The sequence below is a fragment of the Nerophis ophidion genome, linkage group LG05 (genome assembly GCF_033978795.1).
Source record: "Nerophis ophidion isolate RoL-2023_Sa linkage group LG05, RoL_Noph_v1.0, whole genome shotgun sequence".
Lineage (NCBI taxonomy): Eukaryota > Metazoa > Chordata > Actinopteri > Syngnathiformes > Syngnathidae > Nerophis > Nerophis ophidion.
This window is the reverse complement of record NC_084615.1, coordinates 23,755,049-23,815,996: the sequence shown is the minus strand read 5'-3', so window position 1 is coordinate 23,815,996 and position 60,948 is coordinate 23,755,049. Positions and strand designations below refer to the sequence as shown.

At 40.4% G+C, this 60,948-nt stretch overlaps 1 protein-coding gene and 5 non-coding genes across 7 annotated transcripts in view; 5 read left to right on the top strand and 1 right to left on the bottom strand.

Moving 5' to 3' along the window:
• The first annotated feature begins 1,124 nt into the window (after nucleotides 1–1,124).
• trnag-ucc (transfer RNA glycine (anticodon UCC)) lies at nucleotides 1,125–1,196 on the top strand. The gene has a single exon. It is a non-coding gene; the product is annotated as a tRNA-Gly (tRNA).
• A 2,158-nt stretch (nucleotides 1,197–3,354) lies between these two features.
• On the top strand, nucleotides 3,355–3,426 carry trnag-ucc (transfer RNA glycine (anticodon UCC)). Its single transcript has one exon. It is a non-coding gene; the product is annotated as a tRNA-Gly (tRNA).
• A 2,012-nt stretch (nucleotides 3,427–5,438) lies between these two features.
• On the top strand, nucleotides 5,439–5,510 carry trnag-ucc (transfer RNA glycine (anticodon UCC)). The gene has a single exon. It is a non-coding gene; the product is annotated as a tRNA-Gly (tRNA).
• A 791-nt stretch (nucleotides 5,511–6,301) lies between these two features.
• trnag-ucc (transfer RNA glycine (anticodon UCC)) lies at nucleotides 6,302–6,373 on the top strand. Its single transcript has one exon. It is a non-coding gene; the product is annotated as a tRNA-Gly (tRNA).
• Nucleotides 6,374–17,723: 11,350 nt separating this feature from the next.
• Nucleotides 17,724–17,795, top strand: trnag-ucc (transfer RNA glycine (anticodon UCC)). The gene has a single exon. It is a non-coding gene; the product is annotated as a tRNA-Gly (tRNA).
• A 35,114-nt stretch (nucleotides 17,796–52,909) lies between these two features.
• pmt (phosphoethanolamine methyltransferase) overlaps nucleotides 52,910–60,948 on the bottom strand; it is a 45,085-nt gene continuing 37,046 nt past the window's right edge. For both annotated transcript variants that reach the window (XM_061900340.1, XM_061900339.1), the window contains exons 11-12: nucleotides 53,769–53,885; nucleotides 52,910–53,703 (exon numbers count right to left, since the gene is read on the bottom strand). In XM_061900340.1, the coding sequence (XP_061756324.1) occupies nucleotides 53,593–53,703; nucleotides 53,769–53,885 (228 nt within the window). In that variant the 3' untranslated portion in view covers nucleotides 52,910–53,592. The remainder of the gene's footprint in view (nucleotides 53,704–53,768; nucleotides 53,886–60,948) is intronic.

Sequence of the window (60,948 nt, the reverse complement as noted above, 5' to 3'; positions counted from 1 at the left end):
GGTTTAGATTCCCAGCCAATGCATGGCTTGCGGTATTTTGGCAACGTACAGTCATTTGAAAGTTGTTTTTTTTAGAATAGAATAGAATAGGAAGTAGTTTATTGATCCCTGGGGGAAGTACAGCATTAATCGTCAAAAAACCCACAGATACCAGCCAATTTCCAATGTTTTTTTTAATATTTTAGAATTTCAAGGGAAAAGTTAAGCCAGGACTATGCTTTGGTGGTATAGTGGTTAGCATAGCTGCATTCCTAGGTTCATTTCACAGCCAATGCATGGCTTGTGATGTTTTGGTAATGTCCAGTCAGTTTAAAGTTGTTATTTAATTATTATTCAGCAAAAACTCCAGAGATAGCAGCCAATCTCCAAAGGTATTTTTAAGATTTTAGAAATTCAAAGCAAACATTATCCAAGGACTAAGCTTTGGTGGTATCGTGTTTAGCATATAAGCTTTCGAAGCAGTGGATTTACGGCCAATGCATGGCCTTAGCTATTTTGGCAACGTCCAGTCCGTTTAAAGTTGTTATTTAAATAGTGATCAGCAAAAAACCCAGAGATAGCAGCCAATTTCCAATGGTTTATTTAGGATTTTTGAATTTCAAGGCAAAAATTGTCCAAGGACTAAGCATTTGTGGTATCATGGCGTGCATAGCTCCCTTCAAAGAGGTAGACTAGGTTTTGATTCCCAGCCAATGCATGGCTTGCGGTATTTTGGCAAAGTCCAGTCAGTTTAAATTTGTTATTCAATTATTAATCAGCAAAAAACCCAGAGTTAGCAGCCAATTTCCAATGGTTTATGTAAGATTTTAGAATTTCAAGGAAAAAGTTAATGACGCACTAAGCATTGGTGATATAGTGGTTAGCATAGCTGCTTTCCAAGATGTTGACCTGGGTTTTATTCCCAGCCAATTCATGGCATCCATTCTTTGATATCAGAAGATTGTTGAATATAGTTCTCTCTCCGCCATCTGATACTCTGTAGGTTGTGGCGGTGCTGGATGCGGAGAAGGCGTTCGGTAGGATGGAGTTGTCAGGCTTGTCCCAAAAACCCAGAGATAGCAACCATCTTCCAATGGTTTATTTAAGATTTTAGAATTTCAAGGAGAAACTGAACCGAACACTAGGCATTGGTGGTATAGTGGTTAGCATAGCTGCCTTCCAAGCAGTTGACCTGGGTTCGATTCCCAGCTAATGCATAGCTTGAGATTTTTTTGGTAACGTCCAGTCAGTTGAAAGTTGTTTTTTAACTATTAATCGGCAAAAAATAACAGAGATAGCAGCCAATTTCAAATGGTTTATTTAAGAATTTAGAACTTCAAGGCAAAATTTAACAAAGGACTAAGTGTAGGTGGTATAGTGGTTGGCATAGCTTCCTTCCAAGCAGTTGACCTGGTTTCGATTCCCAGCCAATGCATGACTTGTAATGTTTTGTCAATGTCCAGTCAGTTTAAAGTTGTTATTTGAATATTGATCAGCAAAAAACCCAGATATAGCTGCCAAACGCTAATGGTTAATTTAATATTTCAGAACGTAAAGGCAAAGATTAACAGCGGCCTAAGCATTGGTGGTATAGTGGTTCACATGGCTCCCTTCCAAGCTGTTGACCTGGGTTCGATTCCCAGCCAATACATGGCTTGTGTCATTTTGGTAAAGTCCAGTCAGTTTAAAGTTGTTATTTAACTGTTATTCAGCAAAAAACCCAGAGATAGCAGCCAATTTTCAATGGTTTGTTTAAGATTTTAGAATTTCAAAGAAAACATTATCCAAGGACGAAGCATTTGTGGTAACATGGCTAGGATAGCTGCCTTCCAAGAGGTAGACTAGGTTTTGATTCCCAGCCAATGCATGGCTTGAGTTATTTTTGAAAAGTCTAGTCAGTTGAAAGTTGTTTTTTAACCAATAATTGGCAAAAAACCCACAGATAGCAGCCAATTTCCAATGGTTTATTTAAGATTTGAGAATTTCAAGGCATAAATTAACCATGGACTAAGCTTTGGTGGCACAGTGGTTGGCGTAGCTCCCTTCTAAGAAGTTGACTTGGGTTACATTCCCAGTCAATGCATTGCTTGAGTTGTTTTGACAATGTCCAGTCAGTTGAAAATTGTTATTTAACTATTAATCAGCAAAAAAATCCAGAAATAGCAGCCAATTTCCAATGGTTTATTTAAGATTTTAGAATTTCAAGGCAAAGGTTAAGCAAGGCCTAAGCATTGGTGGTATAGGGGATAGCATAGATGCCTTCCAGACAGTTGACCTGGGTTCGATTAACAGCGTGGCTTGAGTAATTTTGGCAACGTCCAGTCAGTTGAAAGTTGTTATTTAACTATTAATCAGCAAAAACCCAGAAATAGCGGCCAATTCCCAATAGGTTATTATAGATTTTAGAGTTTCAAGGCAAAAATTATCTAAGGACTAAACTTTGGTGGTATTGTGGTTAGCATATAAGCCTTCTATGCAGTTGACCTGTGTTTGATTTACGGCCAATGCATGGCTTGCGGTATTTTGGCAATATCCAGTGGTTTAAAGTTCTTATTTACCTTTTAATCCGCAAAAAAAATTCAGAAAAAGAAGAAATTTTAACCCCGAAATTTCAGAATTTCGAGGTTAAAATTATCCAGGAAGTATGCATTGGTGATAAAGTGGTTAGCATAGCGTCCTTCCAATTAGTTGACCTGGGTTTGATTCCCAGCCAATGCATGGCTTGTGGTAGTGTGGCAATGTCCAGTCAGTTTAAAGTTGTTATTTGAATATTGATCAGCAAAAAACCCAGATAAAGCAGTAAAATTCCAATGGTTTGTTGAAGATTTTAAAATTTCAAGGCAAAAATCAACAAAAGCCTAAGCATTGGGGGTATAGTGGTTAGCATAGCTTCCTTCAAGCAGTTGACCTGGGTTTGATTCCTAGCTTATACATGGCTTGTGATGTTTTTGAAATGTCCAGTCAGTTTAAAGTTGTTATTTACTTATTATTCAGCAAAAAAAAACAGAGGTAGCAGCCAATCTTCAATGGTTTGTTTATGATTTTAGATTTTCAAGGCAAACATTATCCAAGGACTAAGGATTTGTGGTATCATGGCTAGCATAGCTGCCTTCCAAGAGGTAGACTAGGTTTTATTCCCAGCCAATGAATGGCTTGAGTTATTTTGGCAATGTCCAGTCATTTGAAAGTTGTTTATTTTAGAATAGAATACAATAAAATAGAATCGAATAAAATAAAATAAAAAAGTACTTTATTGATCCATGGGGGAAATTCAGCATAACCATTAATCGTCAAATAAACCCAGAGATACCAGCCAATTTCCAGTGGTTTATTTGAGATTTTAGGATTTTAAGGCTAGCATAGCCTAGCAACTAAGCATTGGTGGTACAGTGGTTAGCATAGCTCTCTTCCAAAGAGTTGACTTGGGTTAGATTCCCAGCCAATGCATGGCTTGTGCTGTTATGGGAATGTCCAGTCAGTTTAAAGTTGTTTTTTAACAATTAATCAGCAAAAAACCCAGAAATAGCAGCCAATTTCCAATGGTTTATTCAAGATTTTAGAATTTCAAAACAAATATTATCCAAGGACTAAGCATTTGTGGTATCATTGCCAGCATAGCTTCCTTCCAGTCGGTTGACCTGGGTTTGATTCCAAGCAAAAAACCCAGAGGTAGCAGCCAATTTCCAGGAGATGGTATATCATTGGTGGTATAGCTGCCTTCCATGCAGTTGACCTGTATTTCGATTTCTACCCGTTGCATGGCTAGTGGTGTTCTGGCAATGTCCAATCAGTTTAAAAATGTTATTTAACTATTACTCAGCAAAAAAAAAAAACAGATAGCAGCCAATTTCCAATGGTTTATTGAAGGTGTTTTAATTTCAAGGCAAACATTATCCAAGGACCAAGCATTTTTGGTATAATGGCTTGCATAGCTGCCTTCCAAGAGGTAGACTAGGTTTTGATTCCCAACCAATGCATGGCTTGAATTAATTGGCAACGTCCATCAAGTCGGTTGAAAGTTGTTATTGAACTATTAATCAGCAAAAAAAAAAACAGAGATAGAAGTCAAATGCTAATGGTTTATTTAAGATTTTAGAATTTCAAGGCAAAAATTACTCAACTTTTAGCTCAACGGTCGATTCCCAAAATTAGACTACCCGATTGTAATTTTACTTCCGATCCATTGGACATTAAAAAGTGTTTTTCCGAATTTTACACTAAATTAAACACTTCTGGGCAGCACAGTTGAGAGGGGTTACTGCGTCTACCTCACAATACAAAGGTCTTGAATAGTCCTGGGTTCAATCCCAGTCTCGGGAGCTTTTTGTGTGGAGTTTGCATGTCCTCCCCGTGATTGCGTGGGTTCCCTTCGGGTACTCCGGCTTCCTCCCACCTCCAAAGACAAGCACCTGGAGATAGGTTGATTGGCAACACTAAATTGGCCCGAGTGTGTGAATGTTGTCTGTCTATCTGTGTTAGACCCTGTGATGAGGTGGAGACTTGTCCATTGTGTATGCCGCCTTCCGCCCGATTGTAGCTGATATAGGCACCAGCGCCCCTCCCGCGACCCCAAGGGAATAAGCGGTAGGAAATGGATGGATATACACTTCCAAATGCTCTCCTGTCTCCGCATTTTTCCCCAACCCCCTCGATTCATTTACATATGCTTGCATTGATGTAAACATTGCCAGGGAGCTGGGTCGACCAGTCTCTTCGTCAGAGATACAGGAGGCAATTCGATCTATGCAAAATGGAAAGTCGCCCAGCCCTGATGGCTTCACAGTTGAATTTTAAAAGGCTTATTCATTACTGTTATCCCCCATTTTAGCAAAAATCTTCAATCATTTCTTCAACGCCGGCTGTTTACCAAAGACTCCGTCATAAGCTTCCGTTTCATTACTTCTTAAGAAAGACAGGGATGCTACCTCTTATGGTAACTACAGACCGATTTCACTTTTGAACGTGGACTGCAAGATTCTGGCGAAAGTTCTCTCTATATGTCTCCAAGCCTGGATGCCCTCAATAATTTCGGCTGATCAGACAGGTTTCACGCTGGGGAGGCATCCATTCTTTGATACCAGAAGATTGTTGGATGTAATATTTCCCTGTTTGTCTTTATTTCCTGTCAGCGCTTTTATTTTGGTGTTTCCTGCGTGTCTCCCTGAGCGCAGTTTCCCCTCAGCTGCGGCTGATTGGCACCTGCCCACACCTAGTGTCAATCAGCCAGCTGCGAGATAAACCTGCCTTGCCATCTAGTCTGTGCTGGAGTATTGTCGATGTCGATGTCATCACTACCTGTCGGTACTATTTGTCCTTGTCGTGTGGTATTTTAGCAATGTCCAGTCAGTTGAAAGTTGTGATTCAACTATTAATCAGCCAAAAACCCAGAGATAGCAGCCATCTTCCAGTGATTTATTTAAGGTTTTAGAATTTCAAGGAGAAACTGAACCAAGCACTAGGCATTGGTGGTATAGTGGTTAGCATAGCTGCCTTCCAAGCAGTTGACCTGGGTTCGATTCCCAGCCAATGCATATCTTCCGTTTTTTTGGCAACGTCCGGTCGGTTGAAAGTTGTTTTTTAACTATTAATCAGCCAAAAAACCAGAGATAGCAGCTAATTTCTAATGATTTATTTAAGATTTTAGAACTTAAAGGCAAAATTTAACCAAGGACTAAGCATTGGTGGTATAGTGGTTAGCATAGCTTCCTTGCAAGCAGTTGACATGGTTTCGATTCCCAGCCAATGCATGACTTGCAATGTTTTGTCAATGTCCAGTCAGTTTAAAGTTGTTATTTGAATATTGATCAGCAAAAAAACAAGATAAAGCTGCCAAATTCTAATTAGATTAGACTAGATTAGATAGTACTTTATTTATTCCGTCAGAAGAGTTCCTTCAGGAAAATTACAATTTTCAGCACAATCCCATTCAAGATCAGACAAACATTACAGGGAGACAGAACAGGATCGCTGACGGGTCTGCCGGCTTCCAGCGCCCCTTACAAAAAAAGATGAAATACAGGTAAACAAGGTAAAAATACAGGTAAAAAAATCGGTCTTAGCCTGGGCCTTGGAGAGGGGGTGCAGACTGAGGCCAAGGGAAAAAAAAAAAAAACAACAACAACTCATAGCCATAGTACACATCCCTCTTCCATGTGTGTAAGAGGGAAACATCAAACATCAAAGAACACAGAGGATATTAAAGACAGATGGTTTATAATGGACCCCGAAAGGGAATAAGCGGTAGAAAATGGATGGATGGATGGGTTTATAATGGTTTATTACATATTTTAGAATGTAAAGGCAAAGATTAACAAAGGGCTAAGCATTGGTGGTATAGTGGTTAGCATGGCTGCCTTCCAAGCAGTTGACCTGGCTTCGATTCCCAGCCAATGCATGGCTCGTGTCGCTTTTGGTAAAGTCCAGTCAGTTTAAAGTTGTTATTTAACTGTTATTCAGCAAAAAACCCATAGATAGCAGCCAATTTTCAATGGTTTGTTTAAGATTTTAGAATTTCAAAGAAAACATTATCCGAGGACGAAGCATTTGTGGTATCATGGCTAGGATAGCTGCCTTCCAAGAGGTAGACTAGGTTTTGATTCCCAGCCAATGCATGGCTTGAGTTATTTTTGAAAAGTCTAGTCAGTTGAAAGTTGTTTTTTAACCAATAATTGGCAAAAAACCCACAGATAGCAGCCAATTTCCAATAGTTTTTTTAAGATTTTAGAATTTCGAGGCATAAATTAACCATGGACTAAGCGTTGGTGGCACAGTGGTTGGCGTAGCTGCCTTCCAAGAAGTTGACTTGGGTTACATTCCCAGTCAATGCATGGCTTGAGTTGTTTTGACTATGTCCAGTCAGTTGAAAATTGTTATTTAACTATTAATCAGCAAAAAAATCCAGAAATAGCAGCCAATTTCCAATGGTTTATTTAACATTTTAGGATTTCAAGGGCAAACGACAATCACGGACTAAGCATTGGTGGTTTAGTGGTTAGCATAGCTACCTTCCATGCAGTTGACCTGTATTCGATTGCCGGCCACTGCATGGCATGTGGTGTTTTGGCAATGTCCAGTCAGTTTAAAGTTGTTTTTTAACTATTAATCATCAAAAAACACAGAGATAGCAGCCAATTTCCAATGGTTTATTTAGGATTTTTGAATTTCAAGGCAAAAATTGTCCAAGGACTAAGCATTTGTGGTATCATGGCTTGCATAGCTCCCTTCAAAGAGGTAGACTAGGTTTTGATTCCCAGCCAATGCATGGCTTACGGTATTTTGGCAAAGTCCAGTCAGTTTAAATTTGTTATTCAATTATTAATCATCAAAAAACCCAGAGTTAGCAGCCAATTTCCAATGGTTTATGTAAGATTTTAGAATTTCAGGGAAAAAGGTAATGACGCACTAAGCATTGGTGATATAGTGGTTAGCATAGCTGCTTTCCAAGCTGTTGACCTGGGTTTTATTCCCAGCCAATTCATGGCATCCATTCTTTGATATCAGAAGATTGTTGAATATAGTTCTCTCTCCGCCATCTGATACTCTGTAGGTTGTGGCGGTGCTGGATGCGGAGAAGGCGTTCGATAGGGTGGAGTTGTCAGGCTTGTCCCAAAAACGAAGAGATAGCAGCCATCTTCCAGTGGTTTATTTAATATTTTAGAATTTCAAGGAGAATATAGTAGTATAGTGGTTTGCATAGCTGCCTTCCAAACAGTTTACCTGGGTTTGATTCCCAGCTAATACATAGCTTGAGTTATTTGGGCAACATCCAGTCAGTTGAAATTTGTTTTTTTAACTATTAATCGGCCAAAAAACCCCAGAGATAGCAGCGTATTTCAAATGGTTTATTTAAGAGTTTAGAACTTCAAGGCGAAAGACAACAAAGGACTAGGCATAGGTGGTATAGTGGTTAGCATAGCTTCCTTCCAAGCAGTTGACCTGGGTTCAATTCCCAGCCAATGTATAATTTGTGATGTTTTGGCAATGTCCAGTCAGTTTAAAGTTGTTATTTGAATATTGATCAGCAAAAAACTCAGATTAACCTGCAAAAATTCCAATGGTTTATTTAAGATTTAAAATTTGAAATGCAAAAACCTAACAAAGGACTAAACATTGGTGGTATAGTGGTTAACATAGCTGCCTTCCAAGCAATTGATCTGGGTTAAATTCCCAGCCAATGCATGGCTTGGGATGTTTTGGTAATGTCCAGTCAGTTTAAAGCTGTTATTTAACTATTTCTCAGCAAAAAATCCAGAGATAGCAGCCAATTTCCAATGGTTTGTTCAAAAATGTTAAATATCAAGGCCAAACTTATCGAAGGACTAAGCATTTAAGGTATCATAGCGAGCATAGCTGCCTTCCAAGAGGTAGACTAAGTTTTGATTCCCAGCCAATGCATGGCTTGAGTTATTTTGGCAATGTCCAGTCAGTTGAAAGTTATTTTTGTGAAGACTCTTCTTCGGCATGGTAATGCCGGTGTAGTTTTCCCGTGGATGCGTCGAAGCAGAACACAGCAAAGGTAAGATATAAGGTATTTATTTAATAACAAAAGGCTATGAACAAAAATACTGGTGTAAAGAGAAAAAGTAAACAAAAGACGCTAGCGTGAAAGCTAGGATAAAACACAAGGAAAACTAAAACTTGGTACGAGGACACAAAAGAGTAAACAAAACATTCAGCATGAAAGCTAGAAAATAAAGTGGCTTGGCGTGAGAGCTAGCGAGAAAATACATACATAGAATGATGAGAGTCGTCACTGTTGCGCGTGGGCAAATTAGGATCCGAGAATGAGTAAACAGAAAAGGTGAGCTTAAATAGGAGGGTGAAAATTAGTAGCAGGTGTGCGGGGCGAGACTAGCAGGTGGACTGATGTGTAACCATAGTGATGGACAAAAACAGGAAATAAACGGGTCAGACTGAGAATGAAAAAACAAACACGTGAAGATCTGAGCAGCAGATCGCAACAGTATTCCCCCCCAACAAAAGACAGATACCAGATGTCTTAAAAAACAAACAAAAACTTGAACCCCCTCCCCAAAACCAGAAAGTTCACAAACGAAGGGAGGGCGGAGGGAGGCCACGGTGGAGGTCGCCAGATCGCATGTCCCCGAATCCACATCATGTGGCGGCGGCGGGTGGAACGCTGCTGCCGAAAAAGTTTTGGCGGGCGACCTCGAAAAGGCCACATTAGTGGCCGCCTCGCAGGATGAGGTGCCCGGCGAGGCGGACGACCCGGGCACGGCCACATCCGTGGCCGACATGGAGGAGGGAGTGTCTGGCGAGGAGGATGACCTCGCAGAGGCCACGCCCGTGGTCGACGTGGTGGACGACGCCTCAGCACCGAAATCCCAGCAGGCTTGGAAGCAGCAGACGAGGGTGCGGGGACTGCAGCCAAAGTAGGCCCGAGTGCAGCTGGCGAGGATGATGCGGGTGCTGCAGCCGCAGGAGTCGTCGGAGGCGGCCTGGGAGCCGCAGGAGTCGTCGGAGGCGGCCTGGGAGCCGCAGGAGTCGTCGGAGGCGGCCTGGGAGCCGCAGGAGTCGTCGGAGGCGGCCTGGGAGCCGCAGGAGTCGTCATCGACTTGAATGCAGGCGTAGTCGTCGGTGGTGCTGGTGTGGGTTCCAGCCCCGTCGTCGACGCTGGTGTGGGCTCCAGCCCCGTCGTCGACGCTGGTGTGGGCTCCAGCCCCGTCGTCGACGCTGGTGTGGGCTCCAGCCCCGTTGTCGGCGGTGCTTGGCGGCGCGGAGCTGGCACCGGTGCTTGGCGGCGCGGAGCTGGCACCGGTACCTGTCGTGGTGCTGGTACCGGAGTGGGCTCCAGCTTACGAACTGGTGCTAGAGTGGGCTCCAGCCTTGGAGTTTGTGCTGGCGTGAGAACCAGTTTAGAGTCTGAAACTGGCGTGAGAACAAGGCTAGAAACATTTTCTGGTGTGAAAACCAGGCGAGAGTCTAATTCTGGCGTGAAAACCAGGTCAGAGTCATGTGCTGGTGTGAGAACCAGACTGGGAGCAGTGCAGAACACCGGTGGTGGAGGACGTGCTGGAGGTAATGACCTCGCGAGTCTGAACACCGGTGGAGGAGGTCTACTTGGCCCTTGAGACTTGGCCGGGGGAAACACAAGTGGAGGTCTACTGGGAGGAGCTAAGCGTTTAGCGGGCCGAAAAACAGGTAAAGGTGGCCTACATGGAGGTTTTTGTTTAGCAGTTTTAAGAACAGGCAGCGTCTGCGCTACCTCCGCAACACAGCTATAGGCCATAGCCCCCCCCTCCAGACGGGAATCCCAGACCCGTTCCCTGTGGTCAGGGACTGACCTTAAGGGAGGGTGGTGGGAGGTCTGGAGGCGGGCAGATTCCTCCCCTTTAAATTGTGCAGGTTTATAAGGTGGGATAGAAGAAACAGTTGAATGAGACTGACTAGAATAAAAAGAAAAAATATTCTGATCATTCTGTATCTTGTCATAAATGTTATTGATATTCGAAAAAGGTTGGGAATGAGAATTACTGTCCACAATATAAAAATCTTGTGAAAAAATGTCATCAACAGAGGGCGGTGTTGCGTCACCGGTGGGCGTTCCCCAAATGTCATCGCTTGTGTCAGAAAAAGTGTCACGGCAGCTGAAGGAATGATTTGAAAAAAAACAAGCAGGATTACCGGTAATGACGGGTGAATCCTGGACGGGGTGAAACTTGCTGTGTCCATGGGGAGGAATAAGTGGTGCTGGAACATTACTGCCGCGCGGGGGACCTCTCCACTGGACCCCCCGCTTCTTCGGGGCAGCGCGAACGGCTTCGGAGGAGACTTCAGGCCCACAGTCGAGTCTTTCCTGCTCCCATGCCATGAGCTCCAACCACAACCCTAAGTCGAAGGGTTCCTCCCGTGGTTTCGACGCAGAAAAACATCTTGATGCTCGGATCCTACTGTGAAGACTCTTCTTCGGCATGGTAATGCCGGTGTAGTTTTCCCGTGGATGCGTCGAAGCAGAACACAGCAAAGGTAAGATATAAGGTATTTATTTAATAACAAAAGGCTATGAACAAAAATACTGGTGTAAAGAGAAAAAGTAAACAAAAGACGCTAGCGTGAAAGCTAGGATAAAACACAAGGAAAACTAAAACTTGGTACGAGGACACAAAAGAGTAAACAAAACATTCAGCATGAAAGCTAGAAAATAAAGTGGCTTGGCGTGAGAGCTAGCGAGAAAATAAATACATAGAATGATGAGAGTCGTCACTGTTGCGCGTGGGCAAATTAGGATCCGAGAATGAGTAAACAGAAAAGGTGAGCTTAAATAGGAGGGTGAAAATTAGTAGCAGGTGTGCGGGGCGAGACAAACAGGTGGACTGATGTGTAACCATAGTGATGGACAAAAACAGGAAATAAACGGGTCAGACTGAGAATGAAAAAACAAACACGTGAAGATCTGAGCAGCAGATCGCAACAATTTTTTCACTATTAATCAGCAAAAAACCCAGAGAGAGCAGCCAATTCCCAATAGGTTATTCTAGATTTTATAAATTCAAGGTAAAAAATAATTCAAGAATTAAGCATTGTTGGTGTTGTGGTTAGCATATAAGCCTTCCAAGCAGTTCATCTGTGTTCGATTTATGGCCAAGGCATGGCTTTCAGTATTTTGGCAATGTCCAGCGGTTTAAAGTCGTTATTTAACTATTAATCAGCAAAAAAAATACAGAAATAGCAGCCAATTTCAAATGGTTTAATTAACATTTTAGAATTTTTTAAGGCAAAAAACAAACTCAAGGTATATTCATTGGCGGTACTGTGGCTAGAATAGCTTCCTTTTAGGCAGTTGATCTGGGTTTTATTCTCAGCCACTGCATCGCTTGAGTTTTTTTTGGCAACATCCAGTCTGTTGAAAGTTGTTATTTAACTATTAATCAGCAAAAAACCCAGATAGGGCACCACATTTCCAGTGGTTTATTTGAGATTTTAGAATTTCAAAGCAAAAAATTGAAGCCTTCCAAGAGGAAGACTAGGTTTTGAATCCCAGCCAATGCATGGCTTGAGTTATTTTGGCAACGTCCAGTCCGTTAAAAGTTGTTTTTTAACTATTAATCTGCAAAAAACCCAGGGATAGCAGCCAATTTCCAATGGTTTATTTCAGACTTTAGAATTTCAAAGCAAAAATTATCGAAAGGGTAAGCATTGGTTGTATAGTGGGTAGCATGGCTGCCTTCTAAGCAGTAGACCTGGTTTTGATTCCCAGCCAATGCACGGCTTGTGATATTTTGGTAAAGTCCAGTCAGTTTAAAGTAGTTTTTTAGTTATTAATCAGCAAAAAACCCAGAGATAGCAGCCAATGGTTTATTTGAAGATTTTAGAATTTCAAGGCAGACATTATCCAAGGACTAAGCATTTTTGGTATCATGGCTAGCATAGATGCCTTCCAAGAGGTACACAAGGTTTTGAATCCCAGCAAAGGCATGGCTTAAGTTATTTTAGACACGGCCAGTCAGTTGAAAGTAGTTCTTTAACTATTAATCGGCAAAAAAAACAGAGATAGCAGCCAATTTCCAATGGTTTATTTAAGATTTTAGAATTTCAACGCAAAAGTCAATTATGGACTAAGCTTTAGTGGTTGGCATAGCTACCTTCCAAGCAATAGACCTGGATTTGATTCCCAGCCAATGCATGACTTGTGATGTTTAGGCAACGTTCAGTCCGTTGAAAGTACTTATTTAAATATTAATCAGCAAAAAACTGCGAGATGGCGGCCATTTTCCAAAGGTTTATTTAAGATTGAAGAATTTAAAGGCAAAGATTAACAATGGCCTACTGAAATGAGATTTTCTTATTTAAACGGGGATAGCAGGTCCATTCTATGTGTCATACTTGATCATTTCGCGATATTGCCATATTTTTGCTGAAAGAATTTAGTAGAGAACATTGACGATAAAGTTCGCAACTTTTGGTCACAAATAAAAAAGCCTTGCCTTTACCGGAAATAGCAGACGATGACATCACCGGTGTGAGGGCTCCTCACTTCCTCACATTGTTTATAATGGGAGCCTCCAGCAGCAAGAGCTATTCGGACAGAGAAAGCGACAATTTCCCCATTAATTTGAGTGAGGATGAAAGATTCGTGGATGAGGATATTGATAGTGAAGGACTAGAAGAAAAAAAAAAGGAAGAAAAAAAAAGGCGATTGCATTGGGAGCGATTCAGATGTTTTTAGACACATTTACGCGGATAATTCTGGGAAATCCCTGATCTTTCTATTGTGTTGCTAGTGTTTTAGTGAGATTAAATAGAACCTGATAGTCGGAGGGGTGTGTCCACGGGTGTCTTGACGCCAGTCTCTGAGGGAAGTCACGGCAGCTGCATGGACGGCACAATCTCCGCTGATCTTCGGTAAGAGGCGACTTTTTACCACAGTTTTCTCACCGAAACCCGCTGGTTGACAAAGTGGTCGGAACCAAGTTCGCTTGACCACTCTGATCCATAGTAAAGCTTCACCTCCGGCAATTTTAAACAAGGAAACACCACTAGTCCTGCACTTTGTGGATGAAAAGTGGTTTTTGAGATCAATGTGGAATAATGATCCTATATTCTTGATCAATTGATTTACAAAATTAAGGTCCATTGTCACTGTGTAGATTTAGCAATACCATATTTTGGTAGTATATCTTTGTATAATGCTTTTGCTACTGTCAGCGCATCTTTAGGAAATATTTCTACCCATTTTGAAAATGCATCTACTATGACCAGACAATAGTGTTTTTTTCCCTCCTATTTTGTTAAAAAAAAATCCATGCATACAAGTTGGAACCGGTGTTGTGGTTTGGGGAATTGGCCTCGTTGTGGGCGCATATTCCCTTGTGGATTGTGCTTCGCATAGGTCATGCATGACCTCCAAAATGTGTTTTAGTTTTTTTGAATAAGAATAAAAGCCGTGGGTAGTATAGTACTTCTGTATAAAGTTCATCATCTCTCCTGTTGAGACATGAGTACAACCATGGCTCAATAATGCTGCCCATTTATACAGATTTTTTGGTAAGATTGGTTCATTGTCTGGACATACATAGATGTCTTCTTTGTTCAATGTGGCTCTGTTTTTTTTCTTTTTTCCATTTATTTTTTTATTTACAGTACTTTGTTGTTGTATGTCTTTTAGTACATCATTATTCATGTCGCTAGTTTGTAGTTTGAAAAACTTGTATTTCTTCCTCTGCTGTTTGTTTTGCTGTTTTGTCCGCAAACACATTTCCTAGTGATATTGCATCCGTTCCATTGGTGTGTGCCAAAAAATTTTCATATTGCTATTTTAGCTGGTAACTGATCGGTTTTTAATACTTATTTTAATAGTTCTCCATGTGGTTACAGGTTTCCCTGTTGACGTTATCATTCCTCTATTTTGCCAGTGCTGTGCAAATTTGTCCACTGTTGAGAATGCATATTGCTATCTGTGTGTATTGTAACCCTTTGATCTTTCATTAATTTACATGCTTTAGTGCTACTAGTTGTGCACCTTGCATTGAGTAGTTTGATGGTCATTTAATAGCTTACAAAACTTTAGTTGCTGTAACAACCGCACACCCCATTTTTTTTTTTCTTTCACAGAATACTGCTTCAGCTTCTGAATTCCACTCTACAGGTGTTGACAGTTTTAGATATTTGTCATACATTAACTTACTTAACGGAGGTACTGTATCAGCGTAATTTGGTATCCGACTTCTACAGCAATTAGTTAACCCTAGAAATTATATAATTTGCTTCTTTGTTTGTGGTTTTGCCGCTTGTAGAGCTGCTGTTTTTCTGCTTCCCACAATACTGTGTCCATCTTTGTTTAGAGAATGTCCTAGATATTTTACTCCTCTTTTGCATAATTGGACTTATTTTTAGTTTACTTTGTCTTTCACTATGTAGATGATTTAATAACGCTATTGTATCTTTTTTTACCGGTTACCTTATCCCATGACGCTAATAATGCGCCATCTACATATATCAGGACTTTTGTCTTCCTCCTGGAGGGTCGAATTTGTACATGCTTGAATGCATTGCTTGTGAATAGATTGTTGGACTTTCTGCTTATCCTTGAAATAGTCTTGTATAGGTGTATCTTTTCCCTTTATAAGTAAATATTGACGTTCTTTATGTATTTGTATCGAGAAGAATGCATTACTGATATCAATCATTGTGAAATGCGTTGCATCCATTCTTAGACTGTTCAACAATGTGTATGGATCTGGTACACATGGTGCATGTTGTATCACTACATTTTTTATCGCTTGTAGGTCTTGTACCATTCGCCATCCCCCTGAGGGTGGTTGCTTTTTACAGGAAATATTGGGGTATTACATGGTGAATCCTCACATTCTATTATAAGTTCTGCTTTGATACAGGGTTTTATTCCTTCTAATGCATCTGGTTTTAGTGGATATTGTTTTATGCATGGTCTATATTCTGTTCTTGATCTGATCCTGCATATGATGTTTAAAATCACAGCATTGATTGTCCTAATAAACACTAAATCAATATTTCTAATTTAAATGTTATACTAAACTTTCATTGTATGGCGGTGGCTTTTGTAATTTGTTTAACGCTGATCTACGTTTTGTTATTATTGGAGCGCTGGGTGTGGCGGCTTCTGTCTGTACTTCTTCCTCACTATCTTCCCTTACACTCTGCCTATTTCTTCTCTTAACTGGGCCTGTCTAATCATCTTCTACTCTATGAAACGTAAGCATTTCGTCTCTCTTAGCCCTTTCTTTTTCTTTCCCTTTCTTTCTGTTCCTTAGCACTTTGAGCCATCCTAATCCAATTCTCCAAGTGTTCCCACCCCATTCCGGCCAGTTTCTTTTTGTAATTATCCCCAGCTTTAATATAATTTGAGGCGTCCGGTAAATTCATGTTTTGAAATCCAGTCATCGAAACATTTCAGTAAGTCTGGATATGTTTTTTCTACTGCTTTCCAGTCTTTACATTTTAAACTCTTTCTTTGGACTCCTTTTTCCCATTTTGAGAACTTCGAGTAAGTGAAGTGAATGATGATTTATATAGCGCTTTTTCTCTAGTGACTCAAAGCGCTTTACATAGTGAAACCCAATATCTAAGTTACATTTAAACCCGTGTGGGTGGCACTGGGAGCAGGTGGGTAAAGTGTCTTGCCCAAGGACACAACGGCAGTGACTAGGATGGCGGAAGCGGGGATCGAACCTGCAACCCTGCAACTGAGCTATACCGCCCGTTGTCCCCTACAGAACCGAACTTATAAATATTACTTTTGTCTTTGTTGTAAGATAGTGTTTTTATTTATTATTGTGGTACACACTGTCAGTGTTTTTTCCCCAGTGGAAATGTATTGCCTATTAGAGCTTCCACAATAACCCACTATTACTTCTCACAACTTTAGTATGGAGTGATAGCCTCATGGCGATTACTCCCACATACTCTCACGTTCACAACTTTCAAACTCGTTTCACTGACTTTTCAGTTTTCTTGTGGACTCCGCCGCCCTCCAGAACATTGGCCTCTTCTCTAGAATTTTCGTTTTTTACGTGAACTCCACTATCCTTAATTCGGCTTATTTTCAATGTAGAATTTATGAAATTTTCAGTTTCAATTTTCAGTTTTTATGTGGACTCTGCTGTCCTTAATTTGGCTTATTTTCAATGTTGGATTTTACTGAATTTTCAGTTTTTGTGGACTTCGCCGTTCCGATCCTTGGGCTTTTTTACCTGTTAGAGCCTAGGATTTACAGGGTTTGTCTATGCCTCGTAACCCTTAGTCACACACTTTTTCTACGTAATTTAAAATGCACTGACTGAAATCTGCATTCCTTCCTCGTGTCTTCGGCATTTCCCGTCAATCGTCAGATGCCAGCCAGCGTGAAGAAAAGCAGCTCCTCAATGGGGATGGTTTGCCATGGTCTTCTGATTTTACTCACCCGGCTGGAATCGTCGAAGGACCAAGAAAATGTCAGGTTCAAACACTGATGACATCTATTAAACAGATACGAAGCAGGGAATCATGCAGAGACAAAGTTCAATTTAGCTCATGAGGAGAATGCATGGAGCTGCACACTTAGTCACAATCTCGCCCTACGCTCTAAAGTACAGCTACCACGTCCCTCTAATTATTCAGGAGTTCCCCAGTCAACATCACTGAGGCTGGCTCAAAAGGAGTGGTTTCATATATCTCCGGAACGCACAATACGTGATGGAATGATTTGGGGCCTTGTGATTTTGCCCTGTCTCTGCTTCTTTTGTGTGCTGTTGTCTTGTCTTTGTTGAAGTCCTTGAGGTCCTTGGCTGTTAGCGGGCTAAAACAAAGATAATATCTGCGGCTGAGGCACAGTAGCTAATAACTATCACAGCTTGAGCACAATAGCTAATAACTATCGCAACAGACTTTAAGCATACTAATGTTGTGTGATAACTTAAACATAATTATTCTAACACCAGTCAGTTGAAAGTTGTTCTTTAACTATTGATCAGCAAAAAACCCAGAGATAGCAGCCAATTTCCAAAGTTTTATTTTAGATTTTAGAATTTCGAGGCAAAAAAATCCAAGGACTAGGCATTGACGGTATAGTGTTTAGCATAGCTTCCTTCCAAACAGTTGGCCTGAGTTTGATTCCCGGTCAATGCATGGCATGCGCTATTTTGGCAATGTCCAGTCAGTTGAAAGTTCTTCTTTATTTTTGATTATCAAAAAACCCAAAGATAGCAGCCAATTTAGAATGGTTTATTTTCGATTTTAGAATTTGAAGGCTAACATCAATCAAGTACCAAGCATTGGTGGTATATTGGTTAGCATAGCTGCCTTCCAAGCAGTTGACCTGGCTTCGATTCCCAGCCAATGCATAGCTTGTGGTATTTTGGGAATGTCAGTTTAAAGTTGTTTTTTTATTTTTTGATCAGCAAAAAACCCAGAGATAGGTGACAATTTCCAATGGTTTATTTAAGATTTTAGAATTTCAAGGCAAACATTATCCAAGAACTAAGCATTTGTGGTATCATGGCTAGTAGAGCTGCCTTCCAAGAGCTAGACTTGGAAAGCAGCCATGCATGGCTTTTATTTTGGCAACGTCCAGTCAGTTGAAAGTTGTTATTTAACTATTAATCGGCAAAAACCCAGAGATAGCAGCCAATTTCCAATAGTTTATTTCAGATTTTTGAATTTCAAGGCAAAAGTTGACCAAGGACAAAGCATAGGCGGTATATAGTGGCTAGCAAAGCTGCCTTCCAAGAGGTAGACCGGTTTTGATTTCCAGCCAACGCATGATTTGAGTTATTTTGGCAACGTCCAGTCAGTTGAATGTTTTTACTCAACCATTGATAAGCAAAAAACCCAGAGATAGCAGTCAATGTCCAATGTTTTTTTCAAATTTTCTGACTTTCCAGGTCAAATTAAACCATAAACCAAGCATTGGTGGTATTGTGTATAGCAGGGGTCGGCAACCCGTGGCTCCGGAGTTGCATGCGGCTCTTGGATCACTCTGATGTGGCTCAGTTTCATACTTGCCGAACACCCCATTTTACCGGGAGGTTTTCCAGATTTCAGTGCCTCTCCCAGATATTCTCAGATTTTCACCCAGACAACAATAATGAGGGCGTGCCGAGATGGCAATGCCTTAAAGATCCTCTCGACCATGTCGTCGGGTCGGCTTTGATAATATGCTATTTGAGTGCCGGCCGATCACATCTGGTGTGCGGCTGCTGACTCAACACACAAGCGACTGCAAGTCATTCTTGTTCAACAGCCATACAGGTTACACTGTGATACAAACAGCTTTAACTGTGATACAAACAGCTTTAACACTCTTACTGATATGCGCCACACTGTGAACCCATACCAAACGAGAATGACAAACGCATTTCGGGAGAACATCTGCACTGTAACACAACATAAACACAATAACAAATACCCAAAATCCCATGTATCCCTAACTCTTCCAGGCTACATTATACACCCCCACTACTACCCCCACTCCGTGCGTCGGTTGCGGTGGGCGGGGTTGGGGGGGAGGGTTTGGTGGTAGCGGGGGTGTATAATCTAGCCCGAAAGAGTTAGGGATACATGGGATTCTGGGTATTTGTTCTGTTGTGTTTATGTTGTGTTACATAGCGGATGTTCTCCCGAAATGTGTTTGTCATTCTTGTTTGGTTTGGTTTCACAATGTGTCGCACATTAGTAAGAGTGCTAAAGTTGTTTATATCACAAACCTCAGTGTAACCTGTATGGCTGTTGAACAAGTATGCCTTGCAGTTACTGAAGTGTGTCTGCAGAAGCCTAATACAACTTGTGAATGGGCTGGTAAGTTGTTTGTTACGGTTATAGAGGGCGCTAAATGCATTGTTGTCATAGCACATCCTTATTGTTGTTGTTTGGGTGAAAACCAGCAGACATTCGAGAGAAGGGTTGCTCTGAAACTCGGTGGTCTCCCGGGGAAAATTGAGATGGTTGGCAAATGTGATGTTGTCAAGCGGCATTCAAATAAAACTTGCAGGCCGCGTTAATATTACATTTTCATACTAACGTGCGGGCCGCGTGTCTGAGACCCCTGGTTAATACATAAGCACGAAGCCCAAAAAAATTTGTACGGTGTGTTATTTCTGTTTGAATTTCAAAAGAGTCTTGTGGCTCCCATAGTTTTCTTTATTTTGTGAAACGGTTCAAAATGGCTCTTTGAGTGGTAAAGGTTGACGACCCCTGGTGTATAGCATAGCTGACTTTAGAAAAGTTCAGCAGGGTTTGACACCTGGCCATTGCTTGGTTAAAACTGTTTTGGAATCGTCCAGTCCATTGAAAGATGTTACTTAGCCATTGATCGGCAAAAAAACCCCGAGATATCAGCCAATTTCCAATGGTTTATATTTTAGATTTTAGAAGAAACATATTGTTCAAGGACCAGGCATTGGTTGTATAGTGGTTAGCATAGCTGCCTTCCAAGCAGTTGACTTTGGTTCGATTCCCATGGACAGGTGATTACAGCCCAACATCAAATTTGATCATGGGTGATTTTGCAAATTTTCATCCACTGATTCACCTTCAAGTTCACGAGCTCATCCGTGACTTGCTCTTCATCAATTTTCTCATCACCATTTAGGTTGTTATCATCTCCAACATTTGGCATTTTGTGGGTTTTGCATTTTCTCAAGTTCGATGTTTAGGACTGAATGTGACCTATGGGTGTGTGGGCCAATTCACGGGGTCCAGTGATGGCACCTTGGGGTAACAAAAAAATAATTCTTCCCTACAACTTTGATGAGAATGTGATGAGAATAAGCTATTATCACAAATTTTATAAAAATACTATAGTTTCACATTACATGGAGTAAGACCACAACGGATCATTTCCGTGTCAGTCACTGTTTGAACAATAGTTTGTTTTTCACAGTTTAATCACTTAGAAAAACACTCTAAACGTGACAGTTTATATACAAACGGGCATTGGCTTTAACGTTCTCTACAACCTGTTGTTACATTAGTGATGTCTGATAATGGCTTTTTTGCCGATATCTGATATTCCGATTTTGTCCAACTCTTAATTACCGATACCGATGCCTTATTTTGTTGTGATGCCCCGCTGGATGCATTAAACAATGTAACAAGGTTTCCAAAATAAATCAACTCGGGGCGGTATGGCTCGTGTTGGTAGAGTGGCCGTGCCAGCAACTTGAGGGTTGCAGGTTCGATCCCCGCTTCTGCCAACCTAGTCACTGCCGTTGTGTCTTTGGGCAAGACACTTTACCCACCTGCTCCCAGTGCCACCCACACTGGTTTAAATATCAATCAATCAATTAATCCATGTTTATTTATACAGCCCTAAATCACAAATGTCTCAAAGGACTGTACAAACCACTACGACTACGACATCCTCGGAAGAACCCACATAAGGCAAGGAAAACTGACACCCAGTGGGCAAGGAGAACTCACACCCAGTGGGACGCCAGTGACAATGATGACTATGAGAACCTTGGATAGGACCTCAAATGTGGGCAACCCCCCTCACCCCCCGCGCCCCCCTCTAGGGGACCGAAAGCAATGGATGTCGAGCGGGTCTAACATGATACTGTGAAAGTTCAATCCATAGTGGATCCAACACAGCCCCGAGAGTTCAGTTCAAAGCGGATCCAAGACAGCAGCCAGAGTCCCGTCCAGAGGAAACCATCCCAAGCGGAGTCGGATCAGCATCGTAGAGATGTCCCCAACCGATACACAGGCGAGCGGTCCATCCTGGGTCCCGACTCTGGACAGCCAGTACTTCATCCATGGTCATCGGACCGGACCCCCTCCACAAGGGAGGGGGGGACAGAGGAGAAATAGAAAAGAAGCGGCAGATCAACTGGTCTAAAAAGGAGGTCTATTTAAAGGCTAGAGTATACAAATGAGTTTTAAGGTGAGACTTAAATGCTTCTACTGAGGTAGCATCTCGAACTGTTACCGGGAGGGCATTCCAGAGTACTGGAGCCCGAACGGAAAACGCTCTATAGCCCGCAGGCTTTTTTTAGGCTTTAGGAATCACTAATAAGCCGGAGTCCTTTGAACGCAGATTTCCTGCCGGGACATATGGTACAATACAATCGACAAGATAGGATGGAGCTAGACCGTGTAGTATTTTATACGTAAGTAGTAAAACCTTAAAGTCACATCTTAAGTGCACAGGAAGCCAGTGCAGGTGAGCCAGTATAGGCGTAATATGATCAAACTTTCTTGTTCTTGTCAAAAGTCTAGCAGCCGCATTTATGTAACTTAGATATTGGGTTTCACAATCTAAAGGGCTTTGAGTCACTTGAGAAAAGCGCTATATGAATATAATTCACTTCACAACTCAAGTTACGGAAAAAAATGCCAACATGTGCCATGTTTATTATTGAAGTCACAAAGTGCATTATTTTTTTTTAACATGCCTCAAAACAACAGCTACAAAAACAATGAACGCACACAGCTTCAGTCCAGAGTGTGTGGAGGAAGGGGGGGGGGGGGGGGGGAGTGGGGGGGTGTATCGGGAGTGTATATTGTAGCGGAAGAGTTGGTGATGCAAAGGGTTCTGAGTATTTGTTCTGTTGTGTTTATGTTGTGTTGCGGTGCAGATGTTCTCCCGCAATGTGTTTGCCATTCTTGTTTGGTGTGGGTTCACAGTGTGGCGCATATTTGGAACAGTGTTATAGTTGTTTATACGGCCACCCTCAGTGTGACCTATATGGCTGTTGACCAAGTATGCTTGCATTCACTTGTGTGAGTTTAAAAGTCGCCTATATTATGTGACTGGGCCGGCACGCAAAGGCAGTGCTCTTAAGATTTATTGGCGCTTTGTACTTTTTGATACCGATAATTTCTGATATTACATTTTAAAGCATTTATCGGCCGATATTATTGGACATCTCTACTTTCTAGGGCTTATATGGCCCCTGTTCCACTTCTGTTTCCGCAATTTGTGATTGGATGGTCACTTGGGACTCAAAGTGAGTATCAATCACAGCGTAAGGCCAGCTAGAATATAAAGTACTTTATGGATCCCTGAGGGAAATTCAGCACCACAGTTCGCTCACAATAAACAATAAACAGTTGTGTACTTTTTACATTTGAATAATATAAATACAGTCTATTATACAGCATTATTCACATGTGAATATTATTTACAGTCTAATATACAACTAGAAGGCCTTACTGACAACAACGAGTGATCTGATTGGCTATGGAAATTGTCTATCACCTGTATGTGTCCGTTCACTTACAGTGCAAAGACGCCTGCGTTGTTGATTCTGAAGGCCCCTGGCAGATTTGGTACAGCATGGCAACAAGAGCTAGCGGAATTCTGATTGGATACAAACTCTAACCTAAAAACAACAGCACTGGAAGGAGCATATAATGTGACATGAAGAGAATATGAATACTTTTAGGTATTTATGGAAAGTAAATTCAAAATTACTTTTATGTTTCATTATGATTATGACTTCTGGTTATGTTAGGCCAGCAGAGAAGGCCTTTGTTGGCCCTGACGCCCCACCACTGGTCATAGTTGTGCCATGATTTAACACGTCCGGCCCACGTGGGAACAGATTTGAATAAATTTGACACCCCTGGTCTACTCTATTGGGTCGAGTGATGCATGAGTCCAAAGTTCATAAGTTCTGCCCTGCCCTCACAATGCTGTTGCACACCTTCACAATTTGTTTTTTTTTTTAACCCCTTCTTAACCCTGGACGTACTTTGAAAATACACCCAACCCTGACTCAAAATGTCGGACATTTGAGGCATTTAGGAAACCCCGCCCGGACAGCCCCCCAAAAGAGGACATGTCTGGGTAAAAGAGGACGTATGGTCAGTCTACTTTAAATCTAACCAAATGTACAATGATTAAGACCAACAAAGCAAGCTGTTGCAAAAGCAAGGGGTTAAAATACAACTCACTATGTCTCAAATTAGGCTTACTGCTGTCCTTCTGCTGGAAGTGACTAAATTTAGATCCGTGTTAGACTCTCGCTGCAGTAAACAGGCTTACTGTCTGGTGGCTGGTTAGGCTATTTACATGGGACGCAGACCTGGGCCCAGCCAAGAACTAAGCGGCTTGTCCTGGAAATCTGCAGGTGAAATCCTTTCAAATCATTGTGTGACAGCTCGCTGTCTGTCAGGCTGCAGGCAAGTGGAGTAAACAAACATGGGTGAATGCCCTGCGAAGGATGAGTCATCAGTGTTGAGAGCTGTGCATGCCTGAGTCTGCTGCACGGCCTATGTGCTCAGGATGCTCGTCCCCACAGGCAGACTTCAGCAATTACATTCTCGCCTACACACTGTCAGTCACATGGGCAGTAATAACAGTGTTGCTGTGCTGCTCAAAACCTACCACCTAACTCTTTCCTCTTTGGCCTCCAGCCCATACTTAATACATTTGAACTACATTGTCATGCATACATACTGTCTGTGCATACACAGCCACCCCAAATTAATAGTTGTAAAAACAAATTAGAAAATTCTGAGAGAAACTGGGGGCTCGGCACTGCATAAGAACAAGGTGGTAGCCAGAGGCATATGAGCAGATGGGGGAAGAATTCTCACAAACTCAGACTAACCAGCGCTAGGCTGGAAAATGCCTGCACACGTAGCATTTCTTGTAGCATAATACACAACTCACATAATGTTTTTTTCTGTAGTGACTGTGCCGGAGGTGAACATGCATTCTACTGAGGTGGCAATCTATTGCAGCACCAAGCAAATCATCTCATGATCCCCATCATATCAATTCCGAGATGTGTACGAAATTATTTAAGGCGCAATACACACAATAAACGTAAGAATAATATCAGTACTACGGATACCATTAACAAAAATTCCTCAGAACAGCCCACTACCTAAAACTTGGGGTTTTTAAACATCACATCGTCTCCCAAAACGTTATTAGCTAATGAGTTCATTAGAGACAACAGCGAAACCTGGCTAAAACCAGATTAATTTTTCCCGCTATACGAATGCACATATTGCCCGTCCCCTAAAAAGGGTGGAGAGGTTGCACTAATATACAATGAAAACCTTAATCTGAGGCCTAACCTATCTAATGAATATAAATCATTTGAGGTGCTTACTGTGAGGTCTGTCACACCGCTACCTCTCTACCTAGCTGTTCTCTACCGCCCCCCTGGGCACTATTCGGACTTTATCAGTGAAGTTTGGCGCTGACCTAGTGACACATGCAGATAATATAATAATAACAAGGGATTTTATTATCCATATGAATACCTCGTCAGACCCTCCGTGTGTGGCACTCCAGACTATGATTGATAGCTGTGGTCATACACGAATAATAAATGAACACAGGCATCGCAACGGTAATTTAATAAACCTAGTCCGGGGGTCGGCAACTTGCGGCTCTGCATGCGGCTCTTTAGCGCCGCACTAGTGGCTATCTGGAGCTTTTTTTAAAATGTATGAAAAATGGCAAAAAATGAGGGGGGAGAAAATAAAAAACATTGTTTTTAATGTGGTTTCTGTAGGAGGACAAACATGACACAAACCTCCATAATTGTTATACTGTAAAGCACACTTTTTATATTAAACATGCTTCACTGTATTTGGCGAGCGCCGTTTTGTCCTACTAATTTTGGCGGTCCTTGAACTCACCGTAGTTTGTTTACATGTAGAACTTTCTCCGACTTTCTAGGGCGTGTTTTATGCCACTTCTTTTTCTGTCTCATTTTGTCCATCAAACTTTTAACGTTGTGCGTGAATGCACAAAGGTGACTGTTGTTGATGTTATTGACTTGTGTGGCGTTCTAATCAGACATATTTGGTCCCTACATGACTGCAAGCTAATGGATGCTAACCTGCTATTTAGGCTAGCTGTATGTACATATTGCATCATTATGCCTCATTTGTAGCTATTTTTGAGCTGATTTAGTTTCCTTTAAGTCCTCTTAATTCAATTTATATCTCATGACACACTATCTGTATGTAATATGGCTTTTAATTTTTTGCGGCTCCAGACAGATTTGTTTTTGTATTTTTGGTCCAATATGGCTCTTTCAACATTTTGGGTTGCCGACCCCTGACCTAGTCCTTGTCCGGGGTGTCACCACCTCCAAAGTTATGGTACTCCCATAACTTAAACAATTCACAGTTCTGACTCATTGCCAACACACTACTAATAACCACTGCTTAGCAGCTGCAGTATTAAAGCTGTCACAACTCCGACTCTTGCTGGCCTACTGCTTTCGGTAATGGCGCCATTCCCAAATTATGTGGGCTCTATTGATAACCTCACTAACAACTTTAACGATTCCCTGAGCTACGCCATTGATAGTATAGCACCGCTAAAGCTAAAAAAAAACATGCCCCTAAAAGGTCTCCCGTCCAAAGGCAAAACCCAGTAACTCAATTTTGGTCAAAACTGAGCTGCTAATAATTATGGAGTTCCTAGGTGATATGCTTTACATTAGTGTATGCGATATTGTAATTTGTTCCGTTAGTAAGCTGTTACGCGCATGGCAGGACCTAGCAACTACCACATAACCGCGTAGATACAACAGAAACACCTAGTATCTCAAGGGACCAATCGGAGCTTTTTTGTCAGTCGCCTTATTGTCTTTAATGAGACATTTGCACGAATGGGGGCCGACGATCAACCTGATTATGTGATATTATGGCACTAGAGGATATTTGGAAGATTGGCCCAGGACGTTGCAAGCACCTTCATTAAATGTATTGTTCTTGATTCTTCCCCTTGCATACTCTTTTGGGCAGATAACTGTGGAGGTCGAAATAAAAACTGGACGCTGTACACGGCTCTTGCCCAATGTGCAAACGCAGAATGGGGCCCACCCGAGATTGAAATAAAATATCTGGGGAAAGGGCACACGTTCATGAGAGCAGATTCAATCCATGGCTCAATCGGCAAGAAAATGAAAGCTCAAGAAAACATCTATACGTTTGATGACTTTGTAGATCTTTGTAAGACAGCATCAAGATAGATTGGTTTTCCTTTGTTTTTTCAAAATCAGCTAGAAGTGAGTTACTAGGTTTTGCCTTTGGAAGGGAGAGGTGTACCCCCTGGTTTACAGAAGAAACTAGAGATCTTAAACTAACAAGTAGAAAGCTGCAACGCAAATGGCGTGCGACTAAACCTGAGGTTTTCCGTCAACCATGGAGTTATAGTTTAATAACTTATAAACACACTAATTACTACTCTAATCTCATTATTTGTTTAATACAGTAGCAATGTTAACCCAACTCATCTCATAAAACCAATCCGTATGCTCGAATCTTAAAATAGAACCCTTTTTGGACCAGTTGATCTGCTGTCTCGTTTTTCTGCCTTGCCTCCGTCTCCTATGTGGAGAGGTTATCAAGTGACCACGGATCAGCTCCACAGATGAAACGTTAGCGGTTCAAAGTCAGGACCCAGGATGGACTACTCTTCTTTGACGTCTGCGCTGCTGACTTGTCCCAGTAGACTTGACCTGCACATGAAGTCGGGACCCGGGGTGACCACTCCTTATGCATTAATCGGTGACGTCTTTGTGCCACGACGGGTCTACATGCAAGAGGTTCCCCTGGTGGTCCCACTATGGACTGGACTCTCACATTATTAACTGTTTCCACTTGGCATTCATTGCACCCTTATCTGCGGTCCCTTCTAAGGTTTCTCATTGCGACCAATGGGTTGAGTTTTTTTCTTGCCCTAAACCGAAGATGTTGTTGTGGCTTGTGCAGCCCTTTGAGACACGTGATTAAGGGCTATATAAGTAAACTTTGATTGAAGAACTACAAAATCCAAAACCAGTGATGTTGGCACGTTGGGTAAATCGTAAATAAAAACAAATTACAATGATTTGCAAATTCTTTTCAACCTATATTCAATTGAATAGACTGCAAACACAAAATATTTAATGCTTGAACTGGAACACTTTGTTATTTTTTGCAAATACTAGCTCATTTGGAATTTGATGCCTGCAACACGTTTCAAAAAATCTGGCACAAATGGCAACAAAATTATTTGGAACATCCCACAGGTGAACAGGCTAATTGGGAACAGGTGAGTGCCATGATTGGGTATAAAAGCAGCTTCCATGAAATGCTCAGTCATTCACAATCAAGGATAAGGCGAGATTCACCACTTCGTGAACAAATGCCTGAGCAAATTGGCGAACAGCTTAAGAACAACATTTCTCAACGGGCTATTGCAAGGAATTTAGGGATTTCACCATTTACGGTCCGTGATATCATCAAAAGGTTCAGAGAATCTGGAGAAATCACTGCAAGTAAGCAGCAAGCACGTGACTTTCGATCCCTCAATCAAAAAGCGACATCAGTGTGTAAAGGATATCACCACTTGGGTTCAGGAACACTTCAGAAAACCACTGTCAGTAACTACAAATGGTCGCTACATCTGTAAGTGCAAGTTAAAACTCTACAATGCAAAGCGAAAGCCATTCATCAACAACACCCAGAAACGCCACCAGCTTTGCTGGGCCTGAGCCCATCTAAGATGGACTAATGCAAAGTGTAAAAGTGTTTTGTGGTCTGACGAGTCCCCATTTCAAATTATTTTTGGAAAATGTGGATGTCGTGTACTACGGAACAAAGCGGAAATGAACCATCCCAATTGTATTTGGTGGAAAGTTCAAAAGCCAGTATTTGTGATGGTATCGGGGTGTATTAGTGCCCAAGACATGGGTAACTTACACACCGTGAAAGCACCATTAATGCCGAAAGGTACGTACAGGTTTTGGAGCAACATATGTTGTCATTCAAGCAATGTTATCATGGACGCCCCTGCTTATTTCAGCAAGAAAATGCCAAGCCACATTCTGCATGTGTTACAACAGCATGGCTTTGTAGTAAAAGAGAGCCTGTACTAGACTGGCCTGCCTGTAGTCCAGACCTGTCTCCCGTTGAAAATGTGTGGCGCATTATGAAGCCTAAAGTACGACAACGGAGACCCCGGACTGTTGAACAACTTAAGCTGTACATCAAGCAAGAATGGGAAATAATTCCACCTGAAAAGCTTCAAAAATTGGTCTCCTCAGTTCCCAAACGCTTACTGAGTGTTGTTAAAAGGAAAGGCCATGTAACACAGTGGTAAAAATGCCCCTGTGCCAACGTTTTTGCAATGTGATGCTACCCTTAAATTCTAAGTTAATGATTTTTTGCCCAAAAAAAATAGAAGTTTCTCAGTTTCAACAATAGATATCTTGTCTTTGCTGTCTATTCAATTGAATATAAGTTGAAAATGATTTGAAAATCATAGTATTTTGTTTTTATTTCTCTGCTTTTGGGTTTTGTAAAATAAATTCCCTGTAAGATATCAAAACATATTTGAGGAGAATTGATGGCAGATAGAGTAATACTGTATATACTCTCATATTAAATTAATAAAAGGCTCCAGCGAAAAGGACTATTTTTTTATGCAGAGCAAAAGGGCACTTCAGCACTACCTGGGGTCTACCTGGATGAAACGTCAACTGCTGAGATTCGATTGTGGAAGTGTCTCCTCTCCGGGTTCCTCGGACCTCCAAGCACTGACATGAGAGCCTGGATCCGGTTCACAATATAGTTTTATTTTGCAACAAAGTCTCTTAAGTGCTTTTCAGCAATTGTCTTTTTCAGTCTCCGGCTTGCTCTCGCTCTTGCTCCAACTCCAACACCACTCTCCTCACCGACTGCTGCCTTTTAACAGCGGCAGGTGATTAGATAAGTAGGCCCAGGTGGGCCATCTACACACCTGTCGCTGATCTCGCAGCCGGTCCTGGCACACTCCGCTTCGCTGCAGGTCTGCAGGCCACGCCGCCCCTCCACAGAAATTATTCAAACACACCTATGATATCGAGCTACGGTGTAATCATAAACTCAGCAAACTATTCTCATACAACAAGAAAGTCAGACTGTGTAGTTTTTACAGTACATTTAAGAGGAACTTCACTTTTATTTAAATGTTGCCTATCGTTCACAATCATTATAAAAGACATGACAATGGATATATATTTTTTAATGCATTCTAACTTGTAAATAACTAAAAGTCAGCTTACAGTGGAGCCAATGGGAGGTCCTCCCTTGCGCCCATAAAATCCAATAAATAACCATTCGAAAACCGCCAACAATACTCTATTTACATTTCGTGACTTGAATATTAAACAAGTATTATAGATATTGTTATTATAAGCGCTAACACAGATAAACTATCTATAGCGGCGCCGTTATCACAAGCATGTGTGCCTTTGTTTCCTCGCTTCCTTGCTTGTAGACCATAAATCATGGCCTCTCACCTGGTTAGTAGAAGGCCAAAGACGTACAAGTTGGTACACTTTGACAGCCAATTTACACCCGTAAATGGCGAGAATGACACAAAAAGAAGCTTGGTTTCACCCTACCTTAGCGAATCTTATGAGTCATTCTTCACCTAAATGGGAATATATGAACATCCTCGCAGTTGGCATCCTAATGACAGCAGACGTTGTACAGTAAGTGATGTTTCTATTCTGTCTGTTGTTCCTCATAAAGTATGTAGTGAGTAATAATCAGGGATGTTGGGTAAAAAAAAATCCAATGTCCTAAAGCGTTTTTGAAATGAATGCGCCACTTATGCTCAAAATGAGCAATGTACGTAAATATTAAATGTTACTATAATTACATATATGTTACTACATTACATATATACTTACATCACAAATATAAAATATATTTCTGTCAGAAAAATTGTGTGTAAATCATCAAAAGGCTGAAACCTTCCAAGAAGAATGCTCATAAAACTCCACTTGGACTTCCAGGCGAAAAATTGTGTGTAAATCATCAAAAGGCTGAAACCTTCCAAGAAGAATGCTCATAAAACTCCACTTGGACTTCCAGGCGGACAGATGGCAGAATCTGACCAACTTCCACAGGGACTCTTTTTGAAGTATTTTTACGAACTCTTTCTTTGAACTATTTTATGGGACTTTCTTTGAACTGTTCGGGAACCGAAGGCAACGCTGGTCACGACCCACTTCCTTGAGGAAGCAGCTGCGGGAAGTAAGGGGGTGAAAATCAAATGAAGAAGGAAGACAACGGTTTTGGGGCAGAGCATGGTGCAGGATTGTACAGGGTATACAGTGGCCATGCCTCTCCTCGGATCCGAGTCTAAATTCAATTCTGTCTCTGTTTGAGTCTTTGCCTTTTTGTTTTGTTTAATAGATGTTATCAGTGTTTGAACCTGACAATTTCCCCTTTAGACATAGACTTAGACTTCCTTTTTTTTGTCATTCAAATTTAAACTTTAGAGTACAGATAACAACAACATTTTGTTGCTTTAGCTCATGGAAGTGCAGGATAAAAAAGCAATAAGGTGCGGATATAAATAAATACATTTCTGTACGGATAAATATATTGCACTTTTTCATATGCATCCAGGTTTATGGATGTATGTTGCATTGTCTTTATATTCCAGCCAGTTAATCCATTTTTGGGGGGAATTGAGGGGATGATTATGATGCCAATTTTTAAGCCAATTATCTGGGGGGAAAAAAAACAAAAGTTTTAAACTTTATTAATTTTATCAATTTCAATGTTTTTGATCAGGTTTCGTCACTGTAATAGTTGGCAAAAAAAATGTATGTTGGAGTTTGCTAATTTGATCATTTAAATTGTTTTGAAATTATGTTTTAACATTTCAATGGACTTGCAGAGTGCATACTGTAAACTAGGGTTGTACGGTATACTGGTATTAGTATAGTACCGCAATACTAATTAATCATATTCGGTATTATCCCCCCCCCCGCCCCCAACTTGCAATACGAAACATATGTTTAATGTACTCTAAGATTTTGTTGTTAAAATAAAGCCAATAATGCCATTTTTTGTGGTCCCCTTTATTTACAGAAGTACCAAAAAGTATCGGTACAGATAAGAAAATATTGGTATCGGGACAACAATCCATTTTGTCCACTAGCGACGCTGAGATCATTATTCATGCGTTCGTTACGTCTCGTCTCGATTACTGTAACGTATTATTTTCGGGTCTCCCTATGTCTGGCATTAAAAGATTACAGTTGGTACAAAATGCGGCTGCTAGACTTTTGACAATCCATCCATCCATTTTCTACCGCTTATTCCCTTTGACAAGAACAAGAAAGTTTGATCGTATTACGCCTATACTGTATAAGCTCTATATACATATATAGCTATATATATATATATATATATATATATATATATATATATATATATATATATATATACATATATATATATATATATATATATATATATATATATATATACATATATATATATATATATATATATATATATATATATATATATATATATATATATATATATATATGAACGGGAATAAGCGGCAGAAAATGGATGGATGGATGGATGGATATATATATATATACCAATACTGGCTCACCTGCACTGGCTTCCTGTACACTTAAGATTTGACTTTAAGGTTTTACTACTTACGTATAAAATACTACACGGTCTAGCTCCATCCTATCTTGCCGATTGCATTGTACCATATGTCCCGGCAAGAAATCTGCATTCAAAGAACTCCGGCTTATTAGTGATTCCCAGAGCCCAAAAAAAGTCTGCGGGCTATAGAGCGTTTTCCGTTCGGGCTCCAGTACTCCGGAATGCGCTCCCGGTAACAGTTCGAGATGCCACCTCAGTAGAAGCATTTAATTCTCACCTTAAAACTCATCTGTATACTCTAGCCTTTAAATAGACCCCCTTTTTAGACCAGTTGATCTGCTGTTTCTTTTATTTTCTGCCCCCCTCTCCCTTATGGAAGGGGGGGCACAGGTCCGGTGGCCATGGATGAAGTGCTGGCTGTCCCGTGTCGGGACCCGGGGTTGACCACTCGCCTGTGCATCGGTTGGGGACATCTCTGTGCTGCGGACCCGTCCCCGCTCGGGATGGTCTCCTGCTGGCCCCACTATGGACTGGACTCTCACTATTATGTTAGATCCACTATGGACTGGACTTTCACAATATTAGGCTAGACCCACTCGACGTCCATTGCATCCGGTCTCCCCTAGACGGGGGGATGGGAGGGGTCACCCACATCTGCGGTCCTCTCCAAGGTTTCTCATAGTCATTCACATTGACACCCCACTGCATACTTGCCAACCCTCCTGGATTATCCGAGACACTCCCGAAATTCAGCGCCTCTCTCGAAAACCTCCCGGGACAAATTTTCTCCCGAAAATCTCCCGAAATTCAGGCGGAGCTGGAGGCCACGCCCCCTCCAGCTCCACGCAAACCCGAGTGACGTGTCGACAGCCTGTTTTCACGTCCGCTTTCCCACAATATAAACAGAGTGCTTGCCCAATGACGTTATATCTGTAGAATGATCAAGGGCGAGTTCTTTGTTTCTTATGTGGGTTTATTGTTAGGCAGTCTCATTAACGTCCTCCCTGTGCGGCAACAACACACATCAACAGCAGTCACATTTTCGTCTACCGTAAAGCAGTTAATCTGCCGTAAACAGCAATGTTGTGACACTCTTAAACAGTGCAATACTGCCATCTACTGTGCATGCATATGTGACAATAACATCTACGGCTTTTAGAGCAGTGCTTCTCAACCTTGTGAACAGTTTTTTGATTCAAGTACCCCCTAATGAGAGCAAAGCATTTTGGGTTGAAAAAAAAAAAGATAAAGAAGTAAAATACAGCACTATGTCATTAGTTTCTGATTTATTAAATTGTATAACAGTGCATTGCTCATTTGTAGTGGTCTTTCTTGAACTATTTGGAAAAAAGATATAAAAATAACTTAAAACTTGTTGAAAAATAAACAAGTGATTAAATTATAAATAAAGACTTCTAAAAATTCTGCAATGAGGTGGCGACTTGTCCAGGGTGTACCGCACCTCCGCCCGATTGTAGCTGAGATAGGCACCAGCACCCCCCGCGACCCCAAAGGGAATAAGCGGTAGGAAAAGGATGGATGGATAGCTGTAAATATACTCCTACCCTCTTAACCACGCCCCAACAACGCCCCGCCCCTCACCCAACCCCCGACCACACCCCCCACCCCCCGAAATCGGAGGTCTCAAGATTGGCAAGTATGTTCCACTGGGTTGTGAGTTTTTCCTTGCCCTTATGTGGGATCTGAACCGAGGATGTCGTTGTGGTTTGTGCAGCCCTTTGAGACACTTGTGATTTAGGGCTATATAAATAAACATTGATTGATTGATTGATTGACAACACTACTGTAAATAAACTACCATAACAGGCAATAAGGAAAATAAGGAGGAGGATGTTGGAGATTTGTGTACAAACTTCTTCATTTAGGGTTTTTATTGCTTGATACGGCTTGTTTTAAAACATGTGTCTTGTCCGATAAAAGAAAAATGAAATACAGTAAAAGAAAGTCAAAATTAAGGGATCTATATTCACCCTTAGGTTTAATGAAAAACATTATTTATTTGGTATTTTTTGGCTACACGGTGTTGTGCCTTGAATGGTAACAAACGCACATGACAAATAGATGAATGTCAATCAATCAATCAATCAATGTTTATTTATATAGCCCCAAATCACAAATGTCTCAAAGGACTGCACAAATCATTACGACTACAACATCCTTGGAAGAACCCACAAAAGGGCAAGGAAAACTCACACCCAGTGGGCAGGGAGAATTCACATCCAGTGGGACGCCAGTGACAATGCTGACTATGAGAAACCTTGGAGAGGACTTCAGATGTGGGCAACCCCCCCCCCCTCTAGGGGACCGAAAGCAATGGATGTCGAGCGGGTCTAACATGATACTGTGAAAGTTCAATCCATTGTGGCTCCAACACAGCCGCGAGAGTTCAGTTCAAGCGGATCCAAGACAGCTGCGAGAGTCCCGTCCACAGGAAACCATCTCAAGCGGATCAGCAGCGTAGAGATGTCCCCAACCGATACAGGCGAGTGGTCCATCCTGGGTCCCGACGAGCGGTCCATCCTGGGTCTCGACTCTGGACAGCCAGTACTTCATCCATGGTCATCGGACCGGACCCCCTCCACAAGGGAGGGGGGGACATAGGAGAAAGAAAAGAAGCGGCAGATCAACTGGTCTAAAAAGGAGGTCTATTTAAAGGCTAGAGTATACAGATGAGTTTTAAGGTGAGACTTAAATGCTTCTACTGAGGTAGCATCTCGAACTGTTACCGGGAGGGCATTCCAGAGTACTGGAGCCCGAACGGAAAACGCTCTATAGCCCGCAGACTTTTTTGGGGCTCTAGGAATCACTAATAAGCCGGAGTCTTTTGAACGCAGATTTCTTGCCGGGACATATGGTACAATACAATCGACAAGATAGGCTGGAGCTAGATCGTGTAGTATTTTATACGTAAGTAGTAAAACCTTAAAGTCACATCTTAAGTGCACAGGAAGCCAGTGCAGGTGAGCCAGTACAGGCGTAATATGATCAAACTTTCTTGTTCTTGTCAAAAGTCTAGCAGCTGCATTTTGTACCAACTGTAATCTTTTAATGCTAGACATGGGGAGACCCGAAAATAATACGTTACAGTAATCGAGACGAGACGTAACAAACACATGGATAATGATCTCGGCGTCTTTGACATCTCCAATGTAGAAAACCAAACAAGCAGCAGCCTTTTTGAAACCAAGAGCTACTTCTTGGGTACTGATTAATGCGAAGGGCTACCAGTTTGATACACACTTAAATAAATTGCCAGAAATAGCCAATTTGCTCAATTTACCTTTAATAAATGAATCTATATATATATTAAAAAATGGGTATTTCTGTCTGTCATTAATTTTTTTTCCTTTTACGGAAGGTTTTTTGTAGAGAATAAATGATGAAAAAAACACTTAATTGAACGGTTTAAAAGAGGAGAATTTCAACTCTTTAAAATTCAAAATTAAACCGCAAAAAATGAAGAGAAAAACTAGCTAATTCGAATCTTTTGGAAAAAATTAAAAAAAAAGAATTTGTGGAACATCATTAGTAATTTTTCCTAATTAATTTTAAAATTTGATGACATGTTTTAAATAGGTTAAAATCCAATCTGCACTTTGTTAGAATATATAACAAATTGGACCAAGCTATATTTCTAACAAAGACAAATCATTATTTCTTCTAGATTTTCCAGAACAAAAATTGTAAAAGAAATTCTAAATTTGATTTACAGATTTTCTAGATTTGCCAGAATAATTGTTTTGAATTTTAATCATTATAAGTTTGAAGAAATATTTCACAAATATTCTTCGTCAAAAACACGGAAGCTAAAATGAAGAATTAAATTCAAATGTACCGTATTTCCTTGAATTGCCGCCGGGGCGCTAATTAATTTAAAACCTCTTCTCACTCCTGCATTACCAAAGGCATGTGATAAAAGTAAGCATGCGCTGATTATTTAAAAACCTCTTCTCCTCCAGCACTTACCAAAGGCATGCAGTAAAAATTTGAGTGTGATGTAAGCTTGGACCTTAAATCCTACTGAATAGCTCTTAATCTTCTTCCCTTTATGCGATTTCAAATTACCGGTATTGAAATCAGACTCTTCCATTTTGAAAATGATGACAGGGGAAGTGTCACTCGTGACGTCATGCGCTAATTATTTTTGAAAAGCGAGTTTTTCTTTACAATAAAAAAAAAATAATTACTTGAACATTCTTTTAAATTGTCAGGAAAAAAGAGGAAGGAGTTCAAAAGGTAAAAAGGTATATGTGTTTAAAATTCCTAAAATCATTTTTAAGGTTGTATTTTTTCTCTAAAATTGTCTTTCTGAAAGTTATGAGAAGCAAAGTAAAATAATTTAATAATTTATTTAAACAAGTGAAGACCAAGTCATTGAAATATTTTCTTGGATTTTCAAATTCTATTTGAGTTTTGTCTCTCTTAGAGTTAAAAATGTCGAGCAAAGCGAGACCAGCTTGCTATTTAATAAATACAATTTAAAAAATAGAGGCAGCTCACTGGTAAGTGCTGCTATTTGAGCTATTTTTGGAACAGGTCAGCGGGCTAATTATCTGGTCCTTACGGCCCTCGGGCACCGCGTTGGTGACCCCTGCTGTAGACTGAGGTCACGTTGTGAACCCACACACACTTCAGTTGATGATCCCAATTAGCACTCTGAGAAAGTAGCAGAAACACAATGCGTGTTACAAAATGCACTTAGGAAAGGATCCCATCCACATTGTACAGTAATTTCTCTGCAGCCGCGTTGAGGACCACAATTGATGTAGATCAATGGAATCCTAAATGGCACACGGAGCCATTTATAGACCGGCAGGCGAGATATTATGACCTAAATTCTGTCCATAATTAAAAACTTTACACCATCTTTCTGTGCCACGGTTAGCCTACTTGTGGCATGCAGTTTCCATGGCAACAGCAGAATTGGATACAATCTGTAGAACAACTGCTAAATAACCGTCCCCTTGTAAATTTGCCCGCATTAACAAATACCTACATCTTTTTGCAGAATGTGTCCAAGTGCCGTTGACACTGTCAAATAGGACTTTAAAGGGGAACATTATCACAATTTCAGAAGGGTTAAAACCAATAAGAATCAGTTCCCAATGGCTTATTTTATTTTTCGAAGTTTTTAAAAAATTTTTACCCATCATGGAATATCCCGAAAAAAGGCTTTAAAGTGCCTGATTTTCCCTATCTGTAAATCCACCCGTCCATTTTCCTGTAACGTCACATAGTGACGCCAATACAAACAAACATGGCGGATAGAACAGCAAGATACAGCGACATTAGCTCGGATTCAGACTCGGATTTCAGCGGCTTGAAGCGATTCAACAGATTACACATGTATTGAAACGGATGGTTGGAGTGTGGAGGCAGATAGCAAAAACGAAATTGAAGAAGAAACTGAAGCTATTCGGCGATCGCCTTCGAACCAACGATTGCATCTTTTTGACCACTGGAGCAACTTAAATCCGTCGATTGGTAAGTGTTTGTTTGGCATCAAATGTGGGTGGAGGGAAAGGCTGGATGCAAATATAGCTACACATGTACATACAGCTAGCCTAAATAGCATGTTAGCGTCGATTAGCTGGCAGTCATGCCGTGACCAAATATGTCTGATTAGCACATAAGTCAATAACATCAACAAAACTCACCTTTGTGATTTCGTTGACTTTATCGTTGGAAATGCATCTGCTTTGAGTGTCGCAGGATATCCACACATCTCTGTCTCAGCATCGCTGTCGTCGGTAAAATGTGAAGAACAAACGAAGGACTTTCGCATCTTTTGACCACTGGTGTACTTGAATCCGTCGATTGGTATGTGTTTGTTTGGCATTAAATGTGGGTGGAGGGAAAGGCTGGATGCAAATATAGCTACAAATGAGGCATAATGATGCAATATGTACATACAGCTAGCCTAAATAGCATGTTAGCATCGATTAGCATACCGTGCTAATCGATGCAAACTCCACGTCCCTGATTGTGTTGTTACACCCTCCGACAAAACCCCGACGAGGAATGATGTCTCCAAGGTACGAAAACAGTTAAAAAAACGGGAAATAAAAGAGCTGATTTGACTTGTGTGTGTAGTGTGTTTGAGAAAATGGCAGATTGCTTCCCGTTGTGACGTCACGGGTGAAAGGTAATCGCTCCAACAGCGAACAATTGAAAGGCGTTTAAATCGCCAAATTCACCCTTTTAGAGTTCGAAATCGGTTTAAAAAATATATGGTCTTTTTTCTGCAACATCAAGGTATATATTGACGCTTACATAGGTCTGGTATAATGTTCCCCTTTAAATACATTGAATATTAAGGATTTTTTTTTTGGTTGGGTTCCCTTTTTTTTTTTTAACATGTCTTCAAAATAACTACTTTTTATACAACCCAAAATTTTAAAAGAGCTATATTGGACCAAACATACAAAAAAAATATTTGTCTGGAGCCACAAAAAATGTAAAACCTTATATAAGTGCTATAATGAAGGCAACACATTATGTAAGTGTCTATATTAGCTATAGTAGCCTACTATCAAAATGACTATGTGTCACTAATCTTTGTGAAGAAATGTTTAAATGTAAAATGTATTCTCCACATTTTTTTTTACAACATTGAAAAACATTACAAAAGCAAAGGCTTATCAGAGGGTGAGATCACTCCTGGAAATTGCTGGCTTAGAATGGCCAGAGGCATAGATTTGTGTGTCCAAGTTAAAGGAAACGGCAGACTGTCTTCTTTAAGTGGATTTATTACAATATTTGCAAGCTGGGTAACGTTTGCTGTGGTCCGTAATGACACACAAACAAGAAATGCAGCCAATATTACATACAGATAATATAACATGACACATGCAAGTAAGAATGAAATACACGGAGGACATATTAGTACTACAAATGAGGCATAAAGATTCAATATGTACATACAGCTCGCCTAAATTGCATGTTAGCATCAATTAGCTTTATCGATCAATTAGTCAATAACATCAACACAGCTCTCATTTGTGCAATCAAGCACAGCATAAAACGTTTGGTGGACAAAATGAGAAAAAGAAGAAGTGGCATGAAAAACACCTTTCTGTGGCAGCATCGGAGAAAGTTTTACATGTAAACAAACTATGGTTAGTTCAAGGACTGCCAAATTATTAGGACTTGCCAGATACTCTCATCAGTGAAGCATGTATAACATAAACAGTGGGATATATATATATATATATATATATATATATATATATATATATATATATATATATATATATATATATATATATATATATATATATATGTATATACATATATATATATATATATATGTATGTGTGGGAAAAATCACAAGACTACTTCATCTCTACAGAACTGTTTCATGAGGGGTTCCCTCAATCATCCTGATTGATTTTTTTAAAAATTGTTTTTATTTATTTTTTCTTTGTCATGAAAAAGGGACGTTTTTGTCATGAAAAAGGGGGGTTTTTTGTGGTTGGTGCACTAATTGTAAGTGTATATTGTGTTTTTATGTTGATTAATAAAAAAAAAAAAATATATATATATATATATATATATTTTTTTTATTTTTTATTTTTATTTTTTTAAATAAAAATGAATAAAAAATTATTCCACGGCCCGGTACGTTGGTGGTTGGGGACCACTGATTTGGGGGATTAAACCCCCCAATTCCAACCCTTGATGCTGAGTCCCAAGCCGGGAGGTAATGGGTCATTTTGTATGGTCTTTGGTATGACTCGGGGTTTGAACTCACGACCTACCGATCTCAGGGCGGACATTCCAACTACAAAGCCACAAATTATTATTGAAATAATAATTTGTAGGATTGTTATTACTATTATTATTATTATTTTAATAGTAATAATATTTTCAAAATAATAATAATTATTATTTTCAATAATGATTATTATTGGTTTTTTTATAATAATAATAATAATTATTATTATTATCAATATTAATATTATTATTGCTTCCAAAACTCTCCTCTATCCAAATACTTAATTCATGTACAATCAATCAATCAATCAATGTTTATGTATATAGCCCTAAATCACAAGTGTCTCAAAGGGCTGCACAAACCACAACGACATCCTTAGTTCAGAGCCCACATAAGGGCAAGAAAAAACTCACAATGTCAATGTGGACTGACAATGAGAAACCTTGGAGAGGACCGCAGATGTGGGTGACACCCCACCTCTAGGGGAGACCGGTACAATGGACGTGGGTCTAACATAATGTTGTGAGAGTCCAGTCCATAGTGGGTACAACAACATAACCCAAAAAAAGTTCTAATAAACATTGAAGAAACCCCTAAAAAAAATCTTGATCTCATGTCATTGGTGTCTCTTATTAGTGATACTGCACAACTTTAGTGGAGATAACTGATAAGAGGGTTCGATATGCACAGCCAAGTATACTCCGGTTATGTAATGTTAGAACAAAATAAACACGCATTGAGGTCCAATCCGGCACAATTGACTCACGTCTTCCTTATTCCAATCAGCTCAGTGAGGGAAGGTCTCACACACACACAATGCTGGCCGGCGGAAGGAAGATGGAATGACTCATTGTTCCCAGTTTAGAGGTCAGCTTCAAACACAAGTGCAAAGAAAAGAGAGTGGCCTTTGTCCGCTTTCTCAACTCTCTTCTTTTCAACTTGACAGAGTTTTTCAATGGATCAGTTTTTTAACGGATTCAGTCCAGACACACACAAGCTCGATCAATAATCTGCAGGCAGTATTGTCAACATCCTTGAATTTGCACTGACTCAGGTTTCTTTGTCTAAAAAAAAATCCACTGAGCAGAAAAATGGATGTTTGACACCACCTGCAGTATGAATGAAGATATAACACTTATCTTGGTCAATACTCAACTATGAACCGGTGGCGGCTTGTCCAGGGTGTACGCCGCCTTCTGCCCCGATGCATCTGGGATAGGCTCTAGTTACTGCCGCCACCCTGAGAGTGACAAGCGGTAGAAAATGGATGTAGGGAATCAGTTGGAGAAAGTAGCTGAAAAACATACGGAAAATAATCGATGATATGTAGAAAGAAAGGGTGTATCCAACTACATTTTTGGGAATCAATACAGATGACAGATTTAATTGGAAACTTCACATACAGTGTGGCGAAAAAGTATTTAGCGCAAGTTCTCCCACTTAAAATGATGACAGAGGTCTGTAATTTTCATCATAGGTACACTTCAACTGTGAGAGACAGAATGTGAAAAAAAAATCCAGGAATTCACATTGTAGGAATTTTAAAGAATTTATTTGTACATTACGGTGGAAAAATAAGTATTTGGTCAACCATTCAAAGCTCTCACTGATGGCTCAAAATCTCAAGATTCATTCTTTCCTTAACACGGATCAATCGTCCTGTCCCCTTAGCAGAAAAACAGCCCCAAAGCATGATGTTTCCACCACCATGCTTTACAGTAGGTGTGGTGTTCAGGGGATGCAACTCAGTATTATTCTTCCTCCAAACACGACGAGTTCAGTTTATACCAAAAAGATCTATTTTGGTTTCATCTGACCACATGACATTCTCCCAATCCTCTGCTGTATCCATTTTGGTAATAGTTCTTTGTGAGTTTTACTAAAAATAAATGATCTTTTGTAAGGTCTACAAATACAAAATTGAGTTTTTACTTAATATGACTGTCACATTCAATATAACAGTAATTTAAACATACATGCAAAATGGATAGTAATGCCTGAAATAATGTATCATTGTGAGTTTTTAAAGAAACATAAGATTTTGTAAGGTTTGCAAATACAACATTTCGTTTTTTACTCAAAATGACAGCAATTTTCTAAGAATCCTGAGATAATGGCAAAAAAAGCAATACAAATGTATTCAAACATAACTTTAAAACCAAACATGCAAAATGTCTAATGTCTTTGTCAGTTTTACTAAAAAAAATATATCTTTTGTAAAGTTTGCAAATACAAAATTGGGTTTTTACTCAATATGAATGTTATTTAAACATAACTCCTAAACTAAACATGCAAAATGGCTAATGCCTGAAATAATGTGTCTCCGAGTTTTTAAAGAAACACAAGATTATTTAAAGTTTGCAGATACAAAAATTGTTTTTTTTACTTAACATGAAAGTAATAATCTTAGAATCATGAGATAATGCGGAAAAAAGCAATACAAATGCATTCAAACATAACTATAAAACCAAACATGTAAAATGTCTAATAATGCTTGGAATAATGTAACTTTGTAATTTTTACAAAAATATATATATATTTTGTAAGGTTTGCAAAGACAAAAATTAGTTTTTACCTAACATGAAAATAATCATCTTAGAATCATGAGATAATGCGAAAAACACAATACAAATGTACTCAAACATAACTCTAAAACCAAACGCGTAAAATGTCTAATAATGCTTGTAATAATGTAACTATGTAATTTTTACAAAAATATATATATATATATATATATTTTGTAAGGTTTGCAAAGACATACTATTTTTTTTACTCAATATGACAGTATAACCGTCATACTAAATATGAAAGTTACATAAACATAACTCCAAAACCAAACATGAAAATGTCTAAAAAGCCCTGAAATAATGTATCTTTGTGAGTTTTAAAAGAAACATGAACTTTTGTAAGGTTTGCAAATACAAAATTTCATTTTTTACTCAAAATGACAGTATTGTTCTTAGAATCCTCAGATAATGCGAAAAAAGCAATACAAATGTATCCAAAGATAACTTTAAAACCAAATATGCAAAATGTCTAATAATGCCTGGAATATTGTGTAAGGTTTGCAAGACATAGATATATATTTTTTTACTTAATATGACAGTAATGTTCTTAGAATCCTCAGATAATGCGAAAAAAGCAATCCAAATGTATCCAAAGATAACTTTAAAACCAAACATGCAAAATGTCTAATAATGCCTAGAATATTGTGTAAGGCTTGCAAGACATAAATATTTTTTTTACTCAATATGACAGTATAACTGTTTTACTAAATATGAAAGTTATTCCGAGTTGCTGCGAGTCGGCCAGCTGCTGGGTTAGTGATGTTGTGTGTCAGCCTGTCTGTGATCTTATTTAATTTTTTTAATTTTTTTTTGTGTATATATGTATGCGGAGGTATGTGTGTATATGTATGTATATATGTGTATGTGTGCATGGTGCATGTATGTATATATATATCTGTGTATATGTGTGTATATGTATGTGGGTATATATATGTATGTATGTATATATGTGTGTATATGTGTGTAAGTATGTGTATGTATATATGTGTATGTATTTGTATGTATGCATATGTATGTATGTGTGTGTGTATGTATGTGTATGTGTGTATGTATGTTTATGTATACATATATGTGTGTAGGTGTGTATGTGTGTGTATTTATGTGTGTATATGTGTATGGATGTGTATGTATGTATGTGTATGTATGTGTGTGAATGTGTATATAAATGTGTGTACTTGTATGTGTATATGTATGCATATACATATATGTGTGTGTGTGTATATGTATATATATATGTATATATATATATATATATATACAATTTATTATAATTTTTTTTTTGTTTGTTTTGTTTTATTTTTATTTTGTTTCCCTCAGGGGGGACTTTGACAGGGCAGTTGCTGGTTGTTCCATCTCCATCGTTGGGGTCCCTGTGGGTGGGGTGGGTGGTGCCCGCGGCCCTGCTTTGGCTGGTCCTGTGGTGGCCGGCTCGGGTGGGGTGGCCTGGTGTGGGACGCGCCGTGCTCCCCGGGGGTGGGTGTGGGGGTGGAGGGGCCCGGGTGCTGGTGGGGCGGGGGCGGTCTCCCCGTCCGGCTGCGGGGAGTCTCTGGGTCCCCCCGGGTGGGGCGTCCCGTCTTTCTGCCCGTGTGGGGGGTTCTCTCTCGCTGGCTTGGGGTCTGGCCGTCCGCTGCTTCTCTCGTGCCCTGTCCTCTGCCGGGCGCGTCTGTCTGCGGCCTGCTGCCGGGTCTTCCGGGCGGCGAGGTGGGCCGGTCTCTGGGGTTCCCGCCACTGGCCGGCCTGGCTGCATGGGGCGGGTGGTCCCTGGTTCCCTGGGCGCCACACCTGCTGTTTGGGTTGGGCTCTCTGGGCGGCTGGGTCCGTACTCTGGCTCCCACGCACACTGGGGGTCAAATATATTGTACATACAAACACACATATACTTACACACACACCGTTATTCATGCATACAAACGTCCATACATTGGTACCTACGCTCCCACATACATACACAGATACATTACATACCTACATACTCCAAGTCCGTCCATCCACACGCACATTCACGGTACAAACATACACATACTGTACATATTCATTCACTGTACAAACAAACATACATATACTGTACATATACATTTACTGTGCAAACATTCATATACACATTCTGTTCATATACAAGTACATATACATACATACACTCATGCACATAATCACATTTCATCACACATATATCAACATTGTTGCCCTAGGGTAAACTGGGTGACACAAGGCATATTGACAGAGCTTAAACCATTGTTACTATAACAATCTACAAGATTAATATAGGTTGCCTCTCTCTCTTCCCTTTCATCTTTCGGTATTGCTTCTTTTCTTTTTTTCATTTATTTATTTATTTATTTTATTATCTTTCTAGCTATCATTATGTATACGTATTGTTGCATTTGAACAACTTTATTGTTGAGAATAGAAGTAAACTATTGGTTTTGTTCATGATCAATAGCGCTTTCTCTATTGGTATTTGTATTGCTCCAGTTTTAGTGTAAAAATGTTCATTGTCATTATCCATCCATCCATTTTCTACCGCTTATTCCCTTTTGGGGTCGCGGGGGGCGCTGGCGCCTATCTCAGCTACAGTCGGGCGGAAGGCGGGGTACACCCTGGACAAGTCGCCACCTCATCGCAGGGCCAACACAGATAGACAGACAACATTCACACTCACATTCACACACTAGGGCCAATTTAGTGTTGCCAATCAACCTATCCCCAGGTGCATGTCTTTGGAGGTGGGAGGAAGCCGGAGTACCCAGAGGGAACCCACGCATTCACGGGGAGAACATGCAAACTCCACACAGAAAGATCCCGAGCCTGGATTTGAACCCAGGACTGCAGGACCTTCGTATTGTGAGGCAGACGCACTAACCCCTCTGCCACCGTGAAGCCCCTCATTGTCATTACTATATTATTATTTATTTCGCTAACTGCTTATTTGCTATCACTTTTATGATCATATTTGTACATATTGTATGTGCTAGTGTTGTTCGATTGTTGTTGTTATTGTTGTATTTGCTGTTGTCGTTTTTGTCTCTCTGTCTAATCCCCCTCTTATCCCCACAATTTCCCCCTCTGTCTTCCTTTTTTTGTCTTTCTATCCCCTCCTGCTCCGGCCCGGCTGCACCAAATGATAATATAAATACATTTAATAAAGTCAAATTCAAATAAGGCAACAAGAGAAGTATCCTACACTTCTCTTTTGTAAAGTAAATCTGAACAGCCGATATGGGCATCTACATCAACTATATGATTTGCCTGAGAAGCTGGACAGGACAAAAAAATATATATATATATAAATATATATATATGAAAGTTATACAAAACATAACTCCAAAACCAAACATGGCTATGCCTGAAGTAATGTATCTTTGTGCGTTTTAAAAGCAACACGAAAGTATAACTGTCACACTCATTTTGGTTTTAATAGTTATGTTTAAATAACTGTCATATTGGGTGTGACAGTTATATTGTCATGTTGACTAAAACCAATTTTTTGTATCTGCAAACCTTACGAAAACACTATATTATGGTGAAACTTACAGATAAATTATTAAAGGCATTTTTAGACATATTGCATGTTTGGTTTTAGAGTTATGTTTGTAAAACTTTCATATTTAGTATGAAAGTTATACTGTCATGTTGAGTAAAAAAAATAACTTGTGTCTTTGCAAACCTTACAAAATATATTTTTTTTCAAATAAAACTCATCAAGATTCTTTTTTTTAGGCACTATTAGCTATTTTGCATTTTGGTTTTAATATCTGTTTGAATAATTGTTATATTGAGTGTGACTGTTATACAGTCATTAAGTAATACCCAATTTTTGTATTTGTAAACCTTACAAAAACACCTGATTCTAGTAAAACTCACATAGATACAATATTACAGGCATTTTTAGACATATTGCATGTTTGGTTTTGGAGTTATTTTTATATAACATTCATATTTAGTATGACAGTTATGCTGTCACATTGAGTAAAAAAACTAATTTTTCTCTTTGCAAACCTTACAAAAGATATTTTTTCTAGAAAAACTCAAAAAGATACATTATTCCGGGCATTATTTTTTTGTGTGACAGTGTTACATATCTAAAAGTGAAATAAATAGTCATTTTTGCTTTTGTCTCGTTATTGTGTGCTCTTGACTTTGTTTCAATCCAACAATTGTGTGTAATAAAAAAGAACAATAAACTAATTTAAATTGTGTTGATATTGTTCAACTGTCAATATCACTCGTCATATGCATTAAAAAAGTTAGTTACTGTGCTTGATTCCGGCATCGGCTCATCCCATCTCATTTTCTTCTTCTTTTTGTTATTGTAAAGGGGAGCTGTACTTGTTTTATGTTGCCTCTCATTCACAAAATAAAACATACCGTAAGAAAGACAAGAACACCATTTTTTTTTTTTTTTAGCATTCTAAAAATAAAAAAAATATCAAAACGCTTGCAAGGTCCATTCAGTCAATCATTTATTTATATAGCCCTAAATCACAAGTCTCTCAAAGGCATACTTGCCAACCTTGAGACCTCCGATTTCGGGAGGTGGGGGGCGTGGTCGGGGGTGTGGCGGAGGCGTGGTCGGGGCAGGGGGCGTGGTTAAGAGGGGAGGAGTATATTTACAGCTACAATTCACCAACTCGAGTATTTCATATATATATAGATATATATATGTATGTGTGTATGAAATACTTGACTTTCAGTGAATTCTAGCTATATAAATTTATTTTATCATTTATATATATATATATACAAAAGAAATGGTTAAATTTCAGACGGCACCTATCAAATACACAGTAATAAAAACACAGTTGTTCTACCAACTGTACTGTGCTTGCTGGTTACTAAAAAAACAACAACAACACTTACCTTTCATTATTTGAGTAACCTTTGTTCTGCCATTTGCGTACTGGCGATCACTCTCCGAATCCGGGAACATATCCTTCACGGATTTGTTGTAGACATCCGCAAAGGAGAACGGGATGTTGCTTCCAGCTATCAGCATAGCCATCTTTGTCCCAGCATAAGTTACACCATCGGGTCTCCATTTTACGAGGTGGGCCATAATACTGGGTTGTGAATGATGCTGCGTTGCGGACGCTTTGTGCTTCGCTGACCGTTCATGACTGAGTATATCCGTTCGGCCACCGTGTTCAATGGAGAAGTCTGTTCAACAAAATTTACAGACAACGTACCCCTTCCCCTTCGAACTTTCCTGGATAAACTGAAATTCTTGTTTCCGTTCGTTTTGGAACTTGCAAGCGTATTTCTTCATTTTGCTCGTCAACTGCATCGCCATGGCTGTAACTTCCTAGTTCTTCTGCTTCGTCTCTTTGTGTGTGGAGTTTTTTATCAAAATCCGTAGATGTTGTAACGTGAGTAGGCAGGCAAGCTGTTTATAGAGTGGGAAAGCGGACATGGAAACAGGCTGTCCCCACTCAGGTCCGCATGGAGCTGGAGGGGGCGTGGCCTCCAGCTCCGGCTGATTTTCGGGAGATTTTTGGGAGAAACTTTCTTCCGGGAGGATTTGGGAGTCTCCCGGAAAATCCAGGAGGGTTGGCAAGTATGCTTAAAGGGCTGCACAAGCCACAACAACATCCTCGGTTCAGATCACACATAAAGGCAAGGAAAAACTCACAACCTAGTGGGATGTCAATGAGAATGACCATGAGAAACCTTGGAGAGGACCACTAGACGGGATGCAATGGACGTCGAGTGGGTCTAGCATAATATTGTGAAAGTCCGGTGCATAGAGGATCTAACATAAGAGTGAGAGTCCAGTCCATAGTGGATCTAACATAAGAGTGAGAGTCCAGTCCATAGTGGATCTAACATAATAGTGAGAGTCCAGTCCATAATGGGGCCAGCAGGAGACCATCCCGAACGGAAACGGATCAGTAGCACAGAGATGTCCCTAACCAATGCACAGGCAAGCAGTCCACCCCGCGTCCCGACTCTGGACAGCCAGCACTTCATCCATGGCCACTGGACCTGTGCCCCCCCTTCCACAAGGGAGAGGCAGGCAGAGCAGAAAAGAAAAGAAACGGCAGATCAACTGGTCTCAAAAGGGGGTCTATTTAAAGGCCTAAGTATACAAATGAGTTTTAAGATGGGATTTAAATGCTTCTACTGAGGTAACATCTCCTACTGTGGGAGGACATTCCAGAGTACTGGAGCCCCAATAGAAAACGCTCTATAGCCCCCAGACTTTTCTGGGCTCTGGAAATCACTAATAAACCAGAGTTCTTTGAACGCAGACTTCTTGCCGGGACATATGGTACAATACAATGGGCAAGATAGGCTGGAGCTAGACCGTGTAGTATTTTATACTTACGTAGTAAAACCTTAAAGTCACATCTTTAGTGCTCAGGAACAAGATTCAGCTAATGGGATCCTCTGTGTTTCCCTAAGCCTTTTAAAGCATCTTCAAAAAACGTCCATCAATGTTGTATATACATGCTCTAAGTATATATAAATATTTTTAAAATGTAGTAACATACACCTTCATAACAATGAAGGTGCATTTTTTTGGTCATTTTAAGCATGGCCTTCTTTTCTATGCACATTTATTTCAGTCCACATAGCAACGCACTTCCTGTTTCTCATGACAAGACACTCCCTACTTCCGGCGACATCTAATCAGAAATAGACAGCTATGTTTGTACAAATGAGGATTTACAATCTTATCTTTTAGAACCTGAATAAATGAAGGACAAATGATTGGATATCGCCAGCACGAAGAGAGGGTGAAAGGCCCGAACAGGCAAGGGTCGTCAGTATCGGACTGCTGATATTATCGGCCGATAAATGCTTTAAAATGTGATATCGGAAATTATCAGTATCAGTTTCAAAAACTAAAATATTAGACTTTTCAAAACGCCGCTGTACGGAGTGGTACACGGACGTAGGGAGAAGTACAGAGCGCCAATAAACCTTAAAGGCACTGCCTTTGCATGCCGGCCCAATCACATAATATCTCCGGCTTTTCACACACACAAGTGAATGCAACGCATACTTGGTCAACAGCCACACAGGTCACACTGAGGGTGGCCGTATAAACAACTTTAACACTGTTACAATTATGCGCCACACAGTGAACCCACACCAAACAAGAATGACAAACACATTTCGGGAGAACATCTGCACTGTAACACAACATAAACACAACAGAACAAATACCCAGAACTCTTGCAGCACTAACTCTTCTGGGACGCTACAATATACCCCCCACCCGCCTCCCCAACCTCAGGGAGAGCATGTCCCAAATTCCAAGCTGCTGTTTTGAGGCATGTTAAAAAAATAATGCACTTTGTGACTTCAAAAATAAATATGGCAGTGCCATGTTGGCATTTTTTTTCCATAACTTGAGTTGATTTATTTTGGAAAACCTTGTCACATTGTTTAATGCATCCAGCGGGGCATCACAACAAAATAAGGCATGATAATGTATTAATTCCACGACTGTATATATCGTATCGGTTGATATCGGAATCGGTAATTAAGAGTAGGACAATATCGGAATATGAGATATCGGCAAAAGAGACATTATCGGACATGTCCAGTCGTCAATCGGCTGAGACTCAGGACCGTAATGACTTTGTGGTGGAAATGTGGAGCTTGGAGTCAAGCTATGGCAACAAAATGGGGTGCTTCTGCATAATTTGCTATGATGATATGATTTTCTTTGAAAGGCTCCACAAAAATAAACATTAAAAAAATCTGTTATGAATTATTATTAAAAAACATTATCGTTTTGCCATATTTTCAGTTGTTGTTGCTTTCTGTAAAATGCACTTTGTTGAGATTTTTTCAAAAGTTTACAGACTTTTAATGACTTCTTAAACAATTAAAAACTAACATCTTCTGCTGTTAATATGAAACGTACTAGTGTTTGGAGACTCTTTATTTCTGTTTCTCGATGTCCTTAACGAGCTGCAGCGAGCATGACGTCACACTTGCTTGGCGCGGGTTGCTGTAGTTTAATTTTCTATTCTTAAAAGCTGCCACTGTCCTCTTAAAGGGGAGCATTATCACCAAACCTATGCAAGCGTCAATATATATTCCTTGATGTTGCAGAAAAAAGACCATGTATTTTTTTAACCGATTTCCGAACTCTAAATGTGTGAATTTTGGCAAATTAAACGCCTTTCTGTTTATCGGTCTTTTAGCGATGACGTCAGAACGTGATGTCACCGAGGTAACACACCCGCCGTATTCATTTTCACATTACAAACACCGGGTCTCAGCTCTGTTATTTTCCGTTTTTTCGACTATTTTTTGGAACCTTGGAGACATCATGCCTCGTCGGTGTGTTGTCGGAGGGTGTAACAACACTAACAGGGAGGGATTCAAGTTGCACCACTGGCAAGAAATCTGCCGCCAGACCCCCATTGAATGTGCCGGAGTGTCTCCACATTTTACCGGCGATGCTAAAACAGACATGGCACAGAGATGAATGGATAACCTGCAGATGCATTTGCAACGATTAAGTCAACGAAATCACAAAGGTGAGTTTTGTTAATGTTGTTGCCTTATGTGCTTATCAGACATATTTGGTCGCGGCATGACTGCCAGCTAATCGATGCTAACATACTATGCTAATCGATGCGAACATACTATTTACGCTAGCTGTATTTACATTTGAAACTAGATACCCACATTTAATGCGAAACAAACCAAACCAAACCAATCGACGGATTTAAGTTGCTCCAGTGTTACAAGATGCGAAAGTCCTGATCGTTTGGTCCGCACATTTTACCGGCGATGCTAATAAGGCAGCCATGCTATGGGCCACTTCATTAGGTACACCCACGCTATGGCCGAATAGCGTCAATAGCTATTCGCTCAATAGCTTCAATTTCTTCTTCAATTTCGTTTTCGCTATCTGCCTCCATACTCCGAGCATCTGTTTCAATACATGCGTAATCTGTTGAATCGCTTAAGCCGCTGAAATCTGAGTCTGAATCCGAGCTAATGTCGCTATATCTTGCTGTAGTAACCGCCATGTTGTTTGTATTGGCTGCACTGTATGACGTCACAGGGAAATGGATAGTGGTTTCGAAGATAGCAAAAATAAGGCACTTTAAAGCTTTATTTAGGGATATTCCGGGACCGGTAAAATTTTGAAAAAAATTTCAAAAAATACAACAAGCCACTGGGAACTAACTTTTATTGTTTTTAACCCTTTTGAAATCGTGATAATGTTCCCCTTTAATTGTTGAGAGGGGGGATGACGACACAGACACCAGGGGGCCATTGTAGCTCTAAGATTTATTACATGTATATATTTATATATATATATATATATATATATGTGTATATATATATATATATATATATATATAATGATCAAACAATATTAAATATACTAACTAAGGAAAATGGAGTGTGACAAAATCCAAGAGTGTGTATGGTGTAAGACTATGTGTGTAGTTTAGCTGTTGAGTATTACCGTAAATGTTGAACCAGAGACGAGGAAGTCCAGGAGAGAGGAGTTTACAGGTCCGAGTCAAAAGCTGGGGAAGTCAAGGATTGAGGGAGGCAGTCAGAGTCCAGAGGGACATCTGGGGAAACGTGAGACGCACAGCTCACTTTCAAGGCGATGGAGGGTATTGCGGGGACGACACAAGAAAACACGGAAGGGCAAACACAGAGAGAGCTGGTTCGCATCAAGCATGACGTGGCTTACTGTACGCGAATAGAAGGTTATATTCCGGCGCTGGATGGCAGGTTGTGCTGGCTTCTGAAGGCAGCTCGCGCCTCACGGGCAGGCGCGCTGATTGCTGATTGTCTGCAGACGCGAAGGGGCACGGCCGCAGTGGAGCGAGAGCGCCTGTGGTCGTGGCCCGCGGTGGGTTCGTCAGGATGTAAAGATGATGCGCCCTGGCCGTGACATTAATATTTGCACATTTTGTAGATGGCTGTTAACTGCGACATATTAAAATTACGTCCACATCACAGACATGCTGACAACGCTCCAGACAATGGCGTGCATTTTGTTTACATCCGCTGTTTTCGGTGATCAAATTCTTATTTCGGTTTTTAAGTTTCCGGTACATCACTTATCAATAGTGTGCAAATAATAGGCTATGTATATACATCCATTCATACTGCTACAACCAGCTAATGTTAATGTTTTATGTTTGGATTTGACGTCTGTTTACCAACACACCGTCCGTGCCTGAAAGGTGATTGGCGGATAATGAGGAAGTGTTGTTGTGTGTCCAGGGAAGTGCGGGGATGAAAAGTGTTTGTGCACGCGAGGCAAAACTTGTTGGAATTGTGCCCTTTGTTATCACAAGATTGGTAATAAAAGTTAAAAATAGCGACACACTTTGCGTAACTTCTTCTGGGGGCTTTATATTACTTAAATTTGTTTGCCACGTTCACTTACATTAGGGGAAACCCTGTGGTAAAAGCAGCACGTCATGCTTGTTCTTACATATACACACTAGTCGAGTGAGCTGTGTACAAACAAAAGATGAAATGTGGGCTAACACTTTACAGATGATATGATTGTTTATGTTTATCAGTCAGTACAGAGTCGCAAGACGATGTGTTTATAAAGCTAGAAAAAGAGTTCCTCTTACAATAACAATGTTTCCACAGTTCGGTTGATGTACAGGTTATAGAATGTAAATTAAGTATTGTTGGCGTTTTTGTATACGTTCAAAAAACCACAAAAATATATATGCAAAGGCATCAGTGCCTCAAATGCATTGATCCTCAATCGGAGTCCAATTTTGCAGCATCTTAGTGACACTTCATTGCTGTCCAAGAATGTTTGAAGCATAACTGTTAGAACTTGTTGGGTTTATTTACAAAAATGAACAGATATTGGCAATTTGAGCAACACAACGAATGTATTTTTCCCTTCAACTATCCATCCATTTTCTACCGCTTGTCCCTTTTGGGGTCGCGGGGGGTGATGGAGCCAATGTCAGCTGCATTCGGGCGGAAGGCTGGATACACCCTGGACAAGTCGGGGCCAATACAGATAGACAGACAACATTCACACATTAGGGCCAATTTAGTGTTGCCAATCAACCTATCCCTAGGTGCGTGTCTTTGGAGGTGGGAGGAAGCCGGAGTACCCGGAGGGAACCCACGCAGTCAAGGGGAGAACATGCAAACTCCACACAGAAATATCCCGAGCCCGGGATTGAACCCAGGACTACTCAGGACTAACCCCTGTTTCACCGTGCTGCCACCCCTTCACAAACATACAAAAAGTAACCAATAGAGAATAATGTAAGTGCAGGATCACACAGCTCATTAGTTGTGATGCACATCTGAATAAAAACATGTTGTTAAATTGCACTTTTGTCAACTTCAAAAATAACTATGCCGGAAAAAAAAGAAGACATTTTTTTTTGAAAACCACCAACTGAGAATCTAATCAGGTTTGGAAAAAAAATGTCCAACAAACTTAATAACTGTCTCATCCTTTTGATGATGTATTCAGTTATGTGCAAAACCTCAGTTCCTTCTGGCGTGAAATAGGCCCCAACGCTGGTCCCCGCTGTTGGAACGCTCCAGTTTTTCCCTCCAACCTTTCACGATCTCACTAAAGTCCTCCTCGGAGAACTCCTGGAGGGAAAAGAAGTATGTTAGGTAACAACAAAGAGATCCGGGAACGGTTTGTTTTTTGACACCTGAATAAAGTCAGTCTTGGCGGCGTCCGCTCTCTGCAGCTCGTCCTTAATGACCTGGATGAACTGGGCGGTCCGGTCCTGCACCTGAACGCTGCAGAAGCCAGCGTCTTGGATGAACTGCGGCGTCAGCAGCAGCAAGAGAGACGGAAACAAATACGGTGTTAGCTTTCACTGTTATGCTGATGACACGCAACTCTACATGCCCCTAAAGCTGGCCAACGCCGGATTTTAGTCATCTGGAGGCGTGTCTTAATGAAATGAAACAATGGATGTCCGCTAACTTTTTGCAACTCAATGCCAAGAAAACGGAAATGCTGATTATCGGTCCTGGTCGACACTGACCTCTATTTAATAATACCACCTTAACATTTGACAACCAAACAATTACACAAGGCGACTCGGTAAAGAATCTGGGTATTATCTTCCACCCAACTCTCTCCTTTGAGTCACACATTAAGAGTGTTACTAAAACGGCCTGCTTCGCAAAAATGTGTTCCATTTTGTCCACTAGCGACGCTGAGGACAATATCCATGCGTTTGTTACGTCTCGTCTCGATTACTGTAACGTATTATTTTCGGGTCTCCCTATGTCTAGCATTTAACGATTACAGTTGGTACAAAATGCATCTGCTAGACTTTTGACAAGAACTAGAAAGTTTGATAATATTACGCCTATACTGTATATACCTATATACAGTGGGGCAAAAGAGTATTTAGTAAGCCACCGATTGTGCAAGTTCTCCCACTTAAAATGATGACAAAGGTCTGTAATGTTCATCATAGGTACACTTCAACTGTGAGAGACAGAATGTTAAAAAAAATCTAGGAATTCACATTGTAGGAATTTTAAAGAATTTATTTGTAAATTATGGTGGAAAATAAGTATAAAAAAGTATCCATAAAATCAACTTCCATGAAATGTTAAATAATTCACAAACAAGGATGGGGCGAAATCAACAATTTGTAAGCAAATTGTCGAACAGTTTTGGAACAACATTCTTCAACGAGCTATTGCAAGGAATTTGGGGATTTTACCATCTACGGTCCGTAAAATCATCAAAAGGTTCAGAGAATCTGGAGGAAATCATTGCATGTAAGCGATGATATTACGGACCTCTGATCCCTCAGGCGGTACTGCATCAAAAACCGACATCAGTGTGTAAAGGATATCACCACATGGGCTCAGGAACACTTCATAAAACCACTGTCAGTAACTACAGTTGGTCGCTACAACTGTAAATGCAAGTTAAAACTCTGCTATGCAAAGCAAAACCCATTTATCAACAACACCCAGGAACGCCGCTGGTTTCGCTGGGCCCGAGCTCATCCAAAATGGACTGATGCAAAGTGGAAAAGTGTTCTTTGGTCTGACGAGTCCACATTTCAAATTATATTTGGAAACTGTGGACGTGGTGTCCTCCGGAACAAAGAGGAAAATAATCATCCGGATTGTTATAGGCGCAAAGTTCAAAAGCCAGCATCTGTGATGGTATGGGGGTGTATTAGTGCCCAAGGCATGGGTAACTTACACATCTGTGAAAGCACCATTATCGCTGAATGGTCCATACAGGTTTTGGAGCAACATGTGTTGTCATCCAAGCAACGTTATCATGGACGCCCCTGCTTATTTCAGCAAGACAATGCCAAGCCATGTGTTAAAACAGCCTAACTTCGTAGTAAAATAGTGCGGGTACTTTCCTGGCCCACCTGCAGTCCAGACCTGTCTCCCATCGAAAATGTGTGGCGCAATATGAAGCGTAAAATACGACTGTTGAACGACTGAAGCTCTACATAAAACAAGAATGGGAAAGAATTCCACTTTTAAAGCTTCAACAATTAGTTTCCTCAGTTCCCAAATGTTTATTGAGTGTTGTTAAAAGAAAAGGTGATGTGACACAGTGGTGAACATGCCCTTTCCCAACTACTTTGGCACGTGTTGCAGCCATGAAATTCTAAGTTAATTATTATTTGCAAAAAAAAAAAAGTTTATGAGTTTGAACATCAAATATCTTGTTTTTGTAGTGCATTCAATTGAATATGGGTTGAAAAGGATTTGCAAATCATTGTATTCTGTTTATATTTACATTTAACACAATTTCCCAACTCATACGGAAACGGGGTTTGTACAATTTGCACATCTAAATAATAGAAGATGAGCCAGTTCACTGCAGATGGAAATGAGCTATTTAGCTATAATCTGTTAGGGAATTTATCGGTCTTTTGAGTTTAATGTTTCTGTGCATTGTCCCTTCAAATAAAGAATAAACTAAACTATAATCTCCAGGAGCCCAAATGGGCTTTCTGACATTGTTTATATCATCTAAACTAAATATCCAGAAGTATAAGGATCTATCGGGACATAAAGCTGAGGGCTTTGCGCACTCTAGTGGACAAAACGTGTAATTGCGACACAAGCATAATCTGTCATTTCTCGTGTATTATGTGCTAGTGAGAGCAGGCCAGATGGGAAATGACAAAATATCATATCAGAAGTTTCAATTAATTGTATTTTGAGAGAAAATAATGTACAGATGTTTTTCAGGAAATCTGTCATTACTGCTGTTTAGTTTTACTTCCTGTCCAGCTACATGGGTAACATTAGCTGTGATGCTAACGGTGCGTTGTCAGTGGTAATATGAGAGAAAGAAGTTGCCAATCTAGTAACAAATGGAGGAATAATTAATTCCCAAGAAAAACAGCACGGAGTGCATCGTCTGGCGGTGGTTTGGCTTCAAGCGGTAATATGTTGAACAATTATGCAGCAAAAGCGTTGCTACAAAAAGTAGCAGCACTGCTAATTTTTAGCATCATTTGAAAAGTCACCCGCTAGAGCAGGGGTGTCGAACTCAAATACAGAGTGGGCCAAAATTTAAAATGGAACAAAGCCGCGGGCCAAGGTTGAATAAATTAACCTTTTAAGAGGGATCCAAAAAAATTTTGCATTGAATATTGAACAAACAAAATTGGAGGGGGGTTGGTGGTAGCGGGGGTGTATATTATAACATCCCGGAAGAGTTGGTGCTGCAAGGGGTTCTGGGTATTACGTGTGTTACGGTGCAGATGTTCTCCCGAAATGTGTTTTTCATTCTTGTTTGGTGTGGCTTCACAGTGTGATGCATATTTGTAACACTGTTAAAGTCCTTTTATACGGCCACCCCCAGTGTAACCTGTATGGCTGTTGACTAAGTATGCCTTGCATTCGTTCGTGTGTGTTAAAGCCGCAGATATTATGTGACTGGGCCGGCACATTGTTTCTATGGCGGAAAAGCGGACGTGACAACAGGTTGTAGAGGACGCTAAAGGCAGTGCCTTTGAGGCACGCCCCCAGTATTGTTGTCCGAGTGGAAATCGGGAGAAATTCGGAAGAATTGTTGCCCCGGGAGATTTACGGGAGGGGCAGTGAAATTCGGGAGGGTTGGCAAATGCGTTGTTACAGCGGCACCGCCCCTGTATAATACCGGCGGGCCAGCTCTAATCTTAATTTGATATTACCTCAAGGGCCAAATGAAATCACACGGCGGGCCAAATTTGGCCCACGGGCCAGAGTTTGACACCCATGCGCTAGAGAATGAAGAGTGCTTACAACTCCGCATGTCAACATCTCTGTTTGGTGCCACACCAACAAAATGCCGAAGCAACAATTTCTAGATCAACACCATATTAAACAAAAAAATCAACAACAGAAGGAGATAATGTCCGCAGGAACCTACCACATAGCGAAGGATAAACACTGTTTGATTTCCTGTGATGCAGTTCATTTTTATATAACAGTTTTTTAAATATCTTGTGTGACATCATGCACAAAAGTGCACTTTATTTGTTTTTAACTATTGTGGTGGCGTTTTGTACAAAAGTGCACTTTAATTTAGTGTTGTTTTGATTTTTCATCTTAGTGACATCATGCACTAAAGTTCACTCATAGCTTGTTTTAAAATGTCTCTGACAATCTTGCACTTTCTGTTTTGGAAATGACATGAATGTTTGTGCCACTGCTTAATAACTGTTTAATAAATACAGTTTTGGTAAATTGATTTAGTTGTGATTTCCCTCTGTGCATGAAAGTTTAAAATGAGCATATATTAATGCGGTATGAACAATAATGTTTTAATGTAGACGCATAGAATCATCATACTGCTGTGATTATATGATTCAAGTGTTCATTCAAGGCTAAGGCTAAAATATCGCGATATATGTCGTGAATCGTGACATGGCCCAAAAATATTGAGATAATAATAAAAGGCCATATCGCGCAGCCCTAGTACACATACTGTTAACGCTGGTCATGTCATGATCTGTGGTCTGGATCATGGTTTTTTGTTATTTTCTGTTTAAGACTCCGGTTCCTGTTTGTGCAGTTCTGAGTTGGTTACCATAGCTACTTATTATTTTCACCTGCCGCTTGTGTTCCGGACGTGCACCTGTTTGTAATCACTGACATTATTCCTTTTCCAGTGAGTCAGTCTGGCTTATTTATTTGCGTCACGCGACTGCTACGTAAGTTTTTGCTTGTCTCCTAGCCCCAGCTAGTGATCATAGTCTGTGCTGAGTTGTAGCCCTAGCTTCCGATGTGCTCGGCACCTTATCCAGTCGGTCTGTTTTCTCTGTTGTGTCGTTTTATTATTAAATCAAGTCATTACCTGCAAGTCCTGTCCGGATTTGTCCTTTTTACATCCTGGGAGAACAAACCCCCATCATCATGCGACCCGATCGTGACTTGGAATATTTGACAAGAAAATAGAGCTTTTCATGCAGTTGTTTTTAAGTTTTGTGTGTTTTTTGGCAGCTCATTTCCTCGCATTTGTTTGTTTTTTGTTTCTTTTTAATCCTGCTGCATTCATGGTAGAGATGCGCGGATAGGCAATTATATCATCCGCAACCGCATCACCAAAGTCGTCATCCACCCGCCGTCCACCCGAACCAACATTTTATCAGAACCGCAACCGCCCGCCACCCGCCCGCTGAAACACACCAGAGGTCGGCCACCTTTACCACTCACAGAGCTATTTAAACCCGTTTCACAGAGAATTGAAGACAATTGGAGCCGCTAACGTTCTCGCGAATATCCAATTGGGGTTCATCCTGATGACAAGAATATGGGCGTGCTGTGAAGCCATTGCCTTTGACACCTTCAACAACATGTACAAACCGTTTGTTAGTCCGGCAACAAGATTGAAAGGCATACTGGGTGATACAGAGTACACTGATGGTTGTGATATAAACAACTTTAACACTTACTAATATGCGCCACGCTGTGACGCCACACCAAACAAGATTGACAAACACATTTCGGGAGAACATCCTCACAGTAACACAACATTAACGCAACACAACAAATACCCAGAATCCTTTGTATCCGTGACAGTTCTTGAATATATTCTACACCCCCGCGCCCCCAACCCCACCCACCTTACCGACGCACGGGTGGGGGGGTGGCGGGGTTTGCTGCTAGCGGGGTGTATAAAATAGTCAGGAAGTGTCATGGATACAAAGGATTCTGGGTATTTGTTGTGTTGCGTTTATGTTGTGTTACTGGGAGGATGTTCTCCCGAAATGTGTTTGTCAATCTTGTTTGGTGTGGCTTCACAGCGTGGCGCATATTACTAAGAGTGTTAAAATTGTTTATATCACAACCATTAGTGTACTCTGTGTCACCCAGTATGCCTTGCAGTCGTGTGCGTGTCGCCGCGGAAGCCACACACAACATGTTGCTGGACTGACAAGTAGATCGTACACGCTGTAGAAGGCGACAAAGCCAATGGCTTCATAGCACGCCCTAATACTTATTATCTGGGTGACTGCCGGCAGTCATTCTAGAGAATATTAGCGTCTCCTATTGACTTCTTCGCTTTGTGACACGGGTCTTAAATGGCTCTTTAAATGGCAAAGGATACCGATCCAAGAACTATGTATATCAAATATTTCCGGATGGTTCAACCGCCACCCGCCCGAATCTAATTAAAATCTATTTTTTCGTCATGTCACCCGCCCGACCCGCGGTTTATCCGCGGACTCCGCAGATGAGACCGCAAACCGCGCATCTCTAATTCATGGGATTGCTTCACCTTTAATATTGCAGAATTGTCAATCAATCAATCAATCAATGATTATTTATATAGCCCTAAATCACTAGTGTCTCAAAGGGCTGCACAAATTGTCCCATTGCATGCTGTCGATGGTGTTTGTGTGTGACTGGGTTTGAAATGCTTTGGACGTATTTTTGTCCGCCACAGTTTAGCAATAGGGAATAAGCGATAGAAAATGGATGGATGGATAATGTAATTCATTAAAGGGGAACATTATCACAATTTCAAAAGGGTTAAAAACAATAAAAATCAGTTCCCTGTGGCTTGTTGTATTTTTGGAAGTTTTTTTCTAAATATCCCTAAAAAAAGCTTTAAAGGGCTTGATTTTCGCTATTCGCGATGCGACTATCCATTTCCCTGTGACGTCATACAGTGCTGCCAATGTAAACAAACAATGGCAGATACCACAGCAAGATATAGCGACATTAGCTCGGATTCAGACTCGGATTTCAGCGGTTTAAGCGATTCAACAGATTACGCATGTATTGAAACGGATGGTTGGAGTATGAAAGTATTGAAGAAGAAACTGAAGCTATTGAGCGAATAGCTATTGATGCTATTCATAGCCATAGCATGCCCGAATAGCTGCGTTAGCATCAGCGGTAAAATGTGCGGACCAAACGATCAGGACTTTCGCATCTCATGACACTGGAGCAACTCAAATCCTTCGATTGGTAAATGTTTTTTTCGCATTAAATGTGGGTGGAAGCAAACATAATATAGTTGCAAATGCATCTGCAGGTTATCCATACATCTCTGTGCCATGTCGCTTTAGCACCGCCGGTAAATAGCATGTTAGCATCAATTAGCGTAGCATTTTAGCATCGATTAGCTGGCAGTCAACATTAACAAAACTCACCTTTGTGAATTCGTTGACTTTATAGTTGCAAATTCATCTGCAGGTTATCCATTCATCTCTGTGCCAGGTCTTCTTTAGCACCGCCAGTAAATAGCATGTTAGCGTCGATTAGCATAGAATGTTAGCATCGATTAGCTGGCAGTCACGCCGCGACCAAATATGTCTGATTAGCACATAAGTCAACATCAACAAAACTCACCTTTGTGATTTCGTTGACTTTATCGTTGCAAATGCATTT